Raw genomic sequence first — 70,386 nt, 5'->3', positions numbered from 1 at the left:
TTTGTTTACTTACTATTTTGATTTTATTGAAGGGTATACTTCCTGGATTTTCTGAATATCTTCGCCAAGGTAGATTCAAAACGGTTACGCTGCTTGGACTATTGAAGGATGTTGAATGCAAGGTTTTAAAAGGAAGGTTTCCTTATAGAACCATCAAACTTGGTAGCAGTCGGAAGAATTTTTGTCGCCGTCATTCTTTTCGTTCAAGACAGAAAATTATCTTTGAATGCGATAGCATGAACCCATCTTCTCATATTAGGGTTTTGCTATTGATGATAAGTTTTGAGGACAATTTTTTATGTTAACAAGTCTTTTAAGTTTTTTGTTATGCTTTTAGGCTAAACCTTTCTAGTCGTTGTTTTTAAACGAAGACAAATATTTAATTTTGTTTGGTAGTTGTTAAGTATTTGTTAATTATTACTTAATTTTTGTTAATTTACTTTATTTTTCGTTGTATTCGTTCTCTACGGGATGCACGTCTTAGATTGTTCATTCATTATCCCAAATTAATTATTTAACAAAGTTGATAATAACAATATTCCATTTTTTAAATTAATGGACTTGAAAATGAATTCAAATACAAAAGATATTTTTTTTTACTTTATTTAAAAAAATACAAATTGAAAAATGTTGAAAAGCATGAAATATTGATTTATCAATTTTGAAAATCGCAATATTCCATTTTTTTAATATTTAAAATAATGAAAAATGGAGTATAATAATATTAATAATATATGAATAATATCAAACAATATCAACATATAGAATATTAAACTTCAAAATGAATTCAAATAGAAAATATTGTAAAATAAGACAAATTGAAAATTGTTTAATAGTATTAAATAATTAAATAATTATTTAACAAAGTTAAAAATAGCAATATTCAATTTTTTAAATTAATGAAAATATTAAACTTGAAAATGAATTCAAATACAAAAAATAATATAATAATATTAATAATATATGAATAATATCAAATAATATCAACATATAGAATATTTAACTTGAAAATGAATTCAAATAGAAATATTGTAAAATAAGACAAATTGAAAATTGTTTAATAGTATTAAATAATTAAATAATTATTTAGCAAAGTTAAAATAGCAATATTCTATTTTTTAAATTAATGAAAATATTAAACTTGAAAATGAATTCAAATAGAAATATTGTAAAATAAGACAAATTGAAAATTGTTTAATAGTATTAAATAATTAAATAATTATTTAACAAAGTTAAAAATAGCAATATTCCATTTTAATAATTAATGAAAATATTAAACTTGAAAATGAATTCAAATACAAAAAAAATAATGTAATTGTAATGCTATTTAAACAAATGAAGGATTAAGTCTAAGTTAATGTCAAATCAATTTTGTCTAAAAGTCCATCAAAAATCAAGTTTGTCCATCAACAATCAAGTTTGAGGAGGGAGAGATTGTTTTTGTTGTTTCTTTCCATGGTTTTGAGAGTGGGAGAGTGGATGAAGGAGAGGGTGTAGGGTTTTTTTCATTCTTCACAAATGACCTATTTTTTTCATTTTTAAATTATTTTACACAGGTTCTATAATAAATTATTTTATAATAAATTCTTTAATAATATTTAAAAAATATTAATGAAATTTAAAGAATTGATTTTTATTGCAGCTGATAAAAGGATTTTCTTAAAAGATGCAATTACCTAAACTCACCAGCTCTCTTCCTTTTTGTGTTTTTTGTTCATCACATTTGCTCTGCCCCATCACATATGCTTTGCCCCAGCCACCGCTACTTATGTGATTCCAGCTACTTTGATAGGTTTTCCTTTTTTTTTCATGTTTGTGAATCTGAATCCACGGTATATGAACTCCAAGGTAAGATTTTTTCGTTCTTTTGTATGCATGAGAAATCAATATTGTATCATGAAATGAAATTGGTAAGAACTTCGTCCTTTCCTAAACCCCACGTTACCTTTTGTTGGAATTTTTACTGTGAATGTTTTGCTTAGCATAGTGATTTTTTCCCAAATTGTGTTAAACCTTTTCATAGGGTTCCCTTTTTTTCCATGTTTGTGAAACTGATTGCACGTTATATGAACCCCCAGGTACGATTTTTTCGTTCTTTTGTACGATTATGTATAGATTTATGACATTTTACCTTCTTCATGAAACTTACATTCTCAATCTTCGTAGTATCAATTTTGTAAGCTTTCAATTTGTGTTTTATAGATAGGTTTTCAAAGCAAGGGTTCCTTTTTTTTGTAAACCAGAAAAGGTCTTTTGCAAATCTGCAAAAAAAAACATGTGAAGTTTCTATTTTTGGAACATCTTTCTGTAAATGGACCAATTTTTGAACTTTGATTTTCATCTGTTTTACATATTGCATGTACGTCAGTTTGTATAACGTCATTTTTTATAGATAGATGTTTGTGAAAGTCTCTTTGCAACATTTTTCTCTTTCTAAAGTCAAACAACATTTTCATTAATGTTAATGCTTAAAGTAGAATGATGTTCTTTTGAGTGGAAAAACAATTTTGTTTCCTGGACCTAAAAGTTAAGAATTTTATCACAATGTTAACGTTACCATATGTATTAGACCATTTTATGGTTTGATTATTTCAAAAGTCTTTTCCTTTTCGTGAAACATTGTACAAATCAATCATCATTCATTCTTTTTCTTACTATTCGTACTCATTTTGAAATCTATATTTTACTTATTTTTTACTTTTTCAAAATAATTAAGCACCAATCCTTCTATATAAATAGATGTGTGGTATGTTATTTGGAATCTCATTTAGCATAAGCATTTGCAGTCTGCATTTTCCTTTTTCTTAAAAGGAATATCTTACAATGTCTTTGTTAAGACAAAATACAAATTCAATCAAAGATATCAATCCAGAGAACGAAAATTGGATTCTGATAGCAAAAGTGATTCGATTGTGGTTTGTGTCGGACTTCAAGAAAAGCAAGTTTCCATTCTCAATGGAAATGGTGATTCAAGATAAAGAGGTGAACTGTTTTATCATTTCCTTTCTTATTGGTTTGATCTAAATATTAATATCAATTATTGTAATCATGTTTAATCTTGATTCTTCTTTTCCAGGGTGATAGAATTCATGCTTCTGTTAGAAAAACACTAATTTATAAATTTCAAAATCATATTTTTGAGGATAAGGTTTATTCTTTCAATTTCTTTAGTGTGACAACTAATTCAGGATCTTATAGAACAACCCGTCACAAGTACAAGATTAATTTCCAGTTTGGAACTAAGGTAACCTGTGTAGGAAATGAACTGGTATCATGTGCAATACCTCAGTACACCCCAATGTTTGTGATAAGAGCCCCTGTTTTTTATACTGATTATTTAGTTGGTAAGTTTACTTATAATGGTTTTGGTTCAAGATATTTGTTTCCATATGTGCTTACATAATTTTCTTATTCCAGATGTTATTGGTTTACTGACTAGTGTAGGCACCGAGAGGGAGATTAATAGAACAAGCTCATCAACTAAGTTAAATGTGATTTTCATTGAAGCTGATGGGTAAGCTAAAACTTTGTAGTTCAACCATTCGAAAATTTGTTTTAAACAATTCAAATTTTATTTACAACAGCTTGCGCATGGAGTGTACATTATTTGGCAATTACGTTGATGAGCTGAATGCATTTTTGTCATCTGGAGAGTTGCAAAATGTGGTCATCAGTGTGCAGTTTGCTAAAGTCAAGATTTTCCAGGGTATGTTTACTCATGCAACTATAACTTATTTTTTTATTATTCTACTTAAATTTATGTACTTATAACCTAATGTATTTTATTTTGATTGTAGACAAGGTTTGTCTACAAAACTGCTTGGATTGTACGAAATTAAAATATAACTTACAGTCTAAAGAAGAAAACGAACTTAAGAAAAGGTTACTTCAATACGTACTTTTGTCACTCATTACTTGAAAATTATGACACATTCTAACTACAAATTTAACATTTGTAGGATGATGGAAAATACAGATTCTCCTACTCAAGGACTCAGTCAGTTGTGAGATTCTGCAAAACAAAATGTTGATGATGAATTTATCCACTTCATTCCAAGAAACACTATTCAAGGCCGGAAAGATTGCAAGGAGGTATAATTATATTTTTTTAGCAAAATTTAATGAAATCAATTATGTATGCTTAACTGCAGAACCTGTTTTTGTTTTCAAGAAAGCACTTTTGTTGTTTTAGCTACTATAAAACATATTGTAGCTAATGATGAATGGTGGTACACGGCTTGCTTATGCAATAAAGTCATTTACCCGGATTCAAAGATGTTTTTTTGTGAAAAATGTAATAAGCATGTTATGAAAGTGCAACCAAGGTATTCTTTGTAAATGCCATAATTTTCTTTTCATTACTTTCTATATTAGTAAAATCTATTATATTATATTTTTTAACTTTTTTTTATATTTTATATTTCATGTATAAGCTGAAGGTGCGAGTAATGGATGAAACAGACTCCACCACTATTGTTCTTTTTGACAAAGATGCAACTACACTGATCAATAAATCTTGTGCGGAATTATTTGAAAGTAATGACAAGGTAATTTTCCAATAGTCCTTATGTTATGTCTATTGATGCATATATGAAAATGTTATTGTATAAATTAATATAGTAATATTTTAATCTTCTTTTTAATTTCTAAAACTCTGACTCTGGTGTACTACCCAAAGAATTTGGTCTTTTGATAGACAAAGTTGTGTTGTTTAAAGTTGGTTGTGTTAAAGATCAATCTAACAGGTTTGATCAATCATTCCGTGTCAAAAAAATTTGTACTGATGACAATATTATCCAAATATTTTCTAATGGTGGTTTTGAAAGTTTGGTATGTATTTTTATTTTATTTTATTATATTTTGTGTTGCATTTTATTTCTAAATTAATTATTTATATCTTTTACTTTAATTTTTATGTTGTCAAGGAACTTCAATCTCAGAAGAAAAGACTATGCAGTATTAAAGATGTCGAACAAGACGATTCCTCTGTAGAAGTTCCTCAGGTATTTTATATTTAAATAATTAGTTTAAAAATAAAAATCTTACTAATATTTGTACTTCATGTTGCGGGATTTGTTTAAAAAATTTGCCAATGAAGTTGTTGAATTGCATTATGAAACTGTTGACTTAGCGAGTGACCGTCGGTTAAGTGCTGAAGTTGTTCCTCCTGGACTTAAAAGAGATTTTGCTTCACCATCACACAGCCGATGATGATGTTCCATTAAGGGTATTAAGGAAAAATGTCAAGATCGAAAAAGGAGTTTTATGAATGATGATTTTTGATGTATTTCTATCACTGTTGGACATTTCTATAACTGTTTTTAATTTCTATTCAGAATATTTTATGATGTATCAGTACATTTTGAGTCTGTTTATTTAATATTGTTGATTTCATTATTCGACGTTATCCTTCTGTTACGTAAATACGTTACGTTATAGTTAAAAAATGTTAAACAGTTTTTGTGTAATTACTATAATGGCTTATTTTTTGGAAGAATGTTGGGCACAAAACTTATAGGTTTGTGAATTATTTTATAAATTTATAATTATTCCAGATATTACTTATCAACTTCTATATCTGATCTGTTCTTCTATTTTTTTAAAGCTTATTGCAATAATTTTTTGCTTTCAGAGGATGTATTATTACATGTATGTATATTTTTTAAACACCCTTTTTTATATATGTTTTTTTAATAGTTTTTTTTTGGAGAAGTCATATCATTTTAGGTTTTTTAAACCATATAATATATTTCTCATTCTACTCACCTAAATTTGTTTAAACTAACTTATATTTTAATTAATAAGGTGCATTAAATAGCTGTCAGAATTGTGGTCTTTCTCTATACACTCTTTTCAATGTTGTCTTTTAATCTTCCTAGGTATTTCTCTTACATATGGCAGCAATTTATTATTTCAATATAATATATAATATATACAGGTAATCTTTTTATCTTCTATTCATGATTGACTATTTTTTTTTCCTTTCTAAATAATCAATTTTTTATTATTATTTAGTATTATTATTCATTATTAATTATTAATTATCTATTCCTCTCTTTATTATTGAATATATTGTTTCAACTGAAACGTCATGTTGTTTGAGACAATGGATATCAAATGGTCACAACTAATATTTGGCTATAAATACGTAAGACACTTGGCTTTTGTTCACTCAGAATCCTACTCTTTTGTTCTTTCTACGTTCCTATCTTACTATTCCCTACTTCCTTCATTGTCCACTATCTATTATTCACTTTGATGGATTTTAGTGCTGAAGAAATTATGAAACTTGATATGACTACCTCATGGATATTGTATCTAAAAGATTCTATATGTTTTATATTTTGCAGCTACAAAACACCCCTTGCCAATTTCAAAAAGAAAACGCTGAAGCACAGTTATTCACAACAAAACTTTACTATTTATGAAAAGCTGTCTTCTCTTTTAAATTTGAAAAAACATCTATTTAAATATATTTATACATTGCTATGACAATAAATATAATACACTGAGTCAATTTTTTATTTTTGTTTTTTTATATATTCTTAATTATTTACTAATAATTGAATAATTGATCGATTTGATTTTTCTTAATTCTTTACTGATACTTCAATAATTAATGTAATTTTGATTTATAATTTTAATTTATTCTAAAATAATTCTTAATTTTGATATATAGATTTATTATTATAATATTTTTATTTAAATAATAAATATTATAAATATTCCCGTGCATTTCACGGGTCTATATACTAGTTCAACAAACAATTGAAAGAGACAAAACAAATAAAGACTCAGAGCAGTTACATACAGTTTAAAAAACAAAATATCTAACAGGGTTGAACTAGAATTTCCAATTTATCTACTGGGAAGTTTTGAGACATGTTTGGAGTGTGGAATAGCTACAGAGCAGGGTCCTTATGAGGAGTTCAGAGTGAGTCCTTGAAAGAATGGAATAATTGCAGAAAGATTAAAAAGTGAAGTGTGAAGCAACCCTTTTATCTAACAAATGCAAGGGACCATCCCTCGTGTCTTCCAGAATTACCAGTTTGGCACAAAAGAGACTCTTCCTGTTTCAATGATGCTGCAATCTCCATTGACATTGACCCAAGTTAGATCTCTAAAAATTCACCACATAAAATGGTTTTTCTTAGTCGTTTGTGAATGGTTTATAGAGGAGTTAGTTGACTTTAATATTGTATAAGCAATAATAGTGTTGAGTTTATACCTTTTATTTACAATATTAATATAAATTAATAATAATGCAATAACAAAAAAGAAATCAAAATACTATTAACCACTTATTTTGTAAGTATTTATCACCAGCTAAACTCGTAACCAAATTCTATCAAATACAAGATAAAGCTGCATGTAATAGGTCCATACCTGAACCTTCTTCAGACCTTGAAAAATGATCATGAGAGCAGCCTTATAACACTAGGTTATCTTTTTTTTCAACATGTTTTGTAAAAGCTTCACTGATTTTAATAATTAATTTTTTGCTAAATTATTAAAAAATAAAATAGCCTGACTTCATCAAAATAAACTTATTCAAAGGTACTATATAGAGTTTGATTTTTCATGCATTCTAGGAATGTTAGATATTTTAATTATTAAATAAGTCTTTCTAATTAACTGTTATTAAACTTTAAACTTTAAAAAAAACATTTCAGTCAATTGTAAGTATAAATATATTGTTAACAATAAATATTATAAATCACACCCTTTGAAAATAATTATTATAAAGATAATACTGTAGAAAGTGCATTCTAATCAAATTCGAACTTAAAACATATTTATATAAAGACAATTTTTTTTCATGAAAGAAATAAAATAACACTAAAAAATTGAAACTTGAGAATGAAAGAGCAAACCATGAACATATTCAGGATTCTGACAGTAGCTGAGCACCATACGCAAAGTAGCAGTAATAGCTTTCCATGATAAAAGCTCCTAAATAATATATTTTAATTTTACTTCAAATGGACAAGCATGGTTGAATTCAATTCAGCTTTTAAGTCCGTCTTTAAAGAAACATAGGATAATGTAATGTGTCTTTTTCTTGGAAGGACTTGAGAATTGACAATTTTAGATAACTTTCTTTGCACGTCTAAAGGCAATCTTGCAGTTTTTAAGGGTAAGTTAAGCAAGTGCTGTGAAACTGTTGTTAGTGGAATCAAGTTGTTGATATGTAGTGAGATGGCGTTATCTTCATTTATACTTGGCATGCTTTGCTATCCTTTCATGTCACGTGTGAACACTCACTTCTTCATTTATGAGACTAATAACTTACATATTTTTCTGAGCATATAGTCACTAATACTCATACCAGTATATTACCTATCAAAAGATCCAAATAATAAAACTCTTGATGACCCTTAATGATTCCTCCACCAGCTTTACCTTCAGTAACTTTTCAGCAACCAAATTTCTACTTCGGGCCAAACAAGTGAAACCAACTGTTACTGTGCTTTATCAAGCAAGATATCTACACCAGGGAAGGTCACTTTTTTCTGTTTAGACTTCATCCTTTCCCCAAACCCCAGAAAAAAATGATAAAAACTAGGCACTATATCATCTTCCTTTACCATGCGTTTTGTATGGTATAGGCAAAAAAGAAAATGGGGCATCATAACTTGAACCACGCTAGCCTTGGTTGATCAGGATTTAGGCACTCTTCATATTATCACATCAGATCGTTCCTAGGGACGGGAAACTGTTACTCCTTCCTAGACACAATAAAGAGCGCTCAAAACCAAATTTTTCTTTGTATTTATCAGTCCTTAAATGCAGAACCAGAGGTCAGAACAGACCCATTTAATGGCAATGTATGTATGTATGGATTCAAGTGCCTTTTATGTCTACCTATATACACTTTCTCCAGTCTGTCCTAGCAGACCCACGTTTTGACCACTTGGCATGCTGTGCAGCATTGCTGCTAAGCACCACCGTCACAACTTTAAAAGAGGAAAAAAAACTGAGTCTATATAAATAATAGAAAGTTAAAGTTGGTGTTCATCCATAGTTCTCACTTCTCACTACTTTTTTTTCTAGGTTGATCTGAGGAATTCTTTTATATTGTCCCGTGTTTCTTGTTTCTGAGTGTTGATTTTGAAGGAGAAATGAGTAGTTACTTGGGTGCAGGTGTTAGTACTGGGACTGTCCCAGTTAACCACGACACAAATGGGAAAATGTTTGATAGGAGGATAAGGATAACTGAGTTGGTGTTGAGGTGTGTGATCCTAGGTTTGGGAGTTCTTGCAGCTGTTCTCGTGGGAACTGATTCCCAAGTCAAAGAGTTTTTCTCAATTCAGAAGACAGCTAAATTTACAGACATGAAGGCTTTGGTGTAAGCTCTTTAGCTCCCCAATCTTCTCTTCTGATTGCAAAAACTGCGATTGTGATCGCAATTTAAAGCCCTGTTTTTTATTGCCAAAACGTTGCTGGTTGTAGTGTTCTAATTTTTATTGTTGTTAACCTTGCAGATTCCTGGTAGTTGCAAATGGGTTGGCTGCTGGCTTCTCTCTACTCCAAGGGCTGCACTGTATCATTTGTGTGGTCAGAGGAAGAACACTCTTAAGCAAGCCCCTAGCATGGGTCATTTTTTCTGGTGATCAGGTACATTTTATAAACTTAAAAAACCCTTTTGTTTTGAAGTGTAACCAAAACTATGCGTCACAATGTTATTCGACTGCCATTGCATTTCATTTTTTCTGCTTTTTATGAAATTTTTGTAGCTTCCCTTTAACTAATACCCAAAGTTGAAGCCTAGCTCATATGAACAATTACTGAATATTTGTATCCAATTAGTTCCTTTTATTCTATCTAGTAGATCAATCAATTGATGTAATTGTGAACCAACATCACACAAATTAGGCAAAACATCACAGTTCACAGTAGAGAGCGACATTTGATAACATCAGATATTTTTCTCCGGAATTTTTGCTCTCTACATTTGTCAAAAGCTGAACAAGGGTCAAATTTCGACAGCCAAACATAAAGATCTCAACTTTGTCTTGTCAAGCAAGGATACTGTGGTGGGGCCTTTTAGGGGACCATGCCTGATTGATGTTAGGACTCCAGCATCATTCACGGTTAAGACATACCAAAGTCCATGATTGGGGAGTATCCAAGTGTGTGCTGGTTGTTGGGATTTTAATAGTAATGACCTAAAACAATTAAAACACAGTGAGCATTGTAGATGTGGTCTTATTATACTATAACTTCAACTACAGAAAGAAATTATGTTGTGTTCATTTATGGTTTCTAATAGATTCAGTATGAAGAAATGGATCCTGATCTTACAGAACATGTTAGTAAAAAAATGTACTACACACTGTTATCATAACACTAAAGACATAACTTTCCTATGCATGAAGGTAATGGCATATGTAACAGTGGCGGCAGTGGCGGCTGCAGGGCAATCGGGAATGTTAGCAAAGGTGGGCCAGCCAGAACTGCAATGGATGGAGTTGTGCAACATGTATGGAAAATTCTGCAACCAAGTGGGAGAAGGGATTGCTAGTGCTTTTGGGGTTAGCCTTAGTATGGTGGTCCTGTCTTGTATTTCTGCTTTCAGTCTCTTCAGGTTGTATGGTGGTAACAGAATGAAAAATGTATATTGTTAGGTTGGAAAATACCATTGATTCAAGTTAATATAGCCTACCTACCACTGAACCAATTGGCCAGCAATTGTTCTGCAACTTGCAAGGTTCTTCTGAGTATGGTGTATATGCAGTACTGAATGATTATGGCAATACTAGAATGCCTACTATTGCAATGATCAGTTAATAATTGATGCCACTGAACTTTAATTTCTTTTAAGTATTAAGTCACTTTTGCATGTTATATGTTCAATCCTAACTTCCCCTTATCACTAAGGTTATGTTTGTGAATTTTTTAGAACCAGGGTTCAAGGTCCTAAAACTTTAGAACACCCAATTCTTTTAATAGTTTTATTAAGATAAATTATCCCCCAAATTTTTTTTTTAAGATAAAGTCCAATATTTAATATTTTTTTTCTCACCCTTTCAATTGCTTACTTTTTTTCTTCTAAAAAATCAATCTATCCTTGCAATTACTTATTGTTTCCAAAAATATATCTAGAGTCACTGGGTCATCTTCTTCTTTTTTGTTTAATTGCTGGAACCACTTCTTTAGGAAGCATGAGAAATCAAGTTTCACCCAAAAGGGTCACTCTTTCTACCCTTTCCTTGAAAGAGACAAATTATCTAAATCATAATTTTTTAAAATTTTGTTCTCATCTTTAAGATAGCCTAACTCAATCTCATGATTGAAATCATCATGAGGTAAAATTTGCATCTATTTATTTATAATAAAATGTTGTCTTACTCTCTAGTCGATGTGGGATCTCTCTAGTCGATGTGGGATCTCTCTAGTCGATGTGGGATCTCCAACATGTATATCAAAGTTATGAAAAATCTAAATGAATTTTTTTTTATAAAACGGTCGATGATAAGATAATTTATTTAACTAAAAAAAATTATAATTTCTTTTATCAAAAATACAAAATAAATAAATAAAAATTACTTTATTTTGTTCATTCAAAACTTCTCATTAATTTTTAAATAAAATAAATACATTAAAATACTTGTCACTAACTTTTAATAGAATAAATACATCAAAATACTTGTCACTAACTTTTTAATAGAATAAATACATCAAAATATATAATACTTGTCACTAACTTTTTTTTTAAATAAAAGCTTTCATGTTTGTTACTAACTTTTTTTAAATAAAAACTTTTATGTTAGACATCTTAAAATCTCGACTGACACTGACACTTCAAGTAACAACAATCATTTGCTATCACATGAAAAAAGTATTATTAAAAAAAATACAAAAATGCGGAAAACTAAACTAAAATTCATATGTTAAAAAAACTATACATAGGTAGACTATACTTATTCATAAATAATTATAAGAACATACAAGATGAAAGTTTATTATACTAATGAAAAGATTATCTATGAATAAATCATAAATTAACAAACTTATCAGCACACGCATTCCCTTCACAAAAGATATGAGTAACCCTAAACCTAATTTTTCCATAATAATTAAGACAATTAGTCCATCAATTACGATATATTTATCTTACAGTAAACGCAACACAAATCAAAATAGAATCAAAATACATTTATTGAAAATGGACATGAATTTATTATTATTATTATTGGATTATTATTTTAACTTCTTTTCATTTAAAAAAGTACGCTCTATTAACAAAAAATATATAAAATGGTATGATTAAAAGCAATAATCATATATTATGTTAGTTTTTTTTATTTCCGACATATGCTGACATTCTAAATTTAAATTTAAGTTTGGAAAGTGGTCCGAGAGAAAGCACGTTTGAGATTTGGATGGAGCGTGCCCCAATCTCGTGACCTTTTTGGATATCTCTTCTTGAGCAAGTATAGAAGCTGTCGCTGTTTTCAAATAAAATACTAATAAAAGCTGTCAGTTATTTATCTTTGCATTTTACATTTTAAACTAAATTTAATCAAACTTGATTTAACGCAAAATTAATGTTATAAAACGCATTCTTGTAATGAACTCTTTATAATAGAGAAATATATACTTCTGCATAAAAGTGAGTAAAGGAGAATAGACACAGGAAACAAACGCACACGTTATTTTCAATAATGAAAAAAGAAAAGTGCCACAACTTTACATTTTAAACCATTAATTTTTATATAATAATATACATTTTTATACTCTGTTTTAGAATATGTTTTATAATTTAGATATGCTAAAAAATGTTAAAAATAAAAATTAATACATATTATATATATATATATATAACTTTGAAATAGAGTAATTTCAATACAATATATACCTTTTATATATATATATATATATATATATATAAAAGTCAATTTTAACTTTTTTCTAAAAAAGTATATTTAATTTAAATAGTAAAAACATAAAGAATATTTAAATATGTATATGTATTAATTTTTCAATAATTAATTCTATTGAATTCTATAAACATATCATTTAAAAGAAATATTGTATTCATTAATATAATTAAATTTGACTTCTCAATAATGAAACATTCCATATTTATTAATAATAGTAGGTATGTTTGTTTACTTGTTTTAAAAAATTTGTCATAAATAATTATTTATTAAAAAAATCATGTTAAGTAAATTTATTTTAAAAGAGACGACGAATAAAGAAATAGAAAACAAGCATATATTTTTTTCTGGTTGTAATATTCTTGTAATAATTTTTTAAAGATACAAACAAACATACATTGAAACATATCCCATCTATAAACTTTATTGGTAAATGATCCCGAGATTATACAATTTGGTCAAATGTAATATTCCCCAGATTTAATATATTTTATGAACTTTTTATTAAGTATGAATAATGGTAGAGATTGAATGGAGATTATTATAATTAATAAAAATGTAAAATTGAAATAAAGATTAAATTATTCATTTAATATTTGTGCTCAACTCTATTTATTTTTTATATATTACATTATACTAATAAATATCATAATTGATATACTATAAATAAATATGACTGCAAAATAACATTAAATATAAATATTTATTCAATATTATCATATTTAATATGACTAATTGGATATTTTTCAACTATAATTTTTCTCATTCCCAAGCCACTTAAAAAATTGGATTCCAATTTAACTAATAAACTAATATTGGTTTCCAATTTACGTTACCCAATATTTAACCGAAATTCATATATATTGTAAAATAAAATGTAACCAAACTAGTGTAGGATTAATATATAGCCATATTTAAAAATAATAATAATAAAAGTATATTAAAATTGAATAAAATTATTAAAGGTAAGTTTCATCATGATTTGTATTAGTGTAGACAAAAGTCAAACAGAATTTATTTGAGAGTTAATTGTAGAAATACTTACGAAACATGCAATAAGATAAATTTAATTCCGTTTGCAACGGATCCGTTGATAAGACAAACTCCCAAATTACCCATTGTAACGCTCCTAATTACAAAGCATTTAATATGAGTCAGTGGTAACACAAACGCAGATAGAAAGAAGAAGAAGAAGGGTTTTGATAATCTCCACGAGTCAGCTTAAGGAGGTGACACACTCATTGCTACGTGACATACCACACTCAAATGCCCATACCCTTCTCATTATAAGTACCAAAAAACAGTGTTCAACTTCCACTGTTTCATCATTTTACAACAATTTAAATACTTCTAAACCCTTCTTCCGTTGCTCTCTAATCTCCTCACTACTGCCACTATGGTAAAGTTTCTCTCCCTCCTTCTCTTTTTAATGATTTTTGTTGGTTTTTTTGTTTCTGATTAATTTGTTGCTATTACTTTTCTATTTTGTTGATTGTCACTGAGATCCTGTTGACTTATTTGCCTTTGTGGCCACTTCATTCTTGAAACCTCCTTTCTATGTGGTTTTCTTTCATACTCTTTTTCTCTTTAGCTCAAAAACGATCATATATCTGACTGATAATAGGGAAAAGAAAAAGTGGATTTTGGGAGTTTGTAATTTCTTTGAATTGCAGAGGCGTTTGAAAACCTGATTTCTTGAGTTTACTTGATCATAGTTTTTGAAGGTAACCCAGCAAAAGAATCTTAGCAAACCAGTATAAAAAGTGTAATTTCTTATATTGCCATGTTTTTTTAATCCAATTCATAGGCAAAATAACATTTTTCACAGACAGTTCACGGTTTTGATTGTGACTGACATTGCTCTATGTTATTATTTTCAAATTTAAAGAAAGGAATGTGAACGATCAAACTGCACTTACAAAAGTAAAATAAGTATATATAAAATAGCAGCAATATCATAGAATTTGGATTTGGAGTACCTAAACCCTACAAATGCTGTCCATCCTTTTCTTTTTTTCTCTTTTTGCTTTTGGGAATTGCGGTTACAGATGTCATAAAAAAAAGGACCATTTTCCAAATTTTGATCTTTGATGTTTTGGATTTTGGTTTTGGAGCCTTCTGTTTTTTATCTTTATGCCTTTTGGTTGTGCTTTCTCTTGCAAAGTACTGAGCTGAGTTATTTGTCAATTGTATGATTGGTGATATTTCTGGTGTTTGCTTTAACTTTGATTTCATAGACTACTTCAAGGCGCCTAGCAGACAGGAAAATCGCAAGGTTTGAAAGGAATATTAGCAAAAAAGGATCAGAAAGCACTAAGAAAGGATATTCATACCCTGTGGGCCCGATTGTTCTTGGGTTCTTCGTCTTTGTTGTCGTTGGATCATGTAAGTTCTCCTGCTTCCTTAACATTTTTATTGCAGTTAAAGGCTACTTCAGTTTTATACCCTTTAATTAATCAATAATCTAATACTCACGTGCGAGTGATAAAACAAATCATTCATACTTAATCACTCCGTCTCATTTTAATTAAAAATTGAGTCATTACAATTTATCGCTACATTTACAGGTTTAGGACTATGCATTGTTTTCTCATCCACAGTTTTCATGCTGAAAATTTAACTGATTTGCCAATATTTTTTTGAAAATAAAACATAAGATATATTGCAGATCATATTTTGAATTATTATATAAGATATATTGTATTTGTCAAGCTTAAGATTGGATAAAGTTCAGTGGATATTTGTTTATTTCTTTGTAAATGGTTACTTGTTTCAGTGAAGATATGAATGGTTGTTGTTTTGTTGACAGCTCTGTTTCAGATCATTAGGACAGCTTCAAGTCGTGGGATGGTTTAAGGGTGGAGGAATGTTTGTGAAGTATTATATATGTTATATATATAACGAGTGTTATATGTGTAACAAGTAGGTATCTAGAAAACATAATAATTCACTTTAGATCAGCGTTGGTTGATAAAGAGTGAAATCAGAATTTAACTTTGCTGATAGATGAATATTTCATTTCTTATGTCATTTATTTACCTGTTTCATTCCTCAAGTCAATGCGCTCAATTCCAAATGCTCCAAGTCACAAACCCGTAGCCAACGAGATATTTTTGCATTGCGATATAAAATAATTTATTTGTATAACAAAAGGATAGATTTATAATTGAAAAGAGATGAAAATATCTCTTACATTGTTTAAGAAAGTCTCATAATTTGGATACATAGACCAAAACACCTTGGTTGTTGAACATAGATATAAGTAATGTATAGAAGAGCTTATACTCTTAACCGAAAATCGTGAATATTTTGTATAGTGAAACACAATAAAATATGATATAAAATACTAAAGCATTTGAATCTACTGGCACTCTTGTATTCCACATAAATATGGCCCAAGAATTGGTTCCTATTTATTGTAATTAAAATTGTTAGAGACTAGATTTACATTATCATATAAATTTGTTAATTGGACAAGAACCTCGAATGATACAAAGGGTAAATGGAGGCGACCTAATCGTAGATCAAATGTAAAATTTGAGATTGATTATTCTTTTGCAAGACTAAAAATCTAAAATGTAGGAATTTGTACTTTGTAACATCGAATTTTCTAGCAATATTTCCAAGGATCTGTGAATTTTGAGGCCTTATTCACTGCCAACGTGCACAATATACAACGAGGAGTGATTTAATCTTACATGTTTCAAAGAGACAATGTCCAACTTCTTGAAACAGAAATATTGACGGTATAATAATGACAAAACTGAAAGATGGTAAAAGGGAAAAGAAATAAGAAATCCCAACAAGGGGCAGGGATTGAGATTATTTATGCAAATTTATGATTCATTCTACCTCCATAGGCTAATTTGCTCTCATCAGATCTTCGACCTGCTTTGGTTGCGACACTTCTTTTGCTGGAATTATGGCAACAGTCAGAACTTTTGGAAAAGTTGTGATCAAGAGAGCTAAAATTCATCTCAGGATATACTTTAGCATCATCCTCGGATAAGCTTTCATCAAGTATAGAGCCAGAGCCCCTACCCTCAAATTCCTGCACAAAATGGACTCATTTGATAATAAAAAAACAATTTGAGGAACACTGGAAATTTTACAACAAAGTAATGGAGAAGTTAATCACCTTTGATCTTGATTTAGCGGTGAACGGTGTTAAGCAGGGATTGAGATCCTTTAGTAATAGGTCATCGGACTGGTCATCAGAGCTGAATTCCTGCATGAATTGCTGAGCAGATTAACCAAAACGCTTGTAATGTGGAAGATAATAATAGAGTTGCCTAAGGATGTATCTTCTTTGGCTGATAGCAGGACTTTGATTATGAAATTTCAATTGTATTTTGACTAACTGCAAGCTTACCCAGGAGTTGCAAGCATCTTCCCGGACATGTGTTGGTGTCCTCGGAGAACTTCCATAACCGAGAAGACCTGCTTTGGCTGAATATTTATCAGCCTTCACCTAACAAAAGCAAATGAAAAATATAAACAAAGAAGGAAAAAAACAAGAAATACAATCACAGTCTACTCAACAATCAATTTTTCATTCAAAATTTATGAAGTTTTGTTATTGCTTCCAAAGCAACAACTTTAAAAATCAAAAAACAAATGCAATTAGATGTTTTCTCTTCTTCTCTATCTTTCATTTCATTGAACCCCTCCTTGAATTCCACCCTCTACTTTTGGCCTTCCACCAGCTGAGTTTGAAAATTTGAAAACAGTTTTTAAAACAGAAATCAAACACACCCTAAATATCATAGTACACTGGCTCCTTCCAAATCGGTAATACTACCTTTTCTTCATTTATTTAAGATAAAAAAGAAGATCCAATTCAATAAAAAAAAACATAACCATGTATAGCTGAAACGTTTCCACCTCAATCAGTATCTAATTTCAATAACCTGCATTTGTGTGACAAATGACAACAATTTGATGGCATATATACAAGGATGCAAGTTATGTGTACCTCGGCAAGATCCTCCGCAAGGGTTTGAAGCTGACCGGTGAGAGAAAAAACCTGCTGTTGCAGAGCTGGAATAACCACTTTGGCCTGCTTCAGCTCCGAACCTTGCTTCTCTAGAAGCTCTTGAAGCTGAGAATTCATAACATCAGGGAACAGTATCGCATTCTTCAACGACTTGATCTCCTCCCTTTGCTTCAAACACAAGTCCTTCAACTTCTCCACCTGCAAATTCAAAATGCATGATTTCAATTCCCATTTCTTGGGTGAATCAGACCCAACACAACACAACGCTATAAGAATTTGACTTGCACTCATCCACAAATGGTCTGATCACGATTAAATAAGAGTAATCAGACTACTGTGAGCTCAATAACAATCACTACAGAAAAAACTCAGTTTTCAAAGTAGGAATTGTATACTGAATGTGATATTTGCTGGTATGGTAACAATCAAGTGACAAAAATCCGATAAGTCCAGAAACACATAATCAACAGGATAAACTCCCATAAATACTAAAATCTGGATCTAAAAATAGACCGATTGAAAAACTAGTTCATGAGGTTAAGTTTGTCTCCAAGATACATTGCATTGTTTAACTATATTGAGATCTCCAACAAACACATTTGAGTATTTTACCTCTTTGTTCTTGTCCTCAAGCATTTGGTTGAGATGGGAAATCTGCTCATCGTGCTCCTTGTTGATGCTGAGAAGCTCCCTCTCGCTCCTCAGCACCATGGCCAATGTCCTGGTGTTGTTTTTGACCTCCGTCAAGGCCTTCACCTTCTCCTTCTTCTCGGAACCGCCCTTTCCGAAGAGCTTCTTCTGCAGAGTAGAGAAGCCCGCCACTCTCTTGGCGTCCTTCTTCAAATCCTGCACCAACAAATCGGAGGGAATAATCAACCTGGTGGCGGTGGCGGAGGAGGACTTGGGCTTGCGGTCCATGAACTTCTTGACCATGGTGGTGAAGGTGGGGTCCACCTTGGCGGTGTGAGAGGGTTTGGTCTTGACGAGGGCGCGTGAGGAAGTGGGTTTGGTTCTGGGGTTGTTGAATTCATGGGAGGAAGAAGGGTCAGAGAAATGAGAGGAGGTGGAAGAGCGTGAATCGTAGGAACTGTAACGCGAAGAAGGTTTCGCACCGGAGGAAGCCATTCAGAACTGTTTCAAAATTGAAACTGAATAAGAAGAAGCCAAGGGTTAGCAGTTTTGAGGAGTGGGAAGTGTTTGTTTTAGTAAGAGGATGTCGTGGTTAGGGACACGTGGCAGGTGATGGGGTGTTTGTGTTCCTCTGGCGCTGTAGGAATTCAAATATTTTCACGTGTTGGGCGCGGGCTTTGGTTTTTGAGTGATTGAAAATTACCAAACAAAAACAGACACTCTTCTCTTCATTCAACTCTTGTTTTCTTTTATTTTCTACTCACTGCACACGCGTAACCTGTGTCCTCACTTCAAATTTTAACTTCAAAAAGTTCAAAAATAATCATTACTCATTTTATTTTTAACATACAAAACAGATGAGAAAAAACAAAAATAAAAGTATTTTTTTCCGTTTCCTAGATAATAGTCTTCTGACATCTTGACTCACTGATTAATAAACATTTAATTAATATATATTTAGTCTAACCTTCTCTCAATTTTTTTTAACTTTTATATTCTTTTAGTGTCAATGGTACTGTATTAAATACCTTTGTTTATATGTGAAGTATTTTGAAATGAATTAAAGACTAAAAGAAGTATAAAAAGTTGTAATTCACTAAATCAGAAAACAACTCTATATTGTGTGTATCACATAATCAGAAGCCTAAGATTTCACAAATATATTTTAGTATCAAGGGAAATAGAGGCGCAATCTGGGTTTTCTTATGTTATTTTATATGTAGTATTGGTTTTTATGTTCAAATATATAATTTATAACTTGAATTAAAAAAAACTAAAAAATTATATAAATTATATGTTAAGATAAAAGAAAAACTAATTATATTATAAATAATAAAATAAATAAATCAGTAATGGGTACATTTTTTAATAGATGGATAACTTACTTTTAATATTTTGTTATCGTTACATATGGACCAAAATAATAGTTATAGGATTCAAAATCTTATAATTTTAAAATATAATTGAAAAGTAAAATACAACGTTTCAAAACTTTCTTTTCTCGTTTCTCTCTCTTCTTTTTTTTTTGTCGGTTCCTACTTTAAAATAATGTTATCATAAATTTAGATTGATAATATTTTGTTGACGTTGATTACGTTGTATTTGATAAAAACTAATTTATATAAATCAGTTGGTAGCTATATAAGTTACTAGATAGTTAATAAGTTACTCTTTAGGTAGTGTATGTATGTTCCTAATTTATAATTTCAAACAAATGAATTAATTTATTAAATTAAAAATATTTAGTAGAATTAATGGAAAAAATAATTGATAACTATGAAATTGTATATAAAACCAGATTGCATAAGTTTTATTATGAATTTAATGCGAAGAAAAAAATTATAATTATTATTCAGCCTAACAACAAATGGACTCTGATGATATGAGAGAAACATTGGTAAGAACATTCATGAAATTACAGCCAGGCAAATTCTCCCCCACACCAAAACTTTTTTAACATGCACTCTATATATTTTTAAATTTTAAAAATATTTGAAAATGAAAATCCATAAATAAAAATTATATATTCTGAAAAAAATAAATTTGAAAAAAATTATTATGTTCTGAAAATAAAAAAATTCAAATAAAGTTTAAAAATAAAAATCTCATTTCGAATAGTAAGAGTATACATTTAAGTTATGGCTTGCTGATTTTGGAACAATGTGTTTACCATTTTCTATGTGGTTAACACGTCAAAGACAGTTACATGAATATATGATTTATAAAATTACTTTATTTATTACTACCTCGTGAATATTTTTCTCATAGATATTGTATTAAAATATTCTCTATGCTTTATTTTTTCCAGCTACAAAACACCTTTTGCAATTTGATGAACAAGAAAATGCTTCAGTTGAAAGTTTCACAATAGAACTTTATTATTTATGAATCAAGTCTACCTTTTAAATTTGAGAAAAGATAAATATCAATATATTTGTAATTTGTTATCACGATAAATATAAGACATGATCAAACATTTATTTTTAATTTAATTATAAATTTTTATTTTTATCTATTTGATGTATTCTTAATTGTTTACTAATAATTGAATAATGGATGTAATTTTGATTTATAATTTTAATTGAGTCAATGATTTTTATGTATAGATTTTTTATTATAATATTATTATTTAAATATAAAATAATGAAAATATTCTCGTGCCACGGGTCAACATTCTAGAGAAATAAATCCAGAAATATATGGTAAAGAAGGGAATATGAAATGTATTTATATTTTTACTTCCATTTTATTTAAAGATATTTTCGTGTTTCATTTCAAGATCAAATACAAGATACAGTTCAAATTTGATATGGTAAAATAAGTGTTGCCTTAAAACTAAAGTAGTTTAATTGTAATCTGTACACTAGGTTTGAATTTTATTCTATTTATAACAAAATGTGAATTAGGCATATAAGAAAAAACATTTTCAAAAACATTTTTTGAATTTTAATAACTAGGTGATAGCAAATTATTAATGTTACTACTTACGGTAGTTCAAGTTTAACTTTGATATTTTTTCACTCTTAAAATTTACTGTATAAGTAATGACCTCTCTCTATATATATAAGTACATCTTAAATATATTATAAATGTATGACAATATTTTGAAACTAATATAAGTTTCCTTTAAACATATACCTATATTTCAAAAATATTATCTAAATCAAATGTACCATTTTAAATTTATTATACATGTAGAATAAGTTGCATTTTTATGAAATTTACACATATAGCAACAATTTATTTATAAAATATAGTCTAATATTTAATTATTTTCTGGTAACAAAACAATATTATTAAAAAGAGAATAATTTTTATTTTATTTTGTTTCATCGTGACATAAAAATAAAAACAAATTTCAAGAAGAGAAATTAACTCAAATCCACCATTTTTTATTTTCTTTTAAAAATAAATTAGTTGAAATTGACCATAAAAATGTTTTAGTCAAATTTATCTTTTAATTTATAGAATACGATATTGAAATCGAATTTAATTATTATATTTTGATAGATATATATATTTTAATATTTATGCATCCACTTAGTTTTCTATTATATTCTGTAATATATATATATATATATATATATATATATATTATCAAGATAATAATATAAAATAAATTTTTGATTATTTAATTGATTGATTCGATTAAGATAGATTAGATGTATTCTACTTTAATGACCATAAAAATGTTTTAGTCAAATTTATCTTTTAATTTATAGAATATGATATTGAAATCGAATTTAATTATTATATTTTGATAGATATATGTATATTTTAATATTTATGCATCCACTTAGTTTTCTATTATATTCTGTAATATATATATATATATATATTATCAAGATAATAATATAAAATAAATTTTTGATTATTTAATTGATTGATTCGATTAAGATAGATTAGATGTATTCTACATTAATGACCATAAAAATGTTTTAGTCAAATTTATCTTTTAATTTATAGAATATGATATTGAAATCGAATTTAATTATTATATTTTGATAGATATATATATTTTAATATTTATGCATCCACTTAGTTTTCTATTATATTCTGTAATATATATATATATTATCAAGATAATAATATAAAATAAATTTTTGATTATTTAATTGATTGATTCGATTAAGATAGATTAGATGTATTCTACATTAATGATAAATATATAAATCTTATGAATTAAAAGTAAAAATAATTTTGGTTACAAAAGAATGTTATTACAATGATGTCACATTCACATATTTTCAAATCTTTTATTAATATATATATATTTAAAAGGGGCAATATTTATTATTATTTAAGTTAGATATAAATATATTAGTTGTAGTTGAAGCAGAATCCTCGTAGCTGAGTTCCGCACAGGCATCATCAAACTCAACTTGGTTTGACCCTTTGCAGCGCTAAAACATAATCTTTTGTTGCTGTTCTCTTCGACAATTTCCTCTCTCATTTTTTTTTCCACTGCTTTTTAGCGCCAAACAGAAAACCCACTTACAAATCCTCAGCGTCATCTTACAAGTTTCCATATTTATAAAAAATTCCTATCTCAATTGTAATCACAAAAATCTAGGGTTTTTATCTTAAAAAATTATAATTGTTGTCCCCTTTCTTCCATCGTGATCTTGTGCTTCAACGAACTTAAATTCGTTTAGGAGTTCTTGCGGAGAATCATGGGTCGTTCTCGTGGGAATTTTCATCACGCCGATGAGGATCCCAATCAGAGGTTTCTCTCTTTTAATTTATTTTCTTATCTTTTACCTGACTGTACTTAACTATTTTAATCCTTGGTCCAAATGCAATTTCCTTGTGAGAGAAAAGATGACAATTACAATTGAACCTTGATGTCTTCTTGAATGTGTATAACTGATCACAAATGCAGTAAAATGCTATGCTTATTTTACACTTTGATGCTCAACTAAACATTTCTTTGCTTCCTTTCCCTTTTCCCTTGTGTTTTATCTGTTTAATTGGTTTTTTGGCTCTGTAGATCAAGGAGAAAAAAGAATGCCGCTAGTGGAGAAAACTCTGAATCTGGAGCTGCAGGTAATTTTTGTGCACTATTCGGCTGTATCTGGATAAGTTTGATCCTTCAATGTACTATGAAATTATTGGGTTTATTTAAAAGGTGAGGTTCTCGGGGTTGTTTGATTGTGAAATACGTGAGAACACACCTATTTCTCTCCTCGTCGATATGCATGGAAATTGTCATCAGTGGGACTTAATTGATTGTATGTGCTATTTGTCCGTGAATATAGTTGTTAATTGGCTATGAAGAATTCATAATTATGATTGATCAGTTACAAATTCTTCATAACCTATTGATGTCATGTTGATTCATATAGCCTATCTCACTTATTAGGGTACAAATTTATTGTTGTAAATTGAGATAATCACAACTGTTTCCATGTATTTATTAGTACTACATTTTGACAATGGGTATATTATGATGTATTTAGGTTGAGCGCACTAGGTTTGTCACTACAGTGTATCACTGAAGGAACTTTTAAATTATGTTTTCAAAGTCCATCAAATACAAAGTCTTATTTCTCAATGCATGTGCTCAATAGTCTTTTGCTGAAGATTTTATGTATGTGTGACCTGAATTTCTTTTTCCATTTACAATAAAAGGAAACTAGAAGAAAGGTTGTGTTGTGATTTGGTGTGGTTCTTCTGGAAGGTTTGTGGAATGCCTGTTAGGTTAAAGAAACCAAACTAATTAATTTTCAGACATGAAAGAATATAGCTGTAGTAGTTACTTAGACATTAGATTACCTTGTTGATTTATGAATATTGATTTTTGATTTTTTTTGGTTTTCACATGAACTAGGCCAAGGAGCAGGTGAAGGGAAAAAGGCTCTGTACCACTGCAATTATTGTAATAAAGATATAACTGGAAAAATAAGAATTAAGTGCGCCATGTGCCCAGATTTTGACTTGTGTATAGAGTGCTTTTCTGTTGGAGCTGAGGTGACACCTCACAAAAGCAACCATCCTTACAGGGTTATGGTCAGTTACTGTTAATCTCCCCGTGTTTTTATTTAATGCTTTCTTAATTTAAGGATTTTTTATTACATAGAAAGTTGTGTGATTTTTTATTTCAGGATCACTCACTTAAGTCTCATTGGAGTTTTGTTCTGAAACTGTTTTGTTACCTTGTGTAAAGATGATTTAGATTTGTGAGAATTTATGTTTAAATGAATGTCCCAAGCTGTTTAAGAAAATTTTGTTATGTGATTCTATTTTGACAGGATAATTTGTCTTTCCCTCTTATTTGCCCAGACTGGAATGCAGATGATGAAATTTTGCTTCTTGAGGTACTTCAAATTTATTTCTTAGGAGTAATGATAACTGGTGGTTTGAAACTGTAAAACATGTATTCATAGAATATATCTCTTATTTATATCCTATCTTTTGAGCAATATATTTTTTTAATTTTAGGGAATTGAAATGTATGGCTTGGGAAACTGGACAGAAGTCGCCGAGCATGTTGGAACCAAAAACAAAGAATCATGCATAGAACACTATAAGAACATATACTTGAGCTCCCCATTCTTTCCTGTTCCGGTATGATTGGTCATCAAATGAAGCTGCAATGAATACTTTTTATTATTTTCACAGTGGTATTTTATATCCTGGTCTGTCTTATTTTCTAGGACATGTCTCATGTTGTTGGGAAAAACAGAAAAGAACTTCTTGCCATGGCAAAGGGGCAGGGTGAAGACAAGAAAGGTTTTTCTCGATCCATAACATTACATTCATTAACATCACTTGTATAGTATGTTTACCACTTCTACTTTACTTAAGTTTGTATGTTCAAGTAATAATACCTGGATGCTTGCAGCAAATTGTCTTAATGTTAATGTACCAAATGACTCTGATATTTCTATAAAATATTTTAGATAAAAGCAAAATAAATTCAAATCATATGTGGTTTTTGATTATTTTGCATGATTGATAGATTTTTGTGTTTTAGTGACATTTTCATATCTATTGGTCACTTGTGATTGACACAGGAATTTCCATGGGGGATCTTAGTTTAAAGGCAGAATCTCCCTTCTCTCCATCTAGAGCCAAGTAAGACTGTCATTTTTTTAAATGTTTCGTTCTTCATCTTTATAATATATTCTTTAATGTCTATTTGTTGATTTAGGGTTGAAGATTCACATAAAGCTGGCTCTACTAATCGTTTGTCTTCCAATCTGAATTCAGGTAAAGCAAAATAAGTTTACAGCTAATTAGTTAACCGTGCATTGACTTATCCATTATCGTATTCTTTGGATCCCTTATCTTGTTTATATATGGCAGAGTTAGATTCTGGTCCCTCAGGTAACACACACTCTGCAGCTGGTGCTAACCAAAAGGCATCTCATGCCAGGGGAAAAGGTGGTCCCGGAATCATTAAAATGGAAGGTATGCATCTTTATGTTTGGTTCTTAGTCATAATTGACTTTTTATAAATTTTAACCTTTTGAATTTCACTTCCATAGAAAAATTTAAAAACCAACATCTTGAAATAATACATTTTACTCTTATTCATATCTTTTTCTTCAGGTAGTTTAATTTTCTATCATTTTTTGAGGAAATTAATGACACTCTGATGTATTAAATTTCCTAGTCTCTATTATTGGCAGATTCTCAGATAGACAGAGATTTTGGAGGAAAGAAGCCAACTTCTTCAGGAAATGAAGGTCCTTCTTTAGTAGAATTGAGTGGTTACAATGCTAAAAGACAAGAATTCGATCCTGAATATGATAATGATGCTGAACAATTACTTGCTGAAATGGAGTTTAAGGATACCGATTCTGAGGAAGAGCGAGAGTTGAAACTTCGTGTATTGCGTTTATATTCAAAGAGGTGAATAACCAATTTAATTAATTTTTATGATTTTTTGTCTGAATTATTTATGGTCAACTATTATTTTATTAACATTATCTATGATAAATAGATACAATGCATGTATAGGATAACATGCCTGTTCGATCTGATGATAGACTTATTTTAAAAATCATAACATAATTGATACATAACAAACATGTATTTAAAAGTGTATACAAATTTTTAAAACATAATAAATATATGACTGTAATTGATTGGACAAATCCAAATTAAACTCACATTTCTTAGACATTATCAAAATAAAGAGTTATAAATCATTGTCATTATAAAATCTTTTTGTGCCTCATATGTTTTGATATTTGATTAATATGAATTGTTGATGTAGCCTAGAGTATTTGTATGGGATAGGAATTTGTGAAATAAATTGATGCATCAGTGCGTCAAAAGTTTGGATATAATTTTTTATTCTATAATGGTTGCAGGCTTGATGAAAGAAAGCGGAGGAAGGATTTCATACTTGAAAGAAATTTGTTATACCCAAATCCATTGGAGAAGGATTTAACACCCGAGGAGAAGGCAATATGTCGAAAATATGATATATTCATGCGCTTTCATTCTAAAGAAGATCACGATGAATTGCTTCGAACAATGCTCTTTGAGCATAGAAGTTGGAAAAAAATTCAAGAGCTTAAGGTTTGAAACATGACGTTAAATTACTATTTACATTCACATTTATTCTTTCTTTTGCTTTTTGTACCTTGGTAATAACATTTGTGGATAATAGAAAAACTTTTATCCAAATCATGCATTTAGGTTCTATCTCTCACTCTTAATACGTAATGCTACAGGAAGCCCGGATAGCTGGTTGTCGCAATTCGGCTGAAGCTGATAGATATATCTCATCCAAGAGAAAGAGGGAAGCTGAAGAAAATGTTCGAAGGACAAGGACAAAAGAAAGTGCTCAGGTTGGCCCTAGCAATCAGGGAATTCCAAATGCATTGACTTCTCCAGATTCAGCTGGTAAGGATACAAGTGCAAGACCTGCAGGACCTGCTACTTCTAGTTCTGTCAATGAGATGGATGTGATAGGATACTCTGGAGCAGATTTACTTTGTGAAGCTGTAAGTATGCCACACTGACAGGAATTGAGTTAATATAAATTCTAATAATTATCTAAGTTTATTAATATTTGTAAATGTTTTTAGCCAGTTTTTTCTTTTAAGTATTATAAATAATTCAGTTAATTAATTTTCTAAGATCTGTTTTGTATGTTCTTATTGGCAGGAGAAACGATTGTGCTGTGAGTTAAGATTGTCTCCAGCCATGTATCTAAAAATGCAAGAGCAACTGTCACTACAAATACTTGCTGGCACTGTCTCTGCAAAATCTGACGCTCATCAATTATTCAACAAGTTGGATGCCATAAAAATTGACAGAGTGTATGATATGCTCATTAAAAAGGGGATCGGTTTACCCTGAGACCTCTTTTGGTTGCTATGTGTAACTTGAAAATAGATTATTCTCTTGTAGTCTTCAATAATTGGAACATGATGATAGAAATTTTGCAGTGCTGTATTATGTTTTATGTAATAGACTGAGGTAGATCTAGTTTAAAGATGGACTATACACACAAGTGGATCATGATTCTATTTTATATTTGTTATGTTTCCTTCCCAACCCAACTGATTGCATTCCTAGGAGGTGCGGATGACATTAAGGTTACTGGAAAAAATTTATGTAAGTGTAAATTAAATTGATTTACTTCAAATTCTCAACTTCAACAGTTTTTACAGCTTGTTGCACATTTATCAATTATAATTGTTTAAATTTGTTACAAAAAATAATTGTATTAATTGAGTATAGGTTTAAATATAAATAATACTTTAATTTTCTAAATCAGGTATGGTTACGAGAATGTGTATAAATAATTAAAATATTATTAATTTATTAGTGAAACTACTAAAATTATCTTCAATGTTCTTTTTTATTATTAATTTTGTTTTATTTGAAGATTTTTTTTCTGTTGCATAACTTTATTTTCTCTCAATTGTAGTGATTTATTTTATAACTATAAAGTTTATTTAGACATTCAAAGTATTTTTTATCTAATTATTATTATTTAAATTTTACATTTTTTTATTTGTGCAATTTTGTTCAAAGATGTATTTTATTTTAAGAAACACAAACTTAAATTTTATAGAATTTTTTATTTTATTTTAAATATGTGTAATTATATTTTTTCGTTAATATTTAATATCAAAAGAGAAGAAATGCTATTAGAATTTTTTTCAAAGGTCTAAAACAGAAAAATTCAGGACAAAGCCAAACATGTTGTTCGAGATTTTTTTCTGTGAAATTGACTAAGGACTTTTAGATCTTCTCATTATTAAGAAAATTGTGGCTTATAAAATATTTGAAGTGCCATGGATTGAAGGACTCCCCATCTAATGCCGATTGATGTTTCCATTTATCAAATCAATACCCACTCAATAGGGTAACTTGTCACAGTAAAAGAGTTGACCTAATCATTGAAGTTTTAATTAGATTAACTTGTAATATTAAGAGTTTGAATTATTTTAAATATATAACCTAACTAGTATTATTTACCAGGTGATTAATAGCAAGTGAGAAGAATCCATTAAGACTATAAAGTATCTGAGTGAATAAAATAAAATAAAAATAAAAACTAAACAAGAAAAACTTGTAAATCTTGAAGTGATCGAGTTACAAGTTTTGTAATTAATTAAAAGTCACCTTGATCCGAAATAGTTTGAGTTGAACCAAGAACATACACCTATTTCCTCTTTTTATCAGAAAAAATGAACTTTGTTTAAGAAATAAAATTCCTTCTTGGAAGATAAACATACATTTTGATTAAACTATTCAACATTAGATATAGAAGAGTCTTGACATGACAGATTTTGTAATTCTGTAATCTTGTAAGATTCATGGTCAAAAGCCAAAACTATCGAAAACCATTACAAACTTTACTCATGGGCTAACTCTATAATATGCAGTTTCAAATTATATGTGCAGTTGCGCATCTACCAGCCACATGACCTAATATGGAGCCTATAGAAGTTTTGATCTCATGAACCCAAAAACATAAGCTATAATACTATACACTACAATTATCTTAAGTCAGAAACTTGAAAACCATTATCCTCTGCATATGTAACTACCTCAGGGCTTCATATGGTTTTATATACAAGCTCATTCCACCTTCAGGTTAAATCAGGAGAGAAAAAAATTCCCCATTTAGCTTCTATCATATATTCATCATGCAACTTGTATTGCTTCTGCTGCATCAATTTTTGGTTCACAACAATCAAAATTTTCTTCACTGGCCTCGTCATTGTCAACATCATCACCATTGACATTATCATCACCCTCAGTGTCATCATCACTGTCTCTACAAGAGTTATTATCCTTGTGTTCATTTAAGGCCAGAAGTGTCTTCACAGCCTTGTCAGCTTCATCATCACAGCCACCACCAGAGTTGTTATCCTTGTCCTCGTGAATGGCATATAGTGGCTCCCTCAGAGTTATTCCCTTCATATTTTCCGGATCAACAGGGATTTCCAAACCAAACGATTCTGACTCAACCTTCTTAGCAACTTCAACTTTGGGAATTGATGATGATTTACTTTCTAAAGCAGAGCAATCAGACAAAGATCCATCTACCACTGCAGAATTAGCTGACATCCCGATGCTGGACCTGACATTTGAAGTTAAATAACTGCAAATGTCAGCCTTTCCTCGTATATCAATCCATCTGTTATTGATCCAGTCTCGGGAAATCCGAATGTTCTTCTGCTCAACCTTTAGGAACCTCTCTTCACCTAGAAAATCATAATTACAAATTGTCAGATATGAAACCCAAACAAAACATGATTCACAAACTCAATCTATGGGCCAGTAAACTATATAACAATAATTAAAGAGAAAGAATGTGTATCCTACCAGGGGTATAAACTTGCAGGATTCCATCTCCACTGACATTAACTGCAGTTACGACACCTTCCCACCATCCATCACACCACCAGGCATCCACTGCTGCTCCAATCTCAAAAATACGACCTGAATTGTATTCAGGAGGGCATGGCCTGACTGTTAAGCGGCCTGAACATCGCATACCCAATTTATCAGTAGCTGCCACTCTAGATGCAGGGACCCATTCCTACAAAGTGTTAACAACCGGGCTGAGAACCATATACTCTTCCCTAGCTTCATGGCTCAATAGACAATTTTTTATATGGTTGGACTTCGTTGTCAAAAAATTACTACAAACATAATTTCAGCAATGTTGAGATATGATAGATAGATAGAAAAATAAATAGAAGAAAAGACAAGCCATTGCATACCTCTAGGTTCTGTGGTCCCTCTATATCAACCAAATTATCATACTGGACCTTCAGCAGCCTTGGAGACACACTCAAGATTTTACATCTAAACCAGCATCCTCTAATGCCACTATCTTGACAAAGAACCTCTATCTTAGCACCAACCTGAAAAGACAGTTTAGGCTTTGGTCCAATAACCTTTATACCCACTGTTTTTCTTGATAGTTTTAATTTTAAACTAGGATATTGTAGTCCACATTTTGTCATTTCATTGGTAGGAGCATAGACTTGCAGACCAGAAAAACCCTTCTCAAATATTTGATCCTTAGAACTTCTAATCCTCTTATTGATGGACCTTAAAGGATCATCTTGAGTGAAGTTCTCATCATCATCATCTGTGTGTGACTTTTCACACTTTGTCTTTCTCTTGGAGAGAATAGGACTATTTAAACAAGAAAGAACAGGCTGGTTACTATATCCACGCAACTTTGTAAGTGTGAAGGGCTTAAGCCTATTGTTTTTAAACTGCCTAAAGCATGTATGTATCTCAGATAAAGAGGTATGAGGCACAGCAGCCAGGTATTTCTCATAATGCTTAGGAGTCAAAACAGTCGCAGGACCATTGACGCACTCAGCACTGATCACCTGAACATGAGGTGTGATGAAAACCTCTCCCTCTTGCAGATTCAGCTGTGGAATCACCTGCTTAACTTCCTGACCATGATGAAACCAACGTACCTTCACCTTTTTTTGTCTTTTCTTGTCTTCATACATATCTTCCAAGTAACCAAGATAGTGGTTTTCTTCTTCAGCCATAATGTATACAAATGAATGAACCTAAAATTTAGAAAAAATATCTTGAGAATCATAAAAATTAAACACCTTCCAAAAACAGAAAAAGTAGATAGTACCAAGAAAGTGGGTGATAAGCACCCAATAACTTGGGGAACCCAACCTCATAGACTATCCTAAGGAGAACCCAAACACTTAATACTCGGTCACACATCCCATATTACTCTATGTGATATCTTGAAAATCATGAAAATTAAACCCCTTCCAAAAACACAAAAAGTATATGGTACCAAGAAAGTGGGTGATAAGCACTTGGGGAACCCACCCTCAAATGCTGCTATCTGTAAAGGAGAATCCAAACACTTAAATAGCTCATCAAACATCCCATATTAATCGATGTGAGACTTACACACCCCCATAATACCCAAGTCACCGTCCCTAAAATCCAAAATCTTGACTTTCATTCTACGATATTTTACTTGACGACACTTCACTCAACTCCTTGTTGGTTCTGACAACCAACTTTGATACTGTTTCATAAGCACTCAAACACTTAGGAAACCCATCCTCAAAAGTTAGCTATTTTTCAAGGGGTGGGGGGAAATCAAACACTTATATATCCCAGCGAACAGCACATACTACTTGATATGAGAGTTAGGCACCTCTTGAACAACACATACCTTTATTAGTGAGGAAAAAATTGAGATATAATGAAAATCAAAATATTTTTCTCACATTTATGGTTGTTCCATTCCTGCAAAACCCTGAGTAGTGCTTCAGCTGTTTAGCACAAAACCAAGTAATGCCTGACCATTCAATATCCGAACTTTGGAATTTTAGTTTCCTAGAAATCTGCAGTACAATAAACAAATGCATGGTTAAGTAATTGCATAAAGATAGAAGGGAAAATATAGAGATGAATTTAATTGGTTGTCATTTCCTTACCATTTTATCGGGTAAAATTCTATTACTGACATTAATTCCAGGCATTAAAATCTTGAGAGATTCATCAGCTTGTACTAAATCATCCAATTGTACACCTGTGACAGAAAGATTATGGTTGCATAAAATGCCTTCTTTCCATAACTACAGAAAATCAGCTAAAAAGAAAGAAAAATAAGGACAAGACCAACAACAAAAGTATCAAATAGATTAGAGAAAGGAGATTCATCTAGAAAAACCAGTAATTAGTTTAGCATAAAAAGGACATAAAGCATTTTATTTGGAATAAGAGATCACATAACCACATTAAGAGTGTTCAGATTGCCATTTAAAGCTTGTTAAACAGACAAGCACACTTTCCAGTGTTGAAAACAGAGAAGGAAGATTTGTCTCATTGATGAAAGTTAAGTTGAACATAACTGTTAGAGAAACACATTCTAAGATGGTGGCAGCCAACTCAATTCAGTTGAATTTTAGGTCATCTTCGGTTCCTTTTTGCAAAATATCGATAGAAATTATTATTTAGCCATGGAAAAAATGTTCTTAAAATTGATTCAAGAAACAATTGACATCAATAAACTACCTAACTCAATACCATAATTGTCTTCATGGTAACGCATAAAACCAAAAAAACACTTACCAATTGGTCAATGGATACGTTATCAAATCTTTCTTGGCATGAAAAATTAATATAGGCTAGGCAGACTTCAAAATGAAAAGAGGAATAATGTAGGGTGAGACATCGAGATTTTAAGTACCACATTTAGTAGTTTATTCTTGTCAATGAGGGACTCACATTGCTACCCATTATGAAAACTAACATGCACAGTGATTTTCACCTTATTGACACTTACCCGATGATAGCCCTTTTCCCTTTGATAACTTCACTCACATATCAGCATTTGATTTCACCTTAATACAGATAATAGGATCAATTAGATTGATTCTATTCTATATTTATGTTAGAAGCCGAAAATGGGGTAACTAAATATTTTGTATTTTTCTCCTATATAAATTCAATAGTTGTGTTGTGGTCTGAACACAAAGAATTCATCATATGCCTTCTCCATTTATCTCTTCTCAACATGGTATCAAGTTCCTAACGAGAAGGGAACCCTAATTCGTACTTTTCTCTAGTCTCATTGCTCATAAATGTAAATTTTTATAGCTCATGTATGATTTTCGATTTTTGTCCTTTTTTTCCGTTGTTTTTCGTTGTTCACCATTGAAGACCTTTTGGCGAGCATTTTGTGGTTGAAGACCACCACCACTATAATTGCTTTGCAATGGCTCTCTGAGCGTTTATTTCTCTCTCTAATATTCGATAGTCATTGTGCTATGTGAGTAATTGTTGCACACTCTAACACTTTTTTGCTCTTCGGAATTCATTGTGTCCTTCAAGCTTGGTCTTCGACAACCATTGCGCTCTCCAAACAATTTTTGCTAGCAACTGTCGTGTCCCCTGGGTTTTATTTGCTCTCCTACAATCACAACATCCTTTTACCTCTGATGTGACTATAATTGGAGTTGTCCTTTTTTGGAAACCATTAGTTGACCTGTCTGCTACCATTTCAATCTTATTTCTACTTCTTTTTTATAGAGATCTTATACATTAGAGATAGATCAAATTAAATACTATAAAAAATGGTGCAAACCCCACCTTCCAAATTGGTTATGTAGGATTAAGTTAGGCCTAAATCCATTATTTAGAATGGTACCAAAGTCTATCCTAACAAGATTTGTTGGATCTATCATGTCAAGTTTGAGATTTGCAATCTTCGACATGAAGGCATGTGTGAGAGATCCCACATTAACTAAAGATATGATTGAATTATTATAGTTTATAGATAGTTGCAAACCTCATTTTACAACTATTTTGTGAGATTGAGTTAGGCCAAAATCCTCTTTCTAAGATCTTCCAATCAATTCTATCTTCAATATCTTAAAAAATGATGAAGCAACAATGACTTCTTAATTTTAAATAATTTTTCTTTATTTTCAGCATATATACTACTATAGTATAAGTTTATGCCTGGTGTTTAAGATCAAAATAGTGGTCATCTAAAATCCTAATTCTTTTATTATTATAAGCTATATCTTCCTCAATCTGTCACAACTCACAAGGTTCATGTTTTCTTTTTTCTGCCTTGCTTCATAATGGAAGAAAACAATGATGTGATGTAACTTGCTCTTCCACTCAATCTTCATAAAATATCATTCAAGCCGTAAGGCCAGATTAAGTCTCTAAAACAATGTTGTTTCTAACCATAAGTGCAACTATAATGTAATATCATAAATGTAATAATTACAATACCTGATAACTCTTTTGCAAGAAAGGAAGGAGAATGATCATTTGATTGCTTTTGTATTAATTACATAAGCAAAATGACAGACGGCGACAAACTAGAATAACAAACCAATCACGACTACTCTCACATTTATTCACTCAACATGGAAACAACAATGACAGATGTTAACACGGTTATTATTAGTCATCCTTAGCAACTTAATAGGAAAAAACAACATATAAATTCCATTAAATTTGCATTTAAGTAATACAAATGAAATATTTGACCTGGCAGTCAAAGTTATTTTAAAATAAACCAATTTACTCAATTTGAACAAATCATAAAAAATATCTGATTTCCAAAATAAATTCACCTATTATTGTGATCCTCAATAAATCCAAAGAAAACATCCAACAAATAAGGCGTGTAAATAACATTTATGTAAGTGGTCATGCAAGGGAAGAATAACAGGAGTTGACCAAATTCCTTGAAAATATAAACTTACAGAAAGTGAATTTTCTAGAGAAAAAATACAGGACAAGCAGTTATAGGTGACAAGTAATGACGACCAAGCCTTATCCCATTAGGTGCCAATAAAAATCTTCGTGTTCAAATTCCATGAGCCAAAAACCATACACAGTAACTTCCAGCACACGCATCCACAATCAACAGTGAGCCAGTCGACGTGGCCATGCAAGCAAGAATACATAACCTATATAACTCGGAGCATAGATTTATTTGACCAAATTCATAGATAAACTAACAGGAAGCATAGTTGTACGATTAGTCAGAACAAGCCTTGTAGCTTTTCAGTGTCAATACAAGACACTGATAAATTCATAACTGACAACTAAAAACAACCAAGTTATTTATTGATTAATCAAGAATAACTTTTGTCGCATTCTGGTGTCAGTGCAAGACATCAGTTTATGGTTTATGAACTACGACAACTAACAACAACCAAGGCAGTATACAATTAATCAGCACAGTGTAGCACAGGCTTTACCAAATTCCTTTAATAGATTAACTCATGATGCGGCGTTGCACGAATCAGAACAAGTCTTGTAGCTTTTCAGCATCGATACAAGACACTAGTATATCTATAATCTATAACTCAAAAGAACCAAGCTATTTCTTCATTAATCAAAACAAGTTTTTGTCGCATTCTGGTGTCTGTGCAAGACACATGTTTATGAAACTGCTATAACTAACAACAACCAAGCCATTATGCAATTAATCAGCACAATATAGCACAAGTTTTACCAAATTCCTTTAATAGATTAACTCATGATATAAAGTTGCGCAAAACAGAATAAGCCTCGTGGCTGCGTTGATACAAAATACTTGTTTTATAACTGATAACTGAATACAACCAAGCTATTTCTTGATTAATCAGAACAAGTTTTGTCGCTTTCTAGTATCGGTACAAGACACCAGTTTATGACCTACTACAACTAACAACAACCAAGCCACCATGCAATTAATCAGCACGAGTCTTATAGCTTTCAGGCGTTAGTGCATGACGAATAGTTTACTACCAACAACCAAGCCTGCCATCAGACTGGGAAGGTTTCAAACTGCAGTAACAGTTAATATTGCAGAAAATTCCAAACAAATGCAGCCCCAAATGCTGTCATGGTGTTCCCAAAAACCTTATTGTTGTAGCTGAAATAACAAACAACAATCACAAACCATTTTTTTCAAAACATTAGGGGGACAACAAAACAAACAATCTCCATGGTAAAATTCCACAGGACAAAAAATCAAACACACAGTGGTAAGTAACATTCAGCATATGCTTTCACAATGACATTTCATAAAACCAAACAGATCACCCCAGAACAGTCTCAAGAGCCAAACTACCTGCATGGTGTGACCGGGAGACCAAACAAGTAAGCCAATCAACAACCTCTCGCCTCGCCCTCCATTTGCAAGCATTGATGGGCTGAGTGGATCCATAGGCCTGCAAGAAATGGTCAGGGACAACATACATCATGTGTCTCACACTCCTCTCGGTCCCCACAACCGCCAGCACTGAATTCCCCAACGCATCCTTCAAATAGAAGTGAATCACTCGGTTACCACGCTCCTGGCATATCACCTGCTCCTCCCAAGCCACAAAAACACTCCCACCACCTACCTCCCCACCAGACATTCTCAAACCTACCACGGCTAGTTCCTCTGCCAACGCAAATTGGACTAGGAAAAACCCTAACACAAAACACCACCTCCTAACTCATACCATTCCACATCACCAACACCTGCAAACAATCATCAATTCAAAAAAAAAAAACTACCACAAATGAAAAGGGATCAAGTTCTTGAGAGAGTGAAACGTCACCGCGAGAATAGAAGAGAGAGAGACAGCGTAGTGAGAGGTGCACTGAAAATGAAGTCAAACAATGCCCAGCAAAACGAGGGAAAGGGAGAAAAAAACACAAATGTTAAAGCGCATTCAAGGGACTGTGCAATAACTAGGAGTGTGACGAGGTTTGTGTGTTTACGTGTGTATGTGACGAAGGTCTTGGTGGGTGGGGCCAGGTGGGTTCACTGGAGGGGTGAGTGAGAGTACCCAGAGAGAAAACAAAACAAAAACAAAAAAAGAAAAGGCTTTAAACTCTTGGGGAGGGGTTAGAGTATATGGTTGGGTCCCTTTTAATGGGAGAAAAAATGGGTGATGGAGCAGAGAAAGAGAGAGACAGGGTTGAAGCTGCTCTGCTGCTGCTGCTGCTACCGAGTGACCTTTCTCTTCTCTTCTTCTGTTTCTGTGCCATGTGTTGTGAATCAATGGGAGGGGAAGACAAAGAAGGAAGAGAAGAACTCAGAGGGTATTATGGGAATTGTGGTTGGTTTTTTTCCAAGAGGGATATTCCAGTGTTTCAACTATATTGTACTCCCCGACACGTGGCATTTCTATTTGACCACCTTCTCTCCCTCCATCACGCCCATGCTGTTGCTTGTAGTTGTGTCCTATCTATACGACCGTTACGCTAATAAATTTGGTTCTGTTTTCTCACTGTCAAAGTTTTTATCTTAATTTTCTCTTTTCCGTGTTACTGTGATTTTCTAAGGTAGGTCACTCCTATTCAGAGAATAAATGGTTGTAGTCACTTTGTTAAATAGTAACTGTTCTTGTTAAATACAATATTATTTATTTGTAAGATTTTTCATAAGATTCATGTTTATATAAAAAAAAATCTATTTGAATGGGTTAATATTATAGCAACACATTCTTTATCATTATTAGTCAGAGTTTATTGAAAATTATAATCTTTTGTAGCCCTTGTTCTTTGTTTGATGGATATTTTTTAATATTTAACAGTAGTGTAGTATATATTTTGTTTAAATTGTTTAAAAAATAGATGTGTATGTGTATGTGTTGTATTGTGTGGTTGATTATAGAAAATCATATGCATTAACTTTTGTTTGGAATTCATATGGTAGCATATACAAAGAGAGTATATACACTTGTTAGTTAATTAACACAGAATAAACAAAAATAATACAAATACTTTAAAATAAATATAGGTATTTTTATGTATGAAAATTTTCAAAATATGATGGTAAAATCTCAACATTTTAAAAAAAATTACACAGCTAGTTGACATTTACTGGACTGATAGAAAATAATTAAACATAACTTATATTTTCTTTATCTGTAGTGGTAGAATTCAAACTTAGAAATCGCCAAAATAGATTTTTTTTAGCCACTGGTTTTACCTACAAATTAAACTACTGTTTTAACTAAAAGATATTTTTTTAAAAAAATCTTATTATTTTATAAATATAATTATGTTATAGTTTGGTTTTAATTAAAAGAAACTTTATAGCCTTTTACTTTTTTATTTATTTAAAGTTAAACTTGAAGATGAATATTAGTATAGACATTATATTATGTACATTAAGTTCTTTTGTAAGTCTTATAGCATTTTGAATAAAAATTACGTATTTATAAATAAAAATATTAATTTAATGTGAATCACACGTATAAAATTCCTTAAAATTTAAGAAAGTTGTTAACAATTTTCTTTAAATTTAAGTAACCACTAATATATGACTTATATTAAAATAATAATTTAATTTATGAACAATAATTCCCATCAATTCTCGTTAGAGAATTTATAATTTTTTTAGTTATACTTTTTTATTATTATTATTTGTAAAGGATTACAATAACACCTATGATTCCTGTAATTTTAAAATATATACATATTTTTATAACTTTTAAATAAATATTTAATTTTCACAAATTTTAAATAAAAATTATACGAATTATATTTATATTTTATTTAAAAATTAGTCGAAACATATATGTGTAATTATCTCTGTGTCTAATTTTTTATGATTATATAAAAACAATTGAAATGATTAAAAATTTAGTTATTATAATAATTATAAAAAATATAAAGAATAAAATCACAAGAAAATATGTAAAATATCCTTTTTTTTGGTAGATAAGATATTAATCATATAAATTGAGAATTAAAAATTAAAAGTTTTAAAATAAAATTTTAAAGATTATAATAAAAAAGGATTTAGTTGTAGAGAAGTTACATTTATCTTTCACAAAGTCCTTTATTTAGAAACACTTTAATTTTTTAAATTACTAATAAATTAACATTTGCGATCTTTTTTTATTGTATTTATACTTTACTGAACATGCATAAATATAATGATAAGCTAATAAATATAGTTATATATTTTATATTTGTTTAATTAATTTATATTATTTTTATATATGTTTATAAGACATTTGGTGGCTATACAATTTTAATGACATATTTATTATATAATAATTAAAATAATTCAAAAAAAAATTATAGCAAATTCTTTAATAAATGTATCTATTTAATAGTATAGCAAAAATAAATGTCATTTACTAATTTCTACAAAGTGAACACGTGTTTTTTTACCTTTTAATAAAATCATTTTATAATTTAAAATTTGGTGATTAACTTTTTACGTATTATCATCATTAATTATTTTTTTTATTTCAAGTAACAACTTCTATTTTGTTTTCCTCAATTGTTTCTTCTATTTTTTTTCTCCCTCATACTTTTTTTTTTAAATCTTACTTTCATACCTTATATATTTTAAAATCTAATCATATTTTGTATTTTTTATTATATTTTAAATAAAGTAAGTTCATCTTTATTTTAGATATTTCTTGTCTCGTTCTTTTCATTGTGCTTTGACCATTAATTTTGTTGGAATTAGATAGTGTTTCTCTCAACTTGGTTAAAGTTATTCTAAAATTTAATGATGTTTGGATATCTTATTTTAGGATTCTAAACTTTGGAGTGATTTTCCTACTTGAGTTAAAATTTCCTTGAAATAAGAAATTACAAGGTAAACTGGTTTTATCTTTCAATAAAATCTTAGGTTAAAAGATTTCTAGATAAAGGTGATGCGGTCACAAGTTTCAAATTTTTTTTGAGAGTTTGTTTTATTAATAATTTTAAAGTTTAAACAATTTGAAAAGTGATGGATTGTTTATATTTATGTAATGTATCTAGATATCAAATAGTACTTATGAGAGTACACAATATTTATTGAAAAATAATAAATATATCCTTAAGAAAATATCAAACTCAAATTTACATAAATATTTATAAAACAATAAAAAAAACAAAATATTTTTTATAAGTTAAAATAAATTATACTTAATTTATTCATAAAATAAAAATTATAACTAACTAATATAAAAAACTTTTTATAAACTAGCTTGCATATAAATTAATTTAAAGTTTTTAAAAACGCAATGTACTTTTCCTTTTTATGAATATTTTTATAAAGGAAAGTATCCAAACATGGCATATATATGTATTGAAAGCAGTTCAGTTTTTCACAAAAATGGAAGGAAAAAAAAGGACATGATGATGGGGTGGTGGGCTCCAGAGGGTTAATGAGAATGAAGGAAGGGAAAGATAAGGGATGAAGAAGATAAGGTTTGGTGAATTGTAGGTAGCAGTAGTATGGTTGCTGTCAACAACACCTTCATTTTCATCCACAAAACACTTAGTGCTATACACCACAATTTTAATGGGACACTATGAGAAGCACCAGAACATGAAAAACCTTCAAAATCACTCCTTAAGACCTTCTCACCTTCTATCATATATACCTAACAACACATGCATCTTCAAAACATTTCAAAACATCTTCAAAACGTTTGGGGTCTGCCACTGCAAAAATGAGCATTTGAGGTTTGTGAATCCTTAATTCAGTCTCAGTTGTGGAAGAGGTTTGGAAGAACATCAAACGATATGGACAGTTTTGAGTTGGTTAACAATTAACCTCTTTTCTGCTATTCTCAACTACAGTTGTCTTTAGGATACCATTCATAGTAGATAGTTGGAACATGTTTGTTGTTTTCTTAGTTTTTCCAACTTAGTATGAAATGTGAGATGCACATAAATTTTACGCCGTGAAGTTGAGAATATTTAAGACAGAGATAAGAAGAAGAAAAAAAAGAACAAAGTTGAGAAACGAGTAATGCGATAGAAGTAAGAAACAGTAATTATAAAATTATTGTAAAAACTTGTTACTAATTAGTGTAATATCCCCGTTTTCAAAGTCGTAATTTGAATAAGACAGAGGGAGGATACAATGATAAAAATAATTTAAATAATATGTTTGTGTGAATGAATGTATTATATAATATTATTTATATTTTAGAATGATTTATAATATAATATCATTACATATTTTGAAATATATTCATATATATATATATATCATTTAAAAAAATAACAGCTGTGACTTTTATTTTTTGGATTGGTGAATCCAAAATCTAGAATTACACTTGAGATTATTACCAATCCAAAAACTTAAAGAAAACCAAATTGGTACAGAAATAAAATTTTAGATTGCTAAAAGCAAGTGACCTTTGGTTGTAAATTAGGTTCAGACTGGCCCAGTAATAGAACATAACCTCAAAAGCCCACTGGACTAATGATTATAGATATTCAGTTTGGGAAATTGTCAAATAGACATGCCTTACATTTTAGTGTTATATAACGCTACTTGGTTAAATATATATTAAAATTTTAAGCAAGGCTAAATGGATTTTAATTTTTGATAAAATATATCAAAATTTAAATATATAAAAGTAGGAACGATAATAAAATGATATAAATTTGAAATATATGTATATCACCTAAATATTTCTTAAAATAAAATCACAACAAAATATTACAATATTATAAAAAAATTAATTAAAACTGGTATATATATAATAATAATAATAAAGAAGTCGTTTAGGTTTAGGTTCAGAATGATAATAATTCCATTTCATTATTTGGGCTATTTTCATAATTAACGTGCTAACGTTAAATTGATTTAACTTTTTTTGGAAAAATATATTAGAAGTATTTAATTTATTTTAATTTAAATTCTTATACATTTAATCAAATTTATTTGATGAAAAATTAATTTTATTCAATTGGAGTAGAAAATTTGAAAAACGAAAATCATTGAAAAATTTAATAATTAACATTTATAAATCAATAAAAAATTAAAAAGGCAAATTTTACATTGATTTTTTTTAAGAACATTTTATAAGTTAACATTCAATTTTTTTTGTTTCCACCAGTGAAAGTTTATGTTTATAAGATATAAAATTAATATTTTGTCCTTAATTCATTTTCGTATTTTATTGTTTTTATTTTAAATTAAGATGTCTAGTGTACTAATATATTATTATAGTTATTGACTTTTTCTTTTTGAATTTGAAACCAATCTGGTAAAAAAATCCCAAAAAACTATAAATTAACATTTAATCTTCCTTTCATTCTTATAATTTTTTAAATTATTTTTTTATTTTATATAAGTAGAAGAAAATCATTAAATATAAACTAATATTAAAAAAAATAATTAGTATAAATTCTAAAATTGATAGCTAATTAGATACCGATTAACTAATTAAATATCAATTTATAAATTTAGAAACTACATATAATATCAATAATTTTTTTAAGTTTATAAAAGAGTATTTTGTTAGTGACTAATTTTTTTTTCTAAAATTAGTTTTTATTTAATGATTTTTCAGTAATATGTTATATAGTAAATTATTTTTAAATTTTATTTTATCAAGAAAAAACAATAAAAATTATTATTTATAACTTTATAAAGAAAATTTTCAGAATAGAAATATTTAGTTTATTATATATTTAATTTATATAATTTCATATTGTCACTAAAATTTTTATTAATAATTTTTAGTTTTATATTTATCTTTTTACTTTTAATATTTTCATGAATATCTATTTTTTTACATTGTATTGTCCATCATCTAGTTTGACCTTAAAAAATTTATGAATTGCGGAAAAAATATATTTTCTCTAAAAATAAACAGACCCATAAAAAATATTCTGATCGTAATTAGAAAGCTATTGATATATAAAGCCACGGTCATGGACATACATTTGCTATAGCATTAGGCAAATATCAATCAAAATACCAAAATTTAATTAAATAATAGAAAGTTTTAAATTCTTAATATCTGAAATACTTTATTATTTTCTTAATTCTTTAACAAGAAGCAGCGTCCATAAAGTAATCATTGATAACAGCACATAATAAGGTAGCAATTAAAAAATAGATGAAGAACCAGCGAGGACAACTTGACCTATTAAGATACTCCAAGCATCCCCACCCACATATTTCATATATGATAGCTCTCAGGGCAAGTAACAACCCAATTTCAAACATCACATAAAATATACGAATACTAAATTCATAGACATGTCGTAAGGTTCTTAATTTCCTTAATTAACGCGAATAATGCGCACTTTTTTGTCTCACACAGATTACATTGTGCACCTTCTCCTATATATATTGCTTGTGTCCATGCAGTATCCGTTTTTCATAGGAACATAGAATTTATAAAATGGCTCTTAGATGGCTTCTCCACTCAGCTTGCCATCTTGTGGGGTACCCTACGGAAGAAGAGAAGAGGAAGGAGAATGAAGGGGACCCTAATGGAGAGGTGAAGAGGGGGTTGTGTCCTTCAAACAATTTGAAGGAGCCTTGTTCAGGGTTTCAAATGCCACTTCACTATCCACGCTACACCAAACAGGAGTATGAGAGCATGGAGGAGTGGAAGGTGGAGTTGCTTCTTAAGCAATATGGATTAAGTATAAAGGGCAGTGTTGATGAGAAGAGAGCTTTTGCAATGGGAGCATTCTTGTGGCCATGATCATCATCAACACTGTGTTTTTTCTCTGTAAGTTTTCAAGTTTTGTGTACTTGACCGTGGTATCTGATGATAATGGTATGGTAATATGTGTCCTTGTCCACGTACGCTTGTGTTTGTTACTGTGTTTATGTTGTGTTTTTGGGTTGAGGTTGTTCATGGTGATACGTGTCGGTAATGGGGCACTTCTGTTTATGTATGGCTAACTTTTCTTGTTCCCCATTATTGCTGTCTTACGTAGTTTATGGTGAATAACACTAGAAACTAGTCTTTTTTTTTATTATTATCAAGAGTAATTTTAATGATGGTTTGTTTAAGGTAGAAATCAAATGTTAGAAAAACGTAATAATGGAGTGATCCTACAGGACATTTAATTTTTTTATTTATAAAAAATGTATATTACAAATAATCTAAGTTTTTTTAAAATATTTATATTTGAACTCGAATAGAATTGTGTTTGAAAGATTGGTGGTACTTGTCATGATACTTGTTATCACAAAGCAAATATAACTGTGACAAATCTTAAATTCCAATATCGAAATATTTGGTAGAAGAAAGAATTATAATTTTCTAAAAATATGAGATTTAAAAATTATATATATCTTTCATCTTGTGGTTTTAATTTATTGTTCTCAAGAATGATTATTTTCTCACAAAAAAAATAAATTCTACAAACATGTGAGAGTGTAACTTTTCTAAATTTAAATAAAAAATTTAATGAAGAAATTCCGTATTACTCTTATTAAATATTTTAATATGGTAATAAAATAAAAAAATAAGATTTCTAGAATTTTACTTAAATATTCTTCTTAATAATATTTTTGGTTAACCAAATAAAATCTAATTATTTTTATTGCAAGTAATCGCGATTTTCAAATATGAAAAAGATTCTCTATCATCACACGTTCTTTATTAGTAATTTAAAATCCCGAATGATATTTTTACCATATCTCTCATGTTAAAAACAAGGGAGCAATGACAATTTTTTCCATACATGAGAAACGTATAATGTTCTTAAAAAAATTATTTTGAATTAAAATATCTACAATTCTGATTATTTATCACATTAAATAATTTAATAAATATAATATGATAGTTTTATCGGAATAACCGGGAACAATTCCGTGATACGCTTGACTAAAAAGTTAAAAAAAGACTAATTTCCTAAGAGTGTTATTTCTATAACACAAACGAAACATGAAAAATAGCATTCTCTTCGAAAAATTAGACGTTTAAGCACTCTCTACAAGCAAAAATATGATAATTTGAACAGTTATTTTATTATCAAAGTATCATTTAATTGGTTTGAGTTGAAGAAGATTATTGATAAGCACAACAACTCAACAAGTGAAAAAAACAATGCTCACAATCTGTGAACAGAAAAGTTAAAAATTGTATTAACGTTACGTTCCTTTCTATTTATAACAGAGTTCCCATTGATGAACTTGTTACGAAAGAGTTAGTTGTTGTGGTTGGGACAAGTGTATGGGGTTGGATAATAATGGAATCATTGTGCATGATTCAAGGATTCAAGCTTCAAATATTTGGTTCCAATTGGAGGGGTTGATTAAACTATTTACAGCACAAACATGACACGTGGTGACATATTGAAAAGCTTTTGGCTAGAGAAGCTTCAACATTGATGATTAAACTATAATTATTGTACCAAAAATATCTCAATAATTGTGGAATGACTACGTGGTGCTACATTTCATCAGAATTGCCTTAGACCATTTATCAACTAAGATTAATTTCCTTTATAAAGTTTTTAGTTGTTCTTACCTTCACATGTGCATTGATCGAGCCTATTTAAGTGAAATGCCATTTTCTTTGCTCATGCATTTGCACCTTTCTATAAATTTTCTATACTTTAGAATTTGTAAATACATTTTGGAAATTGAACAATGCTTTTATTTACAAAATTAGTCCTCTATTATCTTCAAAATTTGGTTTTAATCTCCCACAAAGTCTTTCGTAAAAGAAAAGTTTTTCTTAATGTTTATTTTCCATTTAGATACTTGTAATACTTTTTTAAAGTTGTATTAATTTTATTTACAATTGCTATCTTATTTTCGGCGTGGGATGAGGAAAATGTATGTCTATATGTACTTTTATATATATATATATTATTTTTTTTTATCAACAATAAAAATTAAAAAATATGAAGCTCTCAGTACTTCAATCCATATATAGTACAGAAGAAAACCACTTAAAAAACCACGTTAAAATCAACAAAAATCAGAAAAAATTGGCTTTCGGATAAGTGATCCAAGCCCAAGATTTTTTCTAGATCAGAGTAAAAATTTGAATACTGTCCGATTTTTGTTTTTTTGAAAATAATGTCATTTTTATGATTCCAAATAGTCCAAAAAAAATAATTCGTATAATTTATAAATTTAATTGTGTTTTCTAATGAAGGCCAAATATTCATAACTCTTTTAATGTAAAAGTTACATTTTTTTATTCAAGATACACTTTTTAAATGGAAATTAACAAGTTAGAGACTTGATTTTTTTGTGATTTTTTATTGTTTTCCTTATTTTCTTTATGGAACGAAAAGGAAAGGAAAGATTTTGGTAGAAGAAGGAAACCATTTTTTCTATCATTTTACACATATCATATTTCTATCCTTTTTTTCATCATAAAGCCAAAATGATTTTTTTTTATCAAAGCCAAAAGAAAGAAATTCACTCTTTCTTTTAATAACAAAAGGATAAATTTTTTCATCTCTCTTCATTTATTTGTTTCCCTAACTTTCTATAAATATTAGGAACATAATAAGTATAATTTGAAAGTTTCATATTAAGTATAAAAGAAAAATACATAAAAAAATCATAATTTTAAAATAAAATAAAAATTATACTTTTAAAATTTTGAGTTGAAAGTAATGCTGTAATTAATATCATAAATAAGTTTTCTCATGATTTATTTGTCTTAAATATTCTTCCGTGTATAAAAAAAAATATTATTATAGTTGACAGGCACTGCGACACGTTTTCTCTTGTAATAAACCCCTAACAGCATTTAAGCTATGAAAAAAATGTGTTGATATGATTTATCTTAGAGATTGTAAGAATTTATCTTATACGAGTTTGCTTTAAAGATCACAACACCATGCTCTATCAAATGTATATCCCAATTCTCAACACAACCTTTTTTTGTTTCTGATAAAAAAAATCCCTTCTGATAAATCTAGAGAAAATTTATATATTCTCATTATCAGAACAGATTAAAATTCAATTATGAGAACAAATAAAAATTACAAGTTTACGTATCTTATTTCTATTGATAGTTTTTTTTTTCTTTCAAATATATCTAAGACAAAAAGCATGAAACAAATGGTAACATGGTAGCCCTCAAATGATAACGTGTGATGGGTCCACAAATTTCAGAATGTACACAAATTATTGAGTACGCATTGTTGAGGGAAATTAAGCACCAAATCATTTTTTTCTTTTACCTAGCTTACGAGGAAGAAAAGTGACACCTAGAACCTTCACTTCTTTTCCATTATTTACTTCCAATTCTTTTTCCAGAATGCTTAGTCTCTTTTATTTTGGTCTATCATACTGATGTCAAAATTTGAGATTAAGAACACAATTTGAAACTTCCAATAATGTTATGTAATTATGACTAGTGTTGAAAATTTTCTTGTGCATATCTTTCTCGTGTCCGTACCATCCATAAAATTAGGCCATTTGGCTAAGTTACGTAACAACCCAATAAACCATAGCTTTAGGCTTAGTATAAATAGATGGAGCATGAAGTTCAGTGTTCACTCAACACCACATAAGTACACACCAGGACACAAATTTATAGAAACACAATTCATCATTTACTTCAAAATCATCTCCTCAAACTCTCACAAATTTTCAATCACGTAATATTCTCTGTTCTTTCGTTGGCAAAAGAGTCAGCTAGGAAAAAAAGGTAGCAGCTAGCTACCCAACATGGATCAAAGCCAAAGGAAGGATCAGGTTTTGATGGGATATTTCAACAACAAACAGTTTTTGAAAAGAACTTTGCAGTTTGTTCTCTCAGTTTCTGTGTTTTCTGTTTTCGTTTGGTACTCTTCTGGCTTTTCCATACACCCTCAGTCGTTCAATGCCTACTTCTCCACGTGCCTTTTCTCCATGTTCACTCACACCCTTGAGAGAAAATACATGTTCCTCATTTGCAACGGAATCCTTGCATTTGTAGCCAAGACGGCACTCGTTAACTCTTCAGATTCTGACTTCGATAAGCTTCTGCCTTCCAATCTGTCAGAGACAAAAACAACAACAGTTTCTGACATGGTAGTTGCCCCTCTGGTCGAATGTTTTGCGTCCCCAGAGAATGTTTGTCTGGTGGTTGAAGAACAGAAGGGGCCAGAGGAATACAGTGAAGAAGTTTATGAAGACCAAGAACAAAACACTTTGTGTACCAAAACCGAAGGAAGAGAAAGTGGAGGTTACATTACAGAAGAGGAGATCGAAGAAGGAGAATCAGATAGTGAGGTTGAGGTGGCAGTAGATGATGAACTTGCAGAAGCAACTACTACAACAAATAATGAAGAGTTATTAAATACTGATGAACTGAACAGAAAGTTTGAAGAGTTCATAAGGAAAATGAAAGAAGAGATAAGAATTGAAGCTCAAAGACAGCTTATTGCAGTTTAATTAGTACATTTTATATAATAAAAGATGACAAAAAATAAAGTGCTTCAGTCTATTTCAAATAACTAAAGCTTATTGCAACTTAGCCACTTTTGTTTGCATATGCAGAACTATGCATGTTTTCCATATCTCAAAAGCTTCTCTCATTTTCAGTATGCAGAATTTATGTCATGTCGTTTTTAAGTTGCTGTTGCGTTGAATCTTAGCCCAATAACCTGATCTTACTTCTATGTTCCTCTCGTCTTGTCTTTCTTCTTCTATATTCTCCTTAATTTACAATTGTTGATTCTTTTAATTCAGACTCTGAATAATAAGCACATCATCCATACAACGAAATTGAATATGAACTTATATATGATTCAATATCTCAACTTTTTTTTTTATCAGGAAAGAAAGAATCAATTAAATTGGACTCAACTTGCATTATAGAAAAAGAGAATGATATATTCCAAGAATTTTCCACAAAGAATACGAATGATTTTACGAAGAATTTCTTTTATGCGAAGGAAATACAGGGAAGGACAATAATGTAGAAAAGAGGCACAAGAATCAATGTAGAAATTCATATTACAATTGATCAATGATTATACAAAAAAAACTGTATCTCAATTGTTGAAATTAAAAAGAAAGACAAAGTTCAGGTCAATAGCAGAAATTATGATATTTCTTTAACTAAAATGAATAAAATATTTTTATGGCATAATATTTTTTTTAAGAGAGATTGAGTAAATAATTAAGGAATGACTTATTTCTTTCTTTCTGTTGTGTGAAATAAGTATTGATGTTTCGGTGTAATTAATAATGTATCATTATCTTAGTTGTTATGTTTATTTATAGTATTTGATATTTTTTTTTTACTATTGGATCTAAATTAAAACATGTGTTGCACTTAACATTCTTATGATTTAATTACAATTAATACATGTTATAACTAATACATTCAAACTTATACTAGTTACAACATGTCCTGAGATCATGGAGTACGATTATGAACAATGCTATTTTTCTCTAAATATTTCACAAACGCGCTTCATCTTTTTCTATTATTAGTCTAAGTGTTAAGAAAATTTTAAGTCAAAATAGTATCTCTCTAAAAATATGGCAGTTAACCCTAGTTTCACCATAACTAATTAGTGATTTTAGGGTTTTCTTGTGAGATTTGGATAAATATATTTTTTATGATTATTAATTTCTCATATGATTTTTAATATTTTTTTTTAATTTTAATTTCTTAAAATGTAAAGACACTTATATGTATATATATATATATATATATATTAGTAATCAACCAAACTTTAAAATGACATCTAAATTAAAATTGTGACCATGGGAAATTTGCAGCAGTTAATCCAATTATTTCTTGTCAGATTCTGTAATTTTCTTTCTGTGTAAATATGTAACACAATTTAGCACTGTGTGGTTTTCTTTTCTATTATGCAGTTTGTGGAAATAACAGCCGTTTTTGTTTTTGCCAGAATAGACATGTTATTTGTCGTTTATTAGTTTTTTTTATATCAGTTTTGTCGTCCATTCGTTTTCATTATAACTTTCATGAATTTCTTAATATGCTGAAACGCAAAATAAATTGCAAACAATAATTTTCCATGAATACAATCAACATATTCCCTGATATATAAAACATTTGAAAAACTCATGGCTAAGAGAAAGTGAACAGTGTTATTCTTGATCAACCTTTGTATTGTTACCAAATACCATGGACATGGTCGCTAGGGAGGGACCCTCTTATATTGAACATGAGGAGTTGATGATCCAAGGAATCACGTCAAAATATGATGCCAAACACTTACCTGTTCATTCTTAAAAGGAGAAATCTAGAAAGGTCAGGGACACTAGCATGATGATGAGGGTGAAGCCATGCAACTTAAGAACACAAAACCAATTACATTTGTTTGCACATGTTCCAACAAATGGAATTATAGAAGCGTACAACATAATTTAATGTAGCATGGATCACCACAGCAACCATCTTTAACAAAATAACAACTCTGTTGAAAACTTTGTCTGATAAAAATGACATTTGATTGTAAAAAAAACAATTGCACAACTCCCAGCCCTATGTTCATTCATCAATCACTGTCGTGGGTCCAAATTTTCAGCTAAGATGGGAGGAACAAATAATTGAAGAGAAATGTGGCCACTAGTTCACTCACATACAATTAACTAGATCAACTCAAAGAAGCTAGTTCATATTACATTATATCAATTAGCAGAAAAGATATATGAAAACACAAAAAATGTGGTATTGATCACTAAGACTCCGACAGACGTATCAGTGGTGAACCTAGAGAATTATCACATTAATTGCTAGTAAATAATTTCAAAACTATTAGATATATTTACTGGAGATAAAGACATTTTATAGTTTATAGTTTATAAGTGAGTATAAATCTAACCTTATAAGTCGATTTTACAAGATTGAATTAGGTTTAAAGTTCACTTTTTAATATGGTATCAAAGTCATTTAGAGTCTATCAAGCGAGAAAGGGTTTGTTGGCCTTATAAAGTCATCCGCTATCAAACAGTTATCAGATCACCCATAATATATAGTCTCACGCATGAGTTGGTAGCCTCGACACGAGACGAGTATGTTGGAGATCCCACATCGACTAAAGATAAAGACATTTCATAGACCTTATCAAGTTATCCGCTATCGGGTCGTTATCGGAACACCGATAATATATAGTCCACGCACAAGTTGGTAGTCTCAGCGTGAAACTTTATATTTTAATTTTTTTAATTATAAAAAAAGTAAAATTACAAATTTATTATTGTGTTTAAAAATAATTAAAAAAATAAACATGATTCATTAATTTGTGCATTTTAGTTTTTTTTTAATTAAAACATTATTTTCTCTGTTGTCTAAGAATTGCTTTAAAAACAAATACAAATTATATAATATTGTTGGAAAATGAAAAATTATCATACTTATTTTTTGTTTTAATAAAAAAATAAAAAATAATTGTAATTATAAAAAATGTGTAGAAAATTTTTGAAATACAATAAATATTAATAAGTTAAAGCGAAATTGACAAGAGAATGTACCATGCATAGTAGAAAAAAAATATATTAAAATAATATTTCAACAAATAATAACAATTATCCACTCACATATCTATCATTTAAGAGTTACAAAATTCTTTAAGAGTTACAAAATTAATGAAGTTGATGCTGGACGACAATTCTTTCAAAGACCCTTTCAATACATGAAGTTGATGTTGGCGACAATTTTTTCAAAAACTAATACAATGTGTTGATATTGAAGTTCATGATTTTTATATTTTCCTCCAGTGTCTCCAAATTAAAATATGATTCTTACTCCCTCTTATACATTGAATAAAAAATACCTTATACAATTCTTCCCTTCTCTCTTACACATGAATAATTATTATTGTGCGTACTAATGCAACAAATAATAACCGAATGTACAGGTAGAATAGTCACTTCCTCAACTAAACATCCAAACTAGTTGGTTGATGAGACTAACATGTTCATGCAGACTCCATCAGCCTCAGGGAGATTTCTAACCTCGTTAAGAATCCTAGTAAGTTCTTTTGTCAGTTCTTTACGCACATACTCAGATCGCTCCTTTGTAATTGATGATTCTTGAAATAAAGTTTCAGCTAGGGACTGATATTCTTGAAACCATTCCTCTCCAATGCCTTGATTATTATCATCATCATTAACAAGTAATGAGCATTCCCGTCTCCATCTACCTAAAAAGTATTTATCAGGTAACTGAAAGTAGTTTTTTATTACAAATACACGAAGAGCATGCCTGCATAGTATTCCTGAAGATTCAAACTCCTTGCAAGAGCAGTGTATCTGATCATCTTCAACCAACCATATTACAAGCCGTTCTCCGTTCATCCTTTTGAAATGCCGCACAATATACGATCCATTGGCCATTTCGGATGCAGCATATTGCATGGACAGCAACAGCTCTTGCTGCAAGGCATTAAAAGCAAAAGGAGTGAGAACACTCCGTGCATGCTCTTCAATCGGTATGCAAGTTTTGAGCTGAATAAATTGAGTCTCCTTAAGTGCTTGATGTTGAAAACTTGCAGAAATGCCAACCTGCAAGCATAAGAATGATAAGGAAGAAAATCATTAGAATGGCAAGTTAGCATACAAGACAAGATACCTCTCGCCAACATACCTGCTCAAAGAAGCTACGCAAACACGTATGAGCAGAGAAAATCCTTTTCAAAAATGCATCTATAGACTTTGAGTAAGCCATTGTCGCCATTCGAGCCAGAAAGTAACCTCTTACATAGGCTTGGGCCCAGGATTCTCGGACAGTATATAGTAAATCAGCATGTTTATCTGAACCAAGTCCAAACACAGAAATCATCTGGCTCCACTGAAGTTCAAATTCCTCTGTATTCTCAATGTGAAATAAGGCATCGAACTCAGATTTAAATTCTGCATACCGAGAACCCAGAGTAGGAGAAAACCAACAGGGTACCTTGTGTAGAATATTCCATTGAGGAACGACATGTTTAGTTCCTGGAAATTCACTTAGAATCGCATCTTTAAGTCCCGGGTCTAGATCAGTTAGAATAGTTTGTGGACATCTTCCTCTCATGAACCTGACAAAAGTCTGTATTGAGGAATAATCACCATAAGAGGAGTTTTACAGAAGAACAAGTAAAATCTTATCTTATACAGAGGATGCTAGTAGCAAACCTGTAATGCCCATGAGAAGGATTGAGGTGTTTCATCCTGCAATAAAACACAACCATAAAAAATAGTTCTGCCGTAGCTATCAATACCAAACCATACTCCAAAAAGCAATCCATAAGTGACCGATCTATAAGAAGTATCAAAATAAACCACATCACCAAACATAGCATTTGCATTAACTGAGTCGCCATATGACCAAGCTACATTTTCAACCTTATCATTCCCATCCACAGTGAAATCATACACAAACTCATTATCTGCTTCTTTCATCACTTTGCACGCCTCAAGAAGTTCCAATACATCATTTTCCCTTTTCTCACTGAGCAATGCCTCATTCTCTAGAACAACCTTCTTGCGGTTTTGAACAAAGTTCCTCACATCCCTTTCCAAGAAAGGCAGATGGCCCCCTTGAATTCCCTTTTCCTGCTCAAGCATTTTCACTATCCGATGAATTGGAAACCCTGCCTTGGAGAGCAAGAGTATACGCTCTTGATCAGCCTCGTGAATTTTACGATACGCGGGCAAAAGACGCACTTGATCATCTTCCAAAATTTCATGATTGTGCACATTACTAAACTGCACAACGAACCACTGGGAAACCCCTTCTACAACTTCCTTGGATAGATACATCTTCGCATCACATCCACACCTCACTGATTTCCTATCTCTATGGTGTTCTCCATTAGGCTTCTTCTTCACCGGGGCAAAGCCGGACCGGTAACAAACGAAGTCACGCTTGTAAATCCCCAACTGGGGGCTAATTCTAGACCTTTCCTTCCTAATAGAGAACCCATTCTTCCTAGCAAAATTGCCATAATACTCAAAAGCATCATCATCACTCTTAAAAACCATTCCAACATAGGGAGTAATCATAGCCCCAGAAGATGCTTTCTCTTCCTTCACCAATTCAGGTGCCGCAGAACCCTCTTCAGAATCACCCTCATACGTAATATAACACTTCCAATCTCCACAAGGGCATTGTTGCCTCCGAACACATAGGTTTTTAGAAGGTATGGATGTCATTTGAACGGAGTGTTGAAATTAGTCAGTTTCAAACCTTAACAGACCCGGAAACAGGAAGTGTCAAAAAACAAACTAAAAACCTTAACATGAGCAGAAAATAGTAGAAAATCGAATAATGGGCAAGGTAAATAATAATAAAAAGATTTATTTTCTTATACCCAAAAATTCCCAAAGCAGATATTGAAATTGGCAAGATAAACAGGTTTTGGGCTGACAGAAAGAGAAGCTTGAAAATATTGGAAACAAGGAAAATGAAAAACTTGGTTGAACACAGAGAAGAAGAGATTTCAAGAAAATTAATGAAAGTGAGTGAGTGACATACCACAGAGCAGGAGTGCAAAGAGCTGAAACCCTTGTTCTCTGGTTCATCGTGTTCCGAACTCCTGTTCTAGTTTTTTTCCACCAAAAAGAAAAGGAATTCAATTTGGGCTAGTTTGTTTATTGGGCCTTCAGTTGAAGGGAAAGAGATGGGTCTGGATCTCATCCACAATGGATTTTGATTCCTGCACCATATAAATATTTTAGACGGTTTCTTCCTGCACCTACATACCTTTTTCTCTAACCTCCATAAATTTTCGAATTTCTAAAAATGTCCCTCTATAATATTTCGGATTACATAATCTGAAAGTCATTTTTCAAATTTATAATTAGCTTCTAGATTATGTAATCCAGAAGCTTTTTTTAGATGCATGATTACTTTCCGGATTACATAATGCGAAAGTCTTATTTAGCTTCCGGATTATGTAATCCAGAAGTTTTTTTTAAATGTGTTCCAGATTACATAATCTGGAAACTAATCTATGAGATGAAAAAAAAGGATAAAAATGTATTTTCATGGAGGTGGCAGAAGAAAATATGGAGGTGTAGGAAGAAACAGTCATATTTTAAATCCCCAAATTACCTTTGGAATTTTTTATTTGAAATAAAAGAGTGTGAATATTGGTTTTTTGTACTGGTTTTGATGAACAACCAACAAACTCAGGACTCGTACAAAGCACTCAAAATGCCCAGAATTTGCATCCTACAATCGCCGAAACAGTGTTCTTCAACGAGCGGAGGAAAAGAGCCAAAATCCTAAGAATTTTTAAAAACTTATAATATTGACTTTGTTAAGAGGAAAAAAAGGTAATATAATTATTTTGATCTTTAATCAAAATTGTAATTTCATCTCAATTAAAAAAAAAAAAACACTTATTAACCAGTATCTATGTTGTATCTAAGTTTTGTGTAGAGCTAAATTGTCTGCTTGGGAGTTAAGACAATGGTTCGATACATACTACTGACGAGTTTTAATTTAGAACTTGCTCAAAAGGGAGGAAAAAACGTTGTTCTTCTGGGATAATGTGATAGAATTTCTCAAGGGTGTAGAACAGGTATCAAGTTCCTTTCTGGACAAGTTGATGTACAAGATGCAACTTTCTCAAGTTCTTATTCTTGGGCCTATTGGTTGTAATGTCCTTATGTGTGCATATTTTAAAGCATTCATGTGCTATCTTGCTATTGTTCTTATGGGCCCAAAAAGATGTTATTAGCATAAAGTTTGATGTGCATTTTAAGTTAATTTTACTTGAGAGAAAAAGTCAGATTAGTGTTATTTCAGGTTTCAAAATTACCAGGGGTTGGTTATACAAGTGATGCCACCAATTGTAGAAGATTGAAGAACAATATTCCCTATGCATGCATTTATTAGTTAATACATCTATTCAGATTTCATTACCAGTCATATAAATTAGGCAGTAAAAACATTGATTTCTTGAATGATATAAAGTTTATTTGTTTTTAGAACTTCTCTAATAATTTCAACACAAGTTTGCAGTTACATGAGGTAACTCTTGCGGGAATGATATTATTTCTTAAGTTTACAAATAACAAGAACAAGGATATGCCTTGGAGAGGAGACAAATTTGTTTTTATCAATCACATTGAATAGCCACATATTCATAGATTTCAGAAACATAACTTATATGCTTTTCTAGGTATTTTTGTCAAACAGTAAAAATATTCTCACAGTAAAAGAATGACTTAAAAATAAAAACAATGAGATCATGCTTCATAAGCTACGTTTTGTGGCTGTCTAATTAAGTTGTCTAAAAGCCTTAATGTAGTTTTTTATTACCTGCTGAAGTGCCTCTTGATGAGTGTCAATCATTCAAGTCCTTGACTTATATTATCCACTCAAATTAAAAAAATATTTTAAAATCATTTTTTCTTTACTCTGCACCATAACATAAAAATCACAAAATTCCTTTATTTATATAAATAAGTTCTGCTTTCATTAACCTATGCACCTGGTATACAGAATAGGAAAATTGTTTCAGATGTGTTGTAGTTACTCTTAACTTCTCATCTTAACTCCACTCAGAAAGAAGATTAAAACTCTCAAATTTTAAAATCCTAATCCATCGTATAACTTTCTGTTCTTCAATTGTATTATCATGTGAATTAAAAGTAACAAAAAAAGCACTAATCTAATCCAAGGCTAGGTGATTGAAGTAGCCAAGGAAGGTGCAAAAGGTAGATTTTCAAACACTTAATGCCAAAACTATCATGTTTTAGTCAGAGAGGCATGAGATAAGGAGACATAGATTAAGCTGAAGAAAATTTTGACACACATCATTTCCAAAAGTTTACCTTTGTTTATTTTGTTCTTGTTGTTGCGTCAAATTTAAGCATATTGGATAAATACAATACTCATGTCTCATGTTAGCAGCTATTCGATGAGAAAGAGCATGATACACAGATTTTATACTTGGAAGTTTCTAAGCCCATCTAAACTGCTACACCCTTCATTTACTGAGAACTTTTTGAGCCTCCTGAACATGTTCTGTCCTTCCTGCTACATAATCCAATATTCTTTCACCAACTTTTTCACCATGATCTTCAGTTGGGAGTTTTGAAATGCCTCCAAATGCTATAATTGCCACCAAAAAGAAAGTAGTGGAAGCAAACAAAGGCCAAAAGTAGGCCAGAATGGTGAAAAAGTGTGGAGTAGCATATAACACCAAAGAGAATGATAACAAAACAACTATTGCTATGGTTATGTGATATCTATATTGTTGAAGCTTTTCTGATATATCCATAAGAGAGAAAGAGGGAGAAAAGAGGAGGGAAAATGGGAAAGGAAGGTGAAGAAAGAGATGTTGGGGGAGAAGGATACTGTGAGGTTATGTATTCTATAACAAGTTTAGTGTTGGCAAGCATTATATATATCTGAAGAGATTCTACTTTGGAAATAATGGTCTCAGTGATTTTCAAAGTTTGCTTGACCTATTTGCCACTTCTTTTCTAAATGGCACATATTTTTCCTAACCTATCTTTCCATTAATAAGTGGACTTGAATAGAAAGCGTAAAAAATCTTGAATAGTAAATTTAGTTTCTATCTAACTATTATGGTTAAGTTGAGAACACACTTTGAACTTGTAAAAAGGACTGAACATGATTTTTCACAAAACATACATATCTAAGAAATAGAAAGTCTCAAATTGAAGATTAGTTTTGTAAAATCCCAGGAAGAACCAATGACATAAGTTTTATAAACTTTATGAGAGTAGTAACTGTAATGGACGGTCATGGGCGGGGAAGGGATAAGCCTTTCAATTATTGTTTTGAGGACCAATTTGAGAAGGGCCTATTAGTTAATAAAATGAGGTGATGAAATGCTTTTGGTATAGATTCTTGATTGGTCGGTTTGTGATTCTTTTCGGAAGTGGATGCTTTTAATTAGAATTTCAGAATGAAGATTGGCCTTCATAAAACCCATATCTTCTTATTCTTCTCTTTCGTAATGTGTATCAAATAACACCAACATTATATTAATATTTATAGAATTATGATTTTTTTTTGAGAATCTCATAACATATATGGAAAAAAATTATTAAGAAGTGAACTTTAATTTCATAAAATTGAGGTTTGTTTTTTTTACTGTGAAATATCTTAATTTTTAGTCGATATGAGATCTCCAACACACTCTCTCATGTCAAAACTATCTAGTCATGCGTGAGATTATATATTATGGGTGGTCCAATGACATCCAATAACGATGACCAGATAAGTCTAACAAACAATTACTAAGATAGACTCAAAATGACTTTGATACCATATTAAGAAATGTACTCTAAACTTAACTCAATCTCATAAAACTGACTAATAAGGTGAGGTTTACACCTACTTATATATTATAAAATGTCTTAATGTGAGATCTCCAATTTAAACCTACTTATATATTATGAAATGTCTTTTAATGTGATCTTCCACTTAAACGTATTTTTTATCTATCAGATAAAAAGAAGAAGAAAAAACATGCAGGATAATATAAAATAAAAAGTATGTTTGTGAGTTTGAGGTAAGGGGTAACCTTCAACCTCATAGAGTAGATGAAAATTGTGAGTTGGTTTGAGGTAGGAGGTAATATTCAACCTATGAATCAGACAATGACAAGAGGTAAAAGTGAATCAACACTAAATCATAAGGAAATTCTCTTTTTTCCTTCAGACAATGAGCACAGATCTGAGACTTGTGTTGTGTGGGTCAGTGAGTGCTTGAAATTTGGTTATTGTTCTCTTGTTAGCAAGAACCCTAAGCCCACCAAAGATTAATTTGCTTTGGTTCCACGCATTCTCTTTCAGTCCATTCTTCAAACTCCGTTGCATCATGCAGAAGTGGACATTCAAGGACGCTTCACAAAATGAAAATGGGCTGAAATCAGCAAAAGCCCAATCTTAATGAATTTTTCCATTTTTCAATGCAGCTTCTAGATTTAATAAGTAGTTGCATGTGATTTACCAATTTCTCTCTCTTAATTAACCTGCTAATTTTTTTACTACTGAAAATTTGGACTATGGCCTACTTTTCATTTAACTATTGGAGAAATATATAAGAAATTTACATGTACAAATATTTAACATCACTCATAAAACAATACCTATAATTCAAATTAATTAAGACATTTTTTTATCATGAATTTCTCTCATTTTACTAAACCATACACTAATTCTATTTGAGTTTTTATTATGAAATAGCACATAACTTTGTTCAGAAGAATGTGTAATTTTGTATTTTAATTTTCACTTAAGGAAAATGTAGCATCATCTCAATAATCTTTTCGAACATTTTTCTTCCTTACTAGTTTTTCATGCTTTCACATTACAATTGGTGATAAAAATAAAAACATCCCTTTCTACAACTACCATTACATATATAGTTTCATCTTGTTCATCTTCTATTAACTATCATCTTTAAAGAATCCCAATCAATCATTTATTTGAATATTCCGTATTGCTATGATATATGTAAATGTTTTTCATGAGTTGTTTGTAGTGATAATAAATTGCTAAAGTTCAATAGATGCACAACAACCACTTTTTTTACCGGCAAGAATTGAACATGCATTCTAAAAAGTTTACAATAATTCTTAAACATTGTTCAGCTAATTAAACTACACCATCTTTTATGTAATCAAACATTTCTGAAATATGTACACACACACATATAATTAAAATTAGGCCTTAAAAAACATGTTGGTCCTATTATTAAACTGAGGATGCTAGTTGAAATTATTGAATGTTTTTTATTTCAAAAAATAAAAATGATTTAAAAAAAATTATGGTGATGGGATGCTTATTTTGAAAGAGTATTAATTGAAGTTGAGTTGAATTAAATTTGTTAACATTTAAGTGTTTTAAATAGGAATAATATATTGTGCTAAGGGACAAGATGAAAGTATTGAGTTTAAGAACGAATAAAGTGTTAAAACCATTATAAGTGTCCATCCAAATCTTCTGGTTAAAGACATTCATATTGCAAACCTACCAATTGAAACCAACAAAAACATATGCCATTAAGTGAACCACAACAACTGTAGGAACCCTCTTCCGTCACATCATTATCCAACCATTTTTAGCAACACAGAACTTCAACCCTTTTAATCTTCTAACACTGTTCATTGGGCTTTCATTGCAAACCCTTGGTTGTTGGTGAAGCCCTCCATTTTGTTGTCTCCATCCAAACAAAAATGGGAAAAAGAAAAAAAAGAAAACATCATATATATTTGGCTTTCACATGGTGTGCAGTGCAGGAACCGTAATTTTTCTTCTTCTTTTTTTACTTTATTTAATTATTATACTTTTAAGCTAAGATGAGAGCTTCTCTGAATATTAATCCAAATTAATTTATTCTTGGAAGCCACTTTAATTAGTTTGTCGCTTTCAGAATTTGAGTCCTCACACTCATTCTTTTGTTAATTCAAATCGCAGTCTTTTCTGAATGATTTTCATTTCACCAAGTAAACAAAAGTGATCTCAGAACGGTTTTAGCGCTTAAGCAATACAATAGTCTAAAGTGATATCCTTCCATTGACACAGACACAGATATATAGAATACGACAACTTAGGAGAGTTCAACTTCAAACACATTTCTGAGTTTGCCAATACAAGATATATAACTTTCTGTTCATTCATGCACAATTTTTTTGTAGATTCAGTCCCTCTTCGTACACAATGAATCTGACAAGAATTTCAGAGTATTGAATTTGAACCCAAAAATTTACTTCTTTACCTCAAAAGAATTGTTTTCTAGCCAAGATTTAAAACATAGGCTTATAACCCTTTAGGTTATGTGTGATGCAAAATGAAATTCTCATACTGTTAACACCACTAGTTGATATTTGAGAGTGAAGCAAAATGTGTCAGCAGAAGAACAAGGATTGAAAGGAAATAAAACTGAGACCAACTACTGCAGCACTTGTTATTCACCAATATATGACTGAACCTGAATGTTACTGATCAGAAGTGAATTTAGGTTATTGAAAGAATTATTGTTGCCGACAATAACATGCTCAATTGGCACTGGTCCACATCTTTGATGTTCTCCTTCCCTGCTGGCTGTATCCTATGTACCCTTTCCCAGTGCCAACAGTAACTTCATCAACCTTGCTTTTAACTGTATATCAACTATAGTACATACTCAAATTTTTCGTATACTTCATCATTTCGAAATATACTTCTTAAATAAGAAGTAAAAGTTTGTGAAGTGTAGAGTGGGATAAAATATGAAAAGGTCAAAAACGAAAAAATTACAAAGTGTGAAAAAACAAATAATAAAATATTAAAAACATGAAAAATGGAGTATTTTTATGCGATTTTTTTTAAATATTAAAGAGATTTGCTAACAAAATTATAGATAATTAATTGTGTTTTAAATATATTAGGGTTTAATTAACACTGATAGGGCTGTTATGAGATATCCTGATCTTGCTACTTATGAGATATCCTGATCTTTCTATTTATGAGATATCCTGATCTTGCTATTTGTGAAGGTATTTTTCGTGAGTATGAAAAATTTATTGAAGTTTTTTCTATGTTTCTTTAAATTCAGACTCCTCTGATTGTTACTTATTGTTACTTGAAGGCTGAAGGCCTATCTGAGATTCTAAGATCTTAAGCTACATGATGACTAACTTTAAAACTTTTATTTAAAAATATATATTAGAGTTTAATATATCGGAAATATCACAAATACTAAACGCTTATATTATATTAATAAAGAAGCACATGAAAGAGAATTGAGATGTGTAGAGAACTATTAATATTTTATTAATATATGTTTTTATATTATAATAAAATAAAATAATTTACTTTTTCATATTTTGTGAAAATATTTTAATTTTTTTATTTTAAATATAATTTCTTTATTAAGGTTTTATTATTTTTTTTTAATTTAAAATTTATCTTACTTCTTGTTTGTATTTCTAAAAATGTTTTCTTATATTAAATTATTTTATAATTTTTTATTTTACATTAACTAAATCACTTACAATTTTTTCATTCAAATTTATTAATTTTCTTCACTTCTTTTCTTTTTCACCCCCATCCAATCCAAACAAACCCAACAAATTCTTGAACTGTGACTTCTCACTGTAACTTTTATAACAATTATTTCAAGATTTGTACTGATTATAGTTTTGATAGTTAACCATACACAGAAATTAAACGGGAAAACTAAAAGAAAAATAGAAAGAGGGTAACTGTTGCTGTCAAGCTAGAATTAAGGAGAAGCTAAAGTAGAAGCATGCTTATGCATTTCATTTGTCAAGTTTAGTTTGCTTCAGTGCAGGGAAAGCTCGTTCCTCTCTTTGCGGTCAATTAATTTCTTATACGAACACACTTTCTTTCTTCTTCTTTTTCCTTCTCTCATCATTATTATTATTACTATATTCTACCCTTTTAAAATCATCTTTTGTTGTTGGTGTTCTAGGATTAAACCTGAACCAGTGCACTTGTCAGCATCAGGTAAAAAAACCAAAGCACACAAAAGAGTTATAAATAGCCACTGAGCAAGCCCCATTTTTTGTTGAACAAAGGCTATTGGTGTGAGGATTTGGCCGCACTAGAAAGAGAAGAATGGTGGCCAGCGAAGAGGTATACAGTGGGGAAGAACTTCCTCTTGTCCAACCAGATCCTGTGGGGTTACAGATTGATCGTTTGCAAAACCAGCTCACAGGTTCATATCATAACTTTTACTTTCTCTTCTTCACCATTATTCTTTTTAACTTCCTTTTTCATAGTCTTATCATGTTGCAGTATGCGAATGGGATTGACTTTCTTGCAGTTAAGTCTATGTTTTGAAACTTTAGCAGACCTGATTTGGATAATTCTCATCATCTACTCACAACAAAAGAGATAAAACCAAGAGTTTATTTGTCAACTCACACGGTTTACTATCTAAAAAACATGCTAAACAAAGTTCTTGCAGTTTTTCATTAGATCACTGTGCATAAACTTTTAATGCACATGGCTAATTTTCACCTTAATAAAGTTTAAGTTATAATTACTTAATGCACCTCAAGTTTTGAATAAGTTAGATAAAATAACTTCTCAATATGATAGTACAGAATTTTTTTAGGATAGAATATATTAATCTTTCATAAGACACTGTTTTGCTTGAGACATAGAGATTACAAAAATCTTCAAGAATTTAACTTAAACAGCTGATTGTACACAGTTAGATCACATAAGTTTATTTTAATTTGTATGAGAACTTTTATCTATATTTTGTTTTACTTTAAATAAATTGAAAATTTGATCCACAATATTATCTAGATATAAACTTCAATATCAAAATTTAATTAAAAATAAATTTGATTGAATTGATTTATGTGTATAGAGCATAGATGTAAACATGGTCTTAATACAAATTAGTTTTAGACTTATAATTACTAAAATATGACTTTTCTTATATGATATTATTATTATTAAAATAATAATATAATATAAAGTTGAAATTATCTCTCCATATATATATATATAATATATATGTGTGTGTGTGAATAATATTTTACTGAATGTACAAGTAATAAAATGTAACTTTGACGTTAAGAGTTAAAACTAAATTCAGAACCAAACAACAGCACGTGCAGGACATTAAATACTAAGCCTATGTTTTTGGAAATACGTTGGCAAGATGTTGAACGTATGTTGAGAGAAGCACAGCTTTATTACTTTTTTTAGTTGAGCATACGTTCACACCCTCCAAACTGAGCTTTGCCTTCCTCAATGCTTAAACAAACAGAAACTTCAACTTTTAAGTAAACTATGGAGTTTAAATGCTTTTTATATATCTTGAGAACTAAGGACACATTAAGTTTAAGTACATGTTTTATTGTTTATTTTATTAATTATTATAGAAATGATGGATGCATTGCTTTTAATTCTTTCTTATTTTCCATTACAAGAAAATTATTAAATAGAAATTAATTTTAGAGAGAAAAATAATTAATTACTTTATTGACTAAATTAGAGAGAAACTAGAAAAAATTGGTTTCTAAATTAACTTGTATTATTGTTAAATAGTTTATAAATTGGTATCTAATTAGGAACCAAGGTTTTTCTACCAAATTTAGAATCTAAATAATTGGTAGCTAATTAGATACCAATTTATAAACTATTTAACAATAATATAAACTAATTTAGAAACTAATTTTTTGTTTGTTTATAATTTAGTTAATATAGTAACTAATTATTTTTTTTCTCTAAAATTAGTTTCTATTTATTCGTATTCAAACTTTAATTAAGATGATGACAACAATATTACTTCATTATTTTCTTCTATTTATAAATTCGAAAAGAAATAAGGTAAAAAAATAATATAATTGTAATTATTAGTAAGAGAAATAAAGTATAAATTAACATAATAAAATAATTTTAAAACACCATAATCCAATAACAAATAAGATAAATTTGTTATATTTTGAAGGGTTAAATATTTTTTCATTCTATATTTTAAAAATTGGTTTTTTTCCTTAGTTCAAATTTTCTTGTAAGTATTTGTAGTAAAAAAAAATATTGAAACGTATTATTGTCAATTTTTTAGAATGTGTGATTGACAATTTTTTTACGTGACAAACATAAATTTTCAGTATATTTTTTAAAATTATTTTATACTCAATTATTATTGACGTAAATGTTGTAATATTATTTTATACTCAATTTAAAAAAATTACTATACTTATTTCAATAGTTTCATCATTATAAATATCGAGGAGGTCAAAAATTATTTCAAAATTATCCTATCTTCAAAATTATCTTAAAAATCACGCTAACAATATTTATAATTAAATAATATTATAAAATACCATTAAACTCTATAATCAAACATAAAATATACCATCTTCTTTCTATCATTCAACCTTCTTCTTTTTTGCCTCAAAATAATTTATATGTTAGAATTTCAAAGTGTAATTAGTTTCTTCTCTAATTATGCCCTTGTGTCATAGCTAGCTACCATAAGGAGATAAGTAAAAAAACTGTAATATAATTTATCACCACTTTTAACTAAGTTTTTTTTAGTTAAAATATATCCATTAAAAAAATTTAAAATCCATATGCATTAACCTTAAGTTCTTAGAGATATAGGAAAAAAAGTAGTATTACATAAAAAAAATCTCTACAGTTTCAAAAACTAGGTTTTATATGTTTGGTTTCAGTTTATATTAATATTAATTGCTTGAAATAGGAGACTTAAAAAAATTGTTAATAGGATAAATCTAGTTAACTAGTAAGGGAACCGGAAGAAGCATGTTTGTTCACAACTAAGAATAATTTAAGTGAAACTTAAATTGATACTTTTTTAAAAGTGAGAAAAGAAGTTTCTTTTTCCTTCAAAATTAATTGCACTGTGTTAGAAAACTCCAAAGAAAGATAACTTGCAGTATATCAAAGAACAGAGATTAATCAATAGAGATGGGGTTTTAAAAATCAAAAGGATATATTTTTGTCATCATGGTTAGTTGTCAAAGAAAAGGTATATATGATAGCTTGTATATTGTTAAATATTTTTCACAGATCTTAGTTAATGATGGCATCAATTTAAAATACGATTTTGACTTAAGTAAATAGTTATGTTTAACTTATGTTTCCTTTTCTGCTTATAATGTCTCATGAATTCATTTTTCGTTGTTTCACTTTATGTGTTTATTGCCTTGTTGTAAGATTTATTATTATTTGTGTAGAGGGTTTATTTATTAAACTCGTTTTTGAGTATTTCCCTAAAAATCTAATTTATTTTTCTTTTCGTTCACCACAAAATGAAAACGAAGAATAAATTATTATAGTGAATTTCTTTTTTAATCTACTTTATTTAAATTTGTGTTTCACCTATAAAATTATGAGTGAACCTCATTGCAGAAAAGGCCAAGGAACTAGCAACTTGCCAGAGTGAAATCAAGGCCTTGAGGGCGACTGAAGCTAAAAAGGACAAGGCCATAGAAGAGGTATTTCTTTTTTAATTTAACTGAAGTACACTTGCAATGTATAATGATTATTTTGAAATCATAACTAGCATGATTTCTGATTGGTTGATTGTGTCAAAATCTTTAGGCATATTGATATACAGTTCAGTTTTTGAGACTGTTAGTTGATTAAATCAGATAATTGTTTTAGATGTAGTTGATTGAGTTGCACAACGATACATGTGTTTGTTTATAACAAGATATACAAATTTCTCAGTCACAAAACAATGGCTGTAATTATCATTCTTCAATTCCAGCTGAGAAATGAAGTGAGTAAGCTGGACGAGAGACTTGGACTTACTCAGGATCATCTTAAACACAAGGTACACCAAACTGGTACTAATATCTCTAGAAACTTGGAACCGTGTCAAACCATAGTAAATTCTAAAAATGCATATGCCTCAATTTTATGCAGAAGCTAGAAATCAAGAAACTGACAGAGGAAAAGAGAGATGCATTGGCCGCACAATATGCTGCAGAAGCCACTCTTAGAAGGCTACACGCAGATCAGAAGGAAGATGATTTTGTTCCTCTTGAAAGTGTCATTACTCCTCTTGAGGCTGAGATTAAGATGTACAGGAATGAGGTAGTAATACTGCAATTTCCACCAAAGACACTCTTACAAGGAGTGAATTGTGAATAATAATGAAAATTCTAACATTCATTTTTGCATTCAGATTGCAGCTCTCCAAGAAGATAAGAAAGCTTTGGAACGGCTCACAAAGTCAAAAGAGGCAGCATTGCTTGAAGCAGAGAAGATTTTAAGAACTGCACTGGAGAGAGTTTTAATAGTTGAGGAAGTTCAGAATGAAAATTTTGACTTGAAGAGACAGATTGAGATCTGCCAGGCATACTTTTTATGATTCCATTTTCACACGTAGTTTCTGTAGTAAATGTAAGTACTTGGCTAAATTACAAATTTCCATGAGCAGGAGGAGAACAAAATTTTAGAGAAAACGCATCGCCAAAAGATTTTGGAAGTTGAAAAACTTAGCCAAACGATCTATGAACTTGAGGAGGTCATCTTATCCAGTGGAGTCAATGCTAATGCTGTTCGCGATTATCAGCGACAAATTTCTGAATTGCAGGTAGACAATTCTTATGGCTGCTGCCATTTTGAACTTGATTTTGAACACATTGACTTTCTTCATTCTGGTTGATCCATTTAGTGACATAATTTAACACAAATTTTCAGGAGGAGAAGAGGACACTGGAGAGGGAACTAGCAAGAGTAAAAGTTTCAGCCAATAGAGTTGCAACGGTTGTGGCAAATGAGTGGAAGGACGAGAATGACAAGGTCATGCCTGTCAAACAATGGTTGGAAGAGAGAAGGATAATGCAGGTATATCTTCCCATAAGAATCTTCTTTGGAGCTCATGTGGTTCTGCCTATTCAATCCAAAAACACTACTACTTCTGTTAGTGACACAGCTTTTCCTTCAGTAAAATCAAGACTATGATGCATAAGAAAATAATTAAAAAGTTCCGAAGTCCATAAAGAAAAAGAAAATTTGAACTCTTGACTATACGTTAAAATGCTGAAGAAGGCAACTCAAAAAGGATTTTTTATTGTAATTTTTGGTCATTTGAGTGAGCAAAAAAGTTTTATGATCAAGTATGTCCATGCATATGCAGGCAGAGATGCAACGCTTGAAAGAAAAGCTAGCTATATCAGAGAGAACAGCAAAGGCGGAGTCACAATTGAAGGTAACTTTTTTTCCTTTCATGTAAGCGTGCAGATACAGTTTTTAGTGATAACTAATGTTATCTGGTAATTTTTCTCAGGATAAACTGAAGCTGAGGTTAAAAACACTAGAAGAAGGCTTAAAGCATTTCTCAAATAGTTCAAATTCTGGATCTGAAAAGGCACAGAAGTCTAACATCTTAAGCTTCCTAACGACCAATGGTGGACTGAGAAACAGATCCACATCACAACCAAGGGGATCTACTGCAGGAAGCTCTTTGTTCCCAAAGACAAATGTAAAAAACAACATCGAGAGTGTTACTGCGAACCTAATACCGGGCAGCATTCTAAGAAAGAAATGTAGTTCTGCAGAAAACATGTTGAAGAAAGGAATATGGGCATCAAGAAATAAAGTTGTTGATAGTGATGAAAAAGAAAATAAGATGCAGGTGAACACAGGCATCAATTCAAATAAACGCAGTGATGAAAGAGAAGCAGCACAAATTAAAACCACAGTTGAAGATGATGAAGACTCTAAAAGCAATAGCTGTAATGATTTAGGCAGCAATGACGTGGTCTCAGGATTTCTGTATGATAAGCTTCAAAAAGAGGTCATCAATTTGAGGAAGTCTTGTGAAATTAAAGAGAGTAGTTTGCATACGAAAGAAGAAGAAATAAAGGTACTAGTAACAGCTATGCCCCCAACCCTACCCCTTAGTACTTTAGAACTGAAGGTAAGAAATATCCTTTTATTTTCAGATGCTCACAAAGAAAGTGGATGCACTGACAAAGGCTATGGAGATAGAGTGGAAGAAAATGAAAAGGGAAGCAGCTGCTAGAGACAAGGAGGCTGCTTCAATAAAATCAGATGATAACAGGAAAATCAGACGCTCAAACTCCTCCAGAAGGTTCTGTAACTTTTTTCCTTTTGAATGACCAAAACCTGTGTCTGTTCTTTGAGATTTATTGATACTATCCCTTAACATTTTTATAAAAATACTGCAGGATGATGAAAGATCATTGAAGAGTCTTTACTTAGAGAAACTGAAGGCAATTTATTAATCAATGGGATCTTTGTGATTTTTCTTTATAAATAAAAAAAACAAAAATTTAGTGAGGTAGTATGTTGAAATAAAGTTCCAACGGGGAAGGCTGACTCTGTACATACTACATACACTAAATTTAATTGGCATCCTTTGTGCTGTTATTGTGAGTATTGCATACATACTACACACGATTGTCAAATGTATCTTCAGAGAGATGAAACATGATGAACACATGGAAAATAATTGAATTACATTTCTGCATTTCGTGTATCAGAAAACTTATTTACCAAAGGTTATCATAAAGCAACAATTCCTGAATCCTGAGTGATTTTGAGAATCATTCTAAAACATAAAAAACTTATGGTACGAACGAGTACGACAGTAAACTCACTTATAATTGAGCATTTAAGGATATATCTAAAAACCACTAAGCAGAAGCAGATTATATTCTATCATATAATAGGAATAGCGTGGATAATTTCCTTAAAGTAGTATCACTTAAGCAACGGAAATTGACAAAATCTCATTCTCATTGTTAATCCAAGAACATGAACAACAGTCCGCATTCAATACTCCTACATATTCTATGCGTGAAAAACTCTTTATAAGAGAAAAAAAGGGATGTATGTTGCTAATCTTTTGTTTTTTCTTCCCCTGCTGCTATATTAAAAAGTTGAGCAGGTAAACATCCTTAATTTACTGACAAAATACAACCTAGCATCTTTCAGAAAATTTGCATAAACTACAAATAAACTTCATTACACAGCTGATGATGGGAACTTAAAGAGCAATCTTCCCATCGTTTAGTAGTTATGCACCTCCTGAATGGTTGGCAAAGATGGAAACCATTTTTGGCACCCTCTCAACCCAGAACTTCGCCTGACACGAGCAACTCTGCGTTGGATTTGGAACTTCTTTGATCCACGTAACAGCAATTCCAATTCTTCTGCAGTCACCACAATCTTCACACTCCTAGTCTTCAACTTTCTGTTGTTAGTTGTCCTACAAGGTACCAAAGGCATATCAGATTGCAACATAAATGGTGCAAGCTGGTAAACCTCCCCATGCTGCAGCTTCCTACGCACCACGATGTAACGCTTTTTAGAAGCAGATTTCATCCTTTCAACTGCCACTGGGGTATCAACCTCTACTTCTTTTCCTTCAATTAGAGGACATCTGTTTTGCTTCTTTGGTTGAGAGTGGCAAGCCATAAAATTCCCCATTTTGCATACGATGAAATGAACAAGGACTCACCCTTATATGGAGAGAGTTGAGTCAATTTAAGTTGGATAAAATATTAACGTGCAAACCATCATTGGTCCCATTCCTTTTGTTCTAAGTATTGACTTCTTTTAAAATAAGAATGTACAGAAGTGTTATGCTCCATTCTGTCGAAAAGCCAAAATGAGGTGTGACTGGACAGGCACTCAGGTCCATGTAGGACTTGAAGTTGCAAGCACATAACTCCAAAACTATTCTCTCAACAAAGTCAAAAGCCCTTTATTCGTTAATTTGCCAACCTTTGTCCAGACAATTAATTATTAAATATAATAATAGCAGTACACTCAAACCATAAACTAAA

General features: G+C 30.3%; 9 protein-coding genes across 16 annotated transcripts; 6 read left to right on the top strand and 3 right to left on the bottom strand.

Annotated features, from left to right (window-relative positions):
- The first annotated feature begins 8,481 nt into the window (after positions 1–8,481).
- On the top strand, positions 8,482–10,824 carry LOC137832154 (CASP-like protein 2B1). 4 transcript variants are annotated; one of them, XM_068640178.2, is made up of 4 exons: positions 8,482–8,828; positions 9,145–9,349; positions 9,486–9,618; positions 10,380–10,824. In XM_068640178.2, the coding sequence occupies exons 2-4, from the start codon at positions 9,192–9,194 to the stop codon at positions 10,626–10,628; spliced, it is 540 nt and encodes a 179-aa protein (XP_068496279.1). In that variant the 5' UTR covers positions 8,482–8,828; positions 9,145–9,191; the 3' UTR covers positions 10,629–10,824. The 4 variants fall into 4 exon arrangements, with proteins under 4 accessions (XP_068496279.1, XP_068496280.1, XP_068496277.1 ...); XM_068640179.2 differs by having other exon boundaries at positions 8,509–8,801; XM_068640176.2 differs by having other exon boundaries at positions 8,558–8,828; positions 9,055–9,349.
- A 3,319-nt stretch (positions 10,825–14,143) lies between these two features.
- On the top strand, positions 14,144–15,918 carry LOC137832152 (uncharacterized). Its single transcript, XM_068640173.2, has 3 exons — positions 14,144–14,283; positions 15,122–15,269; positions 15,694–15,918. Exons 1-3 carry the CDS (start codon positions 14,281–14,283, stop codon positions 15,738–15,740), a joined length of 198 nt encoding a protein of 65 aa, XP_068496274.1. The 5' UTR covers positions 14,144–14,280; the 3' UTR covers positions 15,741–15,918.
- Positions 15,919–16,241: 323 nt separating this feature from the next.
- Positions 16,242–19,230, bottom strand: LOC137832151 (structural maintenance of chromosomes protein). The gene is made up of 5 exons (XM_068640172.2): positions 18,493–19,230; positions 17,860–18,078; positions 17,257–17,355; positions 17,023–17,112; positions 16,242–16,935 (listed from the first exon to the last, which is right to left on the bottom strand). The coding sequence occupies exons 1-5, from the start codon at positions 19,003–19,005 to the stop codon at positions 16,711–16,713; spliced, it is 1,146 nt and encodes a 381-aa protein (XP_068496273.1). The 5' UTR covers positions 19,006–19,230; the 3' UTR covers positions 16,242–16,710.
- Positions 19,231–22,812: 3,582 nt separating this feature from the next.
- ADA2B (ADA2 2B) lies at positions 22,813–28,124 on the top strand. 2 transcript variants are annotated; one of them, XR_016521310.1, is made up of 13 exons: positions 22,813–23,236; positions 23,501–23,556; positions 24,341–24,519; positions 24,762–24,827; positions 24,952–25,077; positions 25,167–25,242; positions 25,527–25,587; positions 25,664–25,722; positions 25,819–25,923; positions 26,129–26,367; positions 26,832–27,042; positions 27,198–27,470; positions 27,634–28,124. XR_016521310.1 is itself a non-coding variant. In XM_068640171.2 (13 exons), the coding sequence occupies exons 1-13, from the start codon at positions 23,184–23,186 to the stop codon at positions 27,826–27,828; spliced, it is 1,683 nt and encodes a 560-aa protein (XP_068496272.2). In that variant the 5' UTR covers positions 22,813–23,183; the 3' UTR covers positions 27,829–28,124. The 2 variants fall into 2 exon arrangements, 1 of the variants encoding a protein (XP_068496272.2); XM_068640171.2 differs by having other exon boundaries at positions 26,145–26,367.
- Positions 28,125–29,213: 1,089 nt separating this feature from the next.
- On the bottom strand, positions 29,214–37,516 carry LOC137832148 (uncharacterized). Its single transcript, XM_068640170.2, has 8 exons — positions 37,219–37,516; positions 37,056–37,097; positions 36,578–36,975; positions 32,430–32,524; positions 32,220–32,336; positions 30,714–31,529; positions 30,313–30,529; positions 29,214–30,191 (listed from the first exon to the last, which is right to left on the bottom strand). The coding sequence occupies exons 3-8, from the start codon at positions 36,867–36,869 to the stop codon at positions 29,629–29,631; spliced, it is 2,100 nt and encodes a 699-aa protein (XP_068496271.1). The 5' UTR covers positions 36,870–36,975; positions 37,056–37,097; positions 37,219–37,516; the 3' UTR covers positions 29,214–29,628.
- Positions 37,517–43,575: 6,059 nt separating this feature from the next.
- On the top strand, positions 43,576–45,475 carry LOC137833144 (uncharacterized). Its single transcript, XM_068641508.2, has 2 exons — positions 43,576–43,940; positions 45,339–45,475. The coding sequence occupies exon 1, from the start codon at positions 43,605–43,607 to the stop codon at positions 43,911–43,913; it is 309 nt and encodes a 102-aa protein (XP_068497609.1). The 5' UTR covers positions 43,576–43,604; the 3' UTR covers positions 43,914–43,940; positions 45,339–45,475.
- Positions 45,476–47,700: 2,225 nt separating this feature from the next.
- Positions 47,701–48,795, top strand: LOC137832147 (uncharacterized). The gene has a single exon (XM_068640169.2). The coding sequence runs from the start codon at positions 47,861–47,863 to the stop codon at positions 48,566–48,568; it is 708 nt and encodes a 235-aa protein (XP_068496270.2). The 5' UTR covers positions 47,701–47,860; the 3' UTR covers positions 48,569–48,795.
- A 3,083-nt stretch (positions 48,796–51,878) lies between these two features.
- On the bottom strand, positions 51,879–54,698 carry FRS10 (FAR1-related sequence 10). Of its 2 annotated transcripts, XR_016521658.1 has the most exons (5): positions 54,615–54,690; positions 53,273–54,326; positions 53,052–53,186; positions 52,743–52,963; positions 51,879–52,660 (listed from the first exon to the last, which is right to left on the bottom strand). XR_016521658.1 is itself a non-coding variant. In XM_068640167.2 (4 exons), the coding sequence occupies exons 2-4, from the start codon at positions 54,290–54,292 to the stop codon at positions 52,049–52,051; spliced, it is 2,076 nt and encodes a 691-aa protein (XP_068496268.1). In that variant the 5' UTR covers positions 54,293–54,326; positions 54,615–54,698; the 3' UTR covers positions 51,879–52,048. The 2 variants fall into 2 exon arrangements, 1 of the variants encoding a protein (XP_068496268.1); XM_068640167.2 differs by having other exon boundaries at positions 52,743–53,186; positions 54,615–54,698.
- Positions 54,699–62,360: 7,662 nt separating this feature from the next.
- On the top strand, positions 62,361–69,065 carry MAP70-5 (microtubule-associated proteins 70-5). 3 transcript variants are annotated; one of them, XM_068640165.2, is made up of 12 exons: positions 62,361–62,426; positions 62,544–62,789; positions 65,972–66,057; positions 66,333–66,398; positions 66,491–66,661; positions 66,753–66,923; positions 67,008–67,163; positions 67,271–67,417; positions 67,710–67,781; positions 67,860–68,438; positions 68,518–68,666; positions 68,764–69,065. In XM_068640165.2, exons 2-12 carry the CDS (start codon positions 62,690–62,692, stop codon positions 68,780–68,782), a joined length of 1,716 nt encoding a protein of 571 aa, XP_068496266.1. In that variant the 5' UTR covers positions 62,361–62,426; positions 62,544–62,689; the 3' UTR covers positions 68,783–69,065. The 3 variants fall into 3 exon arrangements, with proteins under 3 accessions (XP_068496266.1, XP_090159417.1, XP_068496267.1); XM_090303291.1 differs by having other exon boundaries at positions 62,364–62,789; XM_068640166.2 differs by lacking the exon at positions 62,361–62,426 and having other exon boundaries at positions 62,639–62,789; positions 66,293–66,398.
- The last annotated feature ends 1,321 nt before the right edge of the window (positions 69,066–70,386 follow it).

This window comes from Phaseolus vulgaris, chromosome 6 (genome assembly GCF_051622355.1).
Source record: "Phaseolus vulgaris cultivar YP4 chromosome 6, ASM5162235v1, whole genome shotgun sequence".
In the NCBI taxonomy this organism is placed as follows: Eukaryota; Viridiplantae; Streptophyta; class Magnoliopsida; order Fabales; family Fabaceae; genus Phaseolus; species Phaseolus vulgaris.
The sequence above is the reverse complement of the archived record's forward strand: the minus strand, read 5'-3'. Positions and strand labels throughout refer to the sequence as shown.

Coding starts and splice junctions, on each gene's coding strand:
- LOC137832154 (XM_068640176.2), top strand. CDS start 9,123: ATGAGTAGTTACTTGGGTGCAGGTGTTAGTACTGGGACTGTCCCAGTT. Junction 9,350..9,485: donor ACAGACATGAAGGCTTTGGT/GTAAGCTCTTTA, acceptor TTAACCTTGCAG/ATTCCTGGTAGTTGCAAATG. Junction 9,619..10,379: donor TCATTTTTTCTGGTGATCAG/GTACATTTTATA, acceptor CTATGCATGAAG/GTAATGGCATATGTAACAGT.
- LOC137832152 (XM_068640173.2), top strand. Junction 15,270..15,693: donor CTTTGTTGTCGTTGGATCAT/GTAAGTTCTCCT, acceptor TTTTGTTGACAG/CTCTGTTTCAGATCATTAGG.
- LOC137832151 (XM_068640172.2), bottom strand. CDS start 19,005: ATGGCTTCCTCCGGTGCGAAACCTTCTTCGCGTTACAGTTCCTACGAT. Junction 18,079..18,492: donor TTGAGGACAAGAACAAAGAG/GTAAAATACTCA, acceptor TTGAATTTGCAG/GTGGAGAAGTTGAAGGACTT. Junction 17,113..17,256: donor AAGATGCTTGCAACTCCTGG/GTAAGCTTGCAG, acceptor CAATTCATGCAG/GAATTCAGCTCTGATGACCA.
- ADA2B (XM_068640171.2), top strand. CDS start 23,184: ATGGGTCGTTCTCGTGGGAATTTTCATCACGCCGATGAGGATCCCAAT. Junction 25,588..25,663: donor TTCTCTCCATCTAGAGCCAA/GTAAGACTGTCA, acceptor TTGTTGATTTAG/GGTTGAAGATTCACATAAAG. Junction 27,043..27,197: donor AAAAAATTCAAGAGCTTAAG/GTTTGAAACATG, acceptor GTAATGCTACAG/GAAGCCCGGATAGCTGGTTG.
- LOC137832148 (XM_068640170.2), bottom strand. CDS start 36,869: ATGTCTGGTGGGGAGGTAGGTGGTGGGAGTGTTTTTGTGGCTTGGGAG. Junction 30,530..30,713: donor AGGGACCACAGAACCTAGAG/GTATGCAATGGC, acceptor AACACTTTGTAG/GAATGGGTCCCTGCATCTAG. Junction 30,192..30,312: donor CCTGCAAGTTTATACCCCTG/GTAGGATACACA, acceptor ATGATTTTCTAG/GTGAAGAGAGGTTCCTAAAG.
- LOC137833144 (XM_068641508.2), top strand. CDS start 43,605: ATGGCTCTTAGATGGCTTCTCCACTCAGCTTGCCATCTTGTGGGGTAC.
- LOC137832147 (XM_068640169.2), top strand. CDS start 47,861: ATGGATCAAAGCCAAAGGAAGGATCAGGTTTTGATGGGATATTTCAAC.
- FRS10 (XM_068640167.2), bottom strand. CDS start 54,292: ATGACATCCATACCTTCTAAAAACCTATGTGTTCGGAGGCAACAATGC. Junction 53,187..53,272: donor CCTTCTCATGGGCATTACAG/GTTTGCTACTAG, acceptor TCCTCAATACAG/ACTTTTGTCAGGTTCATGAG. Junction 52,661..52,742: donor TGCGTAGCTTCTTTGAGCAG/GTATGTTGGCGA, acceptor TTATGCTTGCAG/GTTGGCATTTCTGCAAGTTT.
- MAP70-5 (XM_068640165.2), top strand. CDS start 62,690: ATGGTGGCCAGCGAAGAGGTATACAGTGGGGAAGAACTTCCTCTTGTC. Junction 62,790..65,971: donor TTTGCAAAACCAGCTCACAG/GTTCATATCATA, acceptor ACCTCATTGCAG/AAAAGGCCAAGGAACTAGCA. Junction 67,164..67,270: donor GACAAATTTCTGAATTGCAG/GTAGACAATTCT, acceptor ACAAATTTTCAG/GAGGAGAAGAGGACACTGGA.